At 38.7% G+C, this 62,583-nt stretch overlaps 1 protein-coding gene across 2 annotated transcripts; it reads left to right on the forward strand.

Moving 5' to 3' along the window:
- Positions 1 to 2,519: 2,519 nt before the first annotated feature.
- Positions 2,520 to 60,688, forward strand: LOC106876830 (multidrug resistance-associated protein 1-like). Of its 2 annotated transcripts, none has more exons than XM_089339653.1 (27): positions 2,520 to 3,066; positions 6,603 to 6,782; positions 12,209 to 12,337; positions 12,776 to 12,904; positions 16,176 to 16,325; positions 17,866 to 17,927; positions 25,515 to 25,646; positions 27,962 to 28,186; positions 31,023 to 31,200; positions 32,814 to 33,134; positions 34,909 to 35,046; positions 37,608 to 37,754; positions 38,187 to 38,271; positions 39,822 to 39,888; positions 41,170 to 41,296; positions 44,251 to 44,427; positions 45,338 to 45,505; positions 46,090 to 46,267; positions 48,146 to 48,272; positions 49,815 to 49,926; positions 51,831 to 52,062; positions 53,134 to 53,444; positions 54,895 to 55,094; positions 56,282 to 56,405; positions 58,435 to 58,536; positions 59,917 to 60,063; positions 60,433 to 60,688. In XM_089339653.1, exons 2-27 carry the CDS (start codon positions 6,672 to 6,674, stop codon positions 60,661 to 60,663), a joined length of 4,110 nt encoding a protein of 1,369 aa, XP_089195779.1. In that variant the 5' UTR covers positions 2,520 to 3,066; positions 6,603 to 6,671; the 3' UTR covers positions 60,664 to 60,688. The 2 variants fall into 2 exon arrangements, with proteins under 2 accessions (XP_089195779.1, XP_089195778.1); XM_089339652.1 differs by having other exon boundaries at positions 2,520 to 2,655; positions 60,433 to 60,687.
- The last annotated feature ends 1,895 nt before the right edge of the window (positions 60,689 to 62,583 follow it).

Below are 62,583 nucleotides of genomic sequence, written 5' to 3' on the forward strand. Positions count from 1 at the left end.
TGTTTTCGATTTTGGATTTGCATTTTAATGTGGTTTTTTATTACGCATTATATATGTAATTATTAAATTCAAAATCTTAACTTTCCTGAAATACACATAAATAATTTTTTGAATTAATCTTGGAATATATCTTAAAATTTATCTGGTTACCAAAACCTCTGTCATTGTTGGGATCCAGTGGGAACTCGACCCCTAACCCGGCAAGAAGCTAACATTCTTCGTTTTTTTAGAATAAAATATTTTAATTGAAGCTAAAATGACTTTACGAACGATATACATATTTAAAAAAATTTTCTTTTTACCCCGCAAGCATCTTCGGTTTTATGAACATGTTTTGATAGGAAGAAAAGAAACAAAAATCATTCGAAGTGAAAAAAAGATTAAATTATCGAGAGAAAAGAAAAATCTATCGTATGTAAACACTTGTGTTGATGCTATTTTCGAGAACATTCTCAGCACATTTACGTGTTATCTTGCTCACTTTAAAAACATGCCTGCATTGAGATTTATATCAATGTGTTGCAGGTAATGTAAGCGCGGGAACGAAATCTGCTTAGCAGGTGCAAACTCAGGTGCAAAATTTATCACAAACAAGGTCGATTTTTTTTTTCAATCTTGATATTAAAACATAAGTATAATGATAATTACTGGTTTCAAATTTTAGCACAAGGCCAGTAATGTCCGGTGAGGGAGTAAATCAATTACATCGACCCCCCCCCCCCCCGTGCTCAACCATTTCTTATTTTATCGATCCTGGAAGAACGAAAGGTAAAGTTGATCTCGGCTGAATTTAAACTCAGGACGTAAAGCCGGACGAAAAGCAGCTAAGCATTTTGTCCGGTGCAGTAACGATTCTGCCAGCTCGCTGTCTAAGGTATAATAATAATAATTATGATTATTATTATCATTATTTGTACATCAATCAAATCAAATAAATCCAATAATGGAAAAGTAATGCTTCATATCAGTCCAAAAACCTTTCTACACTCGTTCGTTTTGCAGGGGGATATTCAAAGCATTTTCATTGCAATCTTAGGGGATGCGCTTGCATCTCCTGTGCCCCCTCCATCTCCACTCTGATCCTGAGCCATTGTAATGCAATTCGTAATAACTGCTGTTCGCGTGTGCAGCGAAATTCGTGGAAATGTTATTATCGGTTCTGTTTTAAGCAGACCCACTATGCTGCAGCGATATAGCTGCGAGTCACAGTGTTTGGTTGCTGGGTGATGCCTTGTCCCAGTTCAGCCCTGATCGAGCAGAACTTAAGATCAAATTCGAAAAAAAATGAATAAATTAATAAAATGGTCGGCTGAGATTCGAGAAAATTTTGGCTGCTATTACTAGCAGCTTCGAACGATCAATAAAGCTGTGGTTCTCAACCTTTCTCTCTTTTATTTGTGAACCCTTTTGATTACTATTCTATACTTATGGACTCCCATAGTCATTCAATGTTTAAAACTATGTATACCTTTAAAGAACTTTTTTTCACGAACCCTTAAAATACTATTGCAGATCCCCAATTTACTATTTTGCTTGCGTGCACTCTCACGTGTCATACGGACCCCACCCCTCTTAAGAACAAGTGGCTTAAAGGCTACTTCGTCGGCTTTTTTTTTTTTTTTGTGCAGTTTGTATCTTGCTGCAGTGGACGGAGGTTAAGAATACGTACACCACTCGCTTTCGGGCGTAACAAAAACCCTAACCCTAAATACCGGGTGTATGTATTCTTTACTTTCGCCGTTGTGGTGTATGTAATTAAAGTGTTTTGTTTCTTCTCAAATCAGCTCCTTTCGGGCAAACCTGTGACCAAAGATATTCCAGTCGAGAATGTGTGTGTGTGGTTTACGTTATCCAATTCAAAAGTGTAATAAACTGGTTTAGAGATGGAGAGAAAAAAATCTAATGCTTCGGGCCATACCATTTGTACCTCTCCGACGAAGGATACTACTCGATCTGAACGCTTCATCCTCAAGAATTACTGACGCATGGACCACTGAGTTCTTCGGATCTAAGATTACTGTTTGCATTATCTAAAGCCTTCATCCCAACTTTTCCTTAAGACATCAAGGAAAGACTTTTAGGAAGAACCAATTGCTATTACTAGCAAATCGAACGACAACGTAAAAGCGCTCTCAATGTGCCGTACACGCTGATATTGTTTTGGTGTGTGAAGTCGAAGTCGTACTCTGGGTATGTTGCTGCAGCGTGGTGTATAATATCAACCAAGGTTAAGTTACAGACGTGACCATCACGTCTTATTTCAGTATGGCCGTCGTTTCATTTCTACCTGGTCGAACAACAAAACAACCTCGTTGAAACGATACCACTGCTGACTCGTGATGTGTTTACATTGTTGATTGTGACAATAGTATCTGAGGTTCTTTTGTGTTGCTTGTTAAGTAAAGCAGCGACGGTAAACATTTAACTCCTAATTGCGGTGGACACTATTTCTTTACTGTCAAGCGCGGCAGTGATTCGTTAATTTCGCGGAGTTTCCATCACGTGGCCAATGACATATCAAGTACATCTTTACTATGCGCAACAACAAACATATTAAGATCAGTGGTCCTCAGTGGAGGACAGTCTTGTCTTCGGCTTTATACGATGGCCACCTCAGAACCACTTGCGACAATTTGCAACGATACTGTCTTCTGGGTAAAGTACCCTAATTATTAATAATATTACTACTACTAACATGTTTAATTGCCATATTACTGCTCGCGCACACAGTTGTTATACGTCGTTATATGAAACGTCAGAACGTGTTAATATTGCCGATAGACTATTAATATTTATTTAAAGCAATTTCTTTTTATAAAACCAACTTAATAATATAATTGAGTGCGTAGAAAGTCTTTTTAAATATCTTTTCGTGTGTTTTTGTCGGTAAAATTTTATACTCTAGCGTTACGAGTTAATGTTATGTGATGTTTTTATATGTTGCACCACCTTACTGAATATTTTGACAATTAAGCATGTTACAAAATACTCTACGAGGAAGAAGTTAAAGGTGTTAATGCCGTTTCGGCTTTCTCGCCTTCGTGTGTCTAATAATACGCACCTCAGGTATGAAATAACAATCTTCGTCTTTTGGGAATACAAAAAGTAATTTGGACGAGCTAATTGAAAAAAAAAAAAAAGAGCGTTATCGAAATTAGTTTGGAGAGGATAAAATGTATCATTTATATTTCTTCGTTGTATCTAGAAGCTGGTTTTATTTTAACATGAGGTTAGTTTAATTTTAATTTTAAAAAGAAACTGATTCTGCATATTTATGGTACTTCTAATACGGCCTCTTCCATTTACGTGTCTAAATTCTTGTATCCGCCTGTCCATGCCTGCCAACTTTCTGTACTAACCTAAAGTTTTGAAGGTTTATGTGCTCTCCTGACTTGTTCTTAGATCCTGGTAAGCACTGATCTAAAAGACACGATTGAAAGTAATTTCGAACATGACCAACTTTTTGGATATCTATGGCTGCAGTGAAGTCTTTTGCAACTTTTTTTTTTTCAATGGAATATGATTTGAGGGAGATTTGACTGCTATTTCTTGTGGTTCGAGCTAACACTTAGAAGTTCCGTACTCGACGTGAATATTGTAAAGTGTGCGTGTGTATTTACACACGCGTAATTTTTTTTTCTTTTTTTTTTTCTTTTTTTTTTTTTGTAACCCTAAATGAAATTTGATCCTGTCTGATCAAATGCTTTCCAGCCATGACTACCATATCTTTCTCCATGGAATCAAGAATGACATTATTCACTGCGTTTTCAGAGCTATGAAGTTTGATTTTGAAAATATAGTTGCTATTTCTAGCATGTCTATGGACCGTGTGCAAAACCGCCTGCGGCTCTCGTATATATTTATATAATGAGCATATATCCTTTTTTGACGGGTCCACATTTTTGTCTGCTGGGTTTCCTAACACCTTCTCACTGCACTCCCTACCGTAGAGGGGGTGCCTGTTACAAGAGCGACCCCACCATGTAACTGGTTGCATTAGGTTACACAGTATTGGTTTCAAACTCTGGTACAAGGCCAGTAGTTACGGAGGAGGGACCAAGTCGATTAAATCGACTCAAATACTCAACTGGTACTTATTTTATCGACCCCCGAAAGGATGAAAGACAAAGTCAACTTCGGCAGAATTTGGGGTACGATATAACCAATGGTACTTTAGGAAGGACATTTACTAGAGAATTCTCAGTTCAAAAAACCTACCTGGATCAGGTCCGTTACCTATTTTGACGCCAGGGGACTGGCTGCTTACCCTAATTCGCAATAGTTCTAAAACTTTATTATAGTATCTTTCACTTGTTTCAGTCGTTAGACTGTGGCCATACTGGGGGACCGCCTAGAAGAATTTTGAGTCGAACGAATTGACCCCAGTAATTTTTTTCCCCCAGCCTGATATTTATTCTATCAGTTTTGTTTGCCGAACCGCTAAGTTACTGGGACGTAAACAAACCAATACCGGTTGTCAAGCGGTAATGTAGGACACACACACACACACACATACATACATTCATTCATACACATATATATATTTACATACACGGCAGGTTTCTTTCAATTTCCATCTACCATATCCACTCATAAGGCTTTGGTCGTCTCGAGGCCATAGTAGAAAACTCTTGCCCAAGGTGTCACGCAGTGGGACTGAATCTGGAACCATTTGGTTACAAAGCAAACGTCTTACTTCACAGCCACGCTTATATTAATTTTTTTTTTTTTTTTCAATTTATATTTAGGCGCATGCTTGGCTTTATAGGCGCAGACATGGCTGAATGCATTGGCAGACTGGGTCTAAAATATTGGTTGCCAGGAGACTAAGGGGCCCCACCCGCAACTACAATGCTATCATTTAATTTCTTTTCTTTTCTTTTTTTTTTTATATTAAAAGTATTCTTTTCAACTGTCTAAAAACACAGCCAGGCTGAAATAATAAATGCGAGAGGATGGACCCCTTAGATACTAACATGGGGCCCCATATATGGATTCTAACGGCGCAGAGGCCCACTTGCCATCGGGCAAGCTGGCAACGTGGCCAGTCTGCCGCTGGCTGTATGGTTAAGAGGCTCACATTGCAACCACTTGGTTTTGTGTTCAATCCTATTGCGCAGCACCTTCGACAAGTGTCATTTACTATAGCTCTCTCGTATCTCTCTCTCTCTACTCCCTCATCTCCTTCTCTCTCAACACTCTCTCTCTCTCTCTCTCTCAACACTCTCTCGTCTCTCTCCCTCTCTCTCTCTCTCCCTCTCTCCCTCCCTCTCTCGTCTCTCTCTCCCTCTCTCCCTCCCTCTCTCGTCTCTCTCTCTCCCTCCCTTGTCTCTCTCTCTCCCTCCCTTGTCTCTCTCTCTCCCTCCCTTGTCTCTCTCTCTCCCTCCCTTGTCTCTCTCTCTCCCTCCCTTGTCTCTCTCTCTCTCCCTCCCTTGTCTCTCTCTCTCTCCCTCCCTTGTCTCTCTCTCTCTCCCTCCCTTGTCTCTCTCTCTCTCCCTCCCTTGTCTCTCTCTCTCTCCCTCCTCGTCTCTCTCTCTCCCTCCCTCGTCTCTCTCTCTCTCCCTCCCTCGTCTCTCTCTCTCTCCCTCCCTCCCTCGTCTCTCTCTCTCCCTCCCTCGTCTCTCTCTCTCTCCCTCCCTCGTCTCTCTCTCTCTCCCTCCCTCGTCTCTCTCTCTCTCCCTCCCTCGTCTCTCTCTCTCTCTCCCTCCCTCGTCTCTCTCTCCCTCCCTCGTCTCTCTCTCTCTCCCTCCCTCGTCTCTCTCTCTCTCCCTCCCTCGTCTCTCTCTCTCTCCCTCCCTCCCTCGTCTCTCTCTCTCTCCCTCCCTCCCTCGTCTCTCTCTCTCTCCCTCCCTCCCTCGTCTCTCTCTCTCTCTCTCTCCCTCCCTCGTCTCTCTCTCTCTCTCCCTCCCTCGTCTCTCTCTCCCTCCCTCGTCTCTCTCTCCCTCCCTCGTCTCTCTCTCTCTCTCCCTCCCTCGTCTCTCTCTCTCTCTCTCTCTCCCTCCCTCGTCTCTCTCTCTCTCCCTCCCTCGTCTCTCTCTCTCTCTCTCCCTCCCTCGTCTCTCTCTCTCTCCCTCCCTCGTCTCTCTCTCTCTCCCTCCCTCGTCTCTCTCTCTCCCTCCCTCGTCTCTCTCTCTCTCTCCCTCCCTCGTCTCTCTCTCTCTCTCCCTCCCTCGTCTCTCTCTCTCTCCCTCCCTCGTCTCTCTCTCTCTCCCTCCCTCGTCTCTCTCTCTCTCCCTCCCTCGTCTCTCTCTCTCTCTCCCTCCCTCGTCTCTCTCTCTCTCTCCCTCCCTCGTCTCTCTCTCTCTCCCTCCCTCGTCTCTCTCTCTCCCTCCCTCGTCTCTCTCTCTCCCTCCCTCGTCTCTCTCTCTCTCTCTCCCTCCCTCGTCTCTCTCTCTCTCCCTCCCTCGTCTCTCTCTCTCTCTCTCCCTCCCTCGTCTCTCTCCCTCGTCTCTCTCTTATAATGAACTAAAATAAGTTTGCTCTTACTATTGAAGTCCTTAAATGTAAAATAAATATTTCTAATTCAATCATTCAATAATGTTGCTAAACCAACCAAACGACCTTATTTTGATTTTTTTTTTTGTTTTTTTTTTTTTTTGCAGAACACTTCTTTGACATGGGGAACTGCATCATGGCCACAGTTTACCCAGTGCTTCCAGAATACCATACTTATGTGGATACCATGCTTCTGGCTCTGGCTGTGCTTACCGTTATATCTGTTTTACATTTACAAATCCAGCAGCAGTTCAATTCCATATACATTCTTGAATATAGCCAAAATGGTAAGGAATTTCTTTTGTCACGAGAATGTTTCGTCACCAATGTCATGCTGGTTGCTTCTTGGTGTTGTATTGTTGAAGACACTCATTGTATGGTTTAAATGGCTCTGTGTCTAAGTGAAGCGACTCATAAACTTAACTTCTAACATATTTATTCAAGAGAAATTGTTTGTTTGCTGATGCAGAGGAGAGAGCCATGGTGTGTCTTGTTGAAGGCTAACTGTGGCACATGTGTGAATGTCCACAGTCATGTCTTGCCCACTGTCGATTTGACTGAGTGCCCATGGTCTGTCTGCCTTTGCAGTCTGCCTTCTGTGAGTGCCCTAATGAGTTAGGCTCCAAACTCTTTTTGTAACGCAAAATGGGGAGCTAATTTTAGATGATCTGAGAAACCATATCCTGCCACAGCTTTACACTAATTGGTTAATTTATAGGTCAATCATGTGAAACTGTGGTGCTCACTCCTCCCAAATTGAATATTTCTCAGTTGGCATTCGAATCCCTACACATTTTTGGTTATTTTTGTTTTATATATTTTTATATTTCCTTCTATTCAGAATTAAGTTGGTTCTAGTAAAGATATTTACGTATGTCTTCATTGGCATTCTCATTACCTGTTAACCTTTTGGTACCAACCCGCTTGAAACCAGCCTTGGGTCTTTGTTAAAAAAAGCTTCCTGTTTTAAGGTGACTGAAATTATAACCTTCCATCAAAATTCTATGTTAATGCATGTTCCAAACATCAACTTGATATTTTTATTTTCAAGCTTAACTGAAACAAAAGCAACATATTTCAGTAAAAATGTTAACAAGAGTTACACAGTACATGGAAGGGCCCCCCCCCCCCACCATTCAGTGTAAAGCTAGGATCAAGAAACATAATGTCTGCCAGATTTAATGGTTTTTACAATTAGCAATCCAAGATATTGCTGTTTTTCATTTCATTTTAATGTTAAAAACGTTTTTGGTAACAACTATTCTGTGACTGACCTTATGATAGAAACTTTGTTTTAACCCTTTAGTAGTCAGATTATTCTGTCAAATGTAGTACTTATTTATTCACATTGTTTTTAATTAATCATCTTACATCCTTGAAATCTCAATGATGTGATTGTATATTTTCAGAATGACATTGTAGGGTAGGTGTGAGAGGACAAAACTGACTTGTTCAGGCATAAAACAAATAGAATATTTGGGCCAGATATGGCCGGTTTAAATGCTAAAGGGTTAAAGTGATTAAATTAAAATCTCCCATCAAAATTGTATCTTGTGTTCCAACCATTTGTGTTCCAAACATTAGCTTAATAATAGCAAAGTTGTTTTACTAAATATTTTCTTATTTTCATAATTTAATCAAAGGCGGTATTTCAGTTGCAACATGATAACAGAAGGGTTAAATTAAGTTCCAATCACCAACTTGATGTGTGATTTACTAAATTATTATTTTTATAATTAATTAAAATAAAAGCAATGTATACCAACAGAAACATGGTATCAGAAAGGTTAATATCCAAATCAAATGACAGCGTTTGTGACTAAATTAGTTTTCATAAAACCCTAAGAAGAAAATTATAACCTACCCTTTCTTCCTCATGACCACCACCATATGAAATACTCAAAATGGGGCCTGGAAACAATTAATGCAGAAGGTGAAATGGCAAATAAACATGGGAGTCCTCTCATCAGCCATGAGGATCAGACTGCAGCACAGTTTTGGTGCATTTTAAGTCTGGAGACTTCAAATTTCATGGTAATGCTTGCCTGATTGCACTAGTGACATAGGGAATATCAGTGAGGTTGAGGGATGCACAAGGACTAAAAGTGGAGGGGATAAACGCGCACACTCACTCACACGCACACTCACTCACTCACTCACTCACTCACTCACTCACTCACTCACTCACTCACACATGATAGACCTCTTTCAGTTTCCATCTGCCAAACCTACTCACGAGAATTTGACCAGCCCAGGGCTGTAGTAGAGCCTTTTATCTACTGGTTTCAGTCATTGGACTGTGGCCATGCTGGGGCACCACCTTAAAGGGTTTGGTCAAACACACATACATATACTATGTGTATATATATATATATATATATATATATATATATATATACGTACATGTTGTTATTTGATGTTTAAGGTTAGTGGACAGTGGTGGAACATAAATGCGATATTTTACATATCCCCACAATAAAAAAAAATCACACAACAACGATCAGCTCGGTGGATCGTGATATGCGGATACGTGTCTGGGAGGAATTCTCTTGTCACATTGATGTTGCCCATGCTGCAGCTGGTAGCCATATTGAACACTTGTAAGACAGGAAATAAAAGAAGCTTGTGAGTAAATACTTGGGACTTAGCTGGAGTTTTCTATTGTTTTTCCTTATTAAAATATTGCGTAATGAAATCGGTTCATTCAGTTTGAATAACCCTGTATATATACACACACACACATACATACACATGCACACACTATGGGCTTCCATACAGTTTCCATCTACCAAATTTGCTCACAAAGCATTGGTCAGCCTGGAGGTGACAGTGGACATCATTTGTCCGAGGTGCTGTGAATTGGAATTGAAACCCAGAATTCAATGACTTTAAAGTGAGCTTCTCAACCATGTGGCCATGATTCCACTTATATAACATTACTGACGAGGATGCATGGAATAAAAACAAGACAAATAAACAATCACTTACTTGAATAAAGGCTAGTAACAGGAATGGCATCCGGCTGTAGAACAATGCTTCAAAAATATGTATTTGTTCGACTGATTCTGTTATGGATGAACAGACAGAACGCAAGCAAACTATTTCTAAAAATAGTTAAACAAATGAGCTACTTTTGTAGAAATGGTGGATAAAAAGTGACTTTGGTAATAACAATATAACTTTTTTAAAGTGTTATAATTGTCACATTACTGAAAACTGGGTCGTTGGAATTGCTTGTACCTCATATCTCGACATTTAGTGTGTTCATAATTTCCAATGCTTTGCGAGTGAATTTGGTAGATGGAAGCTGCAGAAGTTCATCATTTTACACACACACACACACAACCAGTGTTTGTTTATTTCCATGTAGCTTAGCAGTTCAGTAAAAGAGACTGACAGAATAAGGACCAGGCTTTAAAAATAACTACTAGGCTTGGCTGTGTGGTAAGGACCTTACTTCCCAAACACATGGTTCTGGGTTCAGTCTCACTGTTTGGCACCTTGTGCAAGTGTCTTCTACTACAACCCTGGGCCAACCAAAGCCTCATGAGTGGATTTGGTAGACAGAAACTGAAAGCCCATCATATATATATATATATATATATATATAGTGTGTGTGTGTGTGTGTCATTTAACGTCCATTGTCCATGCTGGTATGGGTTGGGACAGTTTGACCAGGGCTGGTAAGCTGGAAGGCTGCACCAGACTCCAGTCTGGTTTGGCGTGGTTTTCTATGGCTGGATGCCCTTCCTAATGCCAACCACTCCGAGAGTGTAACAGGTGCCTTTACATTCCACTGGCACAGGTGCCACTTGTGTGACACCAGTATCTGCTACGACTACAATTTCACTTAGTTTCATGGGTCTTCTACTCAAGCATGGCATATTGCCTAAGGACTCCATGAGGCCCAATGCTCGTGTGTGGTGGGTGGGGATCTTAGTGTCTGTGTTTCTCCCCACCACTGCTTGACAACCGGTGTTGGTGTGTTTACATATTCATAACTTAGCAGTTCAGTAAAGAGCCCTATAAAATTAGTAACAAGCTTAAAAAGAAAACAGTACTGGTCTAAAAAGTTCAACATAGTGCTCCAGCATGGCCGCAGTCCAATGACAGAAACAAAAGATAAATATCAGATTTTTTTTTTTTTTTTCAAAGTTCACTTCTCTACTGCATGGTTTTCAGTTCAGGCCCAGTGCATGACACCTTGGGCAAGCCATCTGGTTCGCCACTCCTCAGTTAAATCGTCCAACCCATGCAAGCATGGAAAGCGGATGTTAAACGATGATGATGATGATTATTATTATTATTATTATAGGTGCAGGCATGGCTTGTAGGTGTAGCTGTGTAGCATACTTCCCAACCATGTGGTCTTGAGTTCAGTCTCATCGCATGACACCTTGAGCAAGTGTCTTCTCCTATAGCTTTGAGCCAACCAAAGCTTTGTAAGTGGATCTGATAGACAGAAACTGAAAGCTGTATATTTGTGTGTACCCTTGTGTGTACACATGATTGTAAACGGGCATTGCTGTTATACAAGCATTTGGGGGTAGGGGTCAAGTTTTTATTTTTCCATTTCTAATCTGTGAAAAAATGTGTCTGGCCACAAGGAAATATTACCTTACTCAGAAACTGGCATGGAAAAATAGATGTTAAACTTTGATATATTAAATTTCCTCTAATGATGTGGAGAAATTTCAGTCTGATTAATGTATTATAAAAAATGTGATGAAAGTATTGTAGTGGTGATTCAAAACTGAACTGTTAGGTAACCGGTCGGACATCACTCCTAAACCACACTAGTTTCATGTGATTGGTCTATCAAGCAGCCAATTGGCATCAAACCATTGTGTGATTCAGTCTTTGAGAATCTTCTGCTTTTGGTGGTAATTAATTTCAGAATATTGAGGAAGCTGAGCAATGAGTGTCTCCATTCTTGCCACACCAGACGGTATGCATTTTTACCAACCAGACAACCCAGGAAGGCAGCTAAGACAGATGACAGGATCCTCTGTCACCACGAATGTAGCACAATTGTTTCCAGTCATATTCAGCATGCTAGTGGAGGCACAATGGCCCAGTGGTTAGGGTAGTGGACTCGCGGTCATAGGATCGCGGTTTCGATTCCCAGACCGGGCGTTGCGAGTGTTTATTGAGCGAAAACACCTAAAGCTCCACGATGCTCCGGCAGGAGATGGTGGCGAACCCTGCTGTACTCTTTCACCACAACTTTCTCTCACTCTTACTTCCTGTTTCTGTTGTGCCTGTAATTCAAAGGGTCAGCCTTGTCACACTGTGTCATGCTGAATATCCCCGAGAACTACGTTAAGGGTACACGTGTCTGTGGAGTGCTCAGCCACTTGCACGTTAATTTCACGAGCAGGCTGTTCCGTTGATCGGATCAACTGGAACCCTCGACGTTGTAAGCGACGGAGGGCCAACAACAACAATATTCAGCATGCTACATGTTGCCATATCAACAACTGACCATAAACTCCTATTATGTAATTATTGCCACTGCCATCTGTAAAAGACCAACACAGTTTGTCTTTGTGTGATTTGAAAATCTGTTAAATGTTTGAGTGTTGTTCAATTACTTCTTCATACATCCCAAGAAATATATTTTCATTCATCAACTGGTCATCACCACAGACCAGACCACATCAGCATAATTCATCTACCGTTTTTTTTTTTATGTTCTCCTTTTTATTTACAGACATTCCTAGTTTTTCTAATCACCTTCGATATAGTCAATATGAGTACTGTACTTGACAATGACCAAATGGAAACCCTCTTGGATATAAAAGCCTTACTGATCGGATATGGACTAAGAATAGCAACATTTGTAAGTATTGTGCATTTGTGCATTACAAACTTTTTCATTTTCATTCTTCACTGACCTTAAGGTCATCTTTTAATCTTTAGCACACTGTAGGTGCATCATGTCACCATATGAGTTTTCTCCCCTGTAGTAACAGGGTGGTAGCAGGGGAGACAATTCTAGAGAAAATGCAGTGTGCTTAAGGTTAAATTCAAGCACTTTAGCTTTGCATTATGAGTAATCTAATCCAGGCATATTCTGGTGAGGAAAATTCAGAAATATGAAATGGCTTCAAAGCCAAAAGTTCCAGAATGTTGCACCAGTATATTGTTAGCACCACCCTCAGATTTGCTAATAATGTAAATATTAGGGGTTCAGGCATATTGCAACTTTTACCTTCATTGAATTTCATGTGCTATTTATTTTGATTATAATTCGATAAAATTTATTCTTGTTTTATAGATTTTGTCACTGGTTCTGGTGTGGATAGAGAAGAAATCTGGTTTTTTAACATCTGGTGTACAATTCATCTTTTGGTTGTTGTCTCTCCTTTGTCAAATCATTCCATTTTATAGCCAAATTATTCTGAAGGTAAGTGAAATGTTTAGATTGATATATTTTTTACTGCTGGGTCTCATTGTACCATCTGTTGATGCATGTGCAGAAGTTTGTGTGTGTGTGTGTGTGTGTGTGTGTGTGTGCTTGTATATGCTAGATGATCTTTGGAGCAGCTTTTGTGCCACTTTGGAATTATCGGTATTGTATGAACTTGATGTTTGAAGATTCACCATAGGCATAGGAGTGGCTGTGTGATAAGTAGCTTGCTTACAAACCACATGGTTCCGGGTTCAGTCCCACTGCATGGCATCTTGGGCAAGTGTCTTCTACTATAGCCTCGGGCCAACCAAAGCCTTGTGAGTGGATTTGGTAGACAGAAACTGAAAGAAGCCCATCGTATATATGTATATATGTGTGTGTGTGTATATGTTTGTGTCTGTTTGTCCCCCCAACATTGCTTGACAACTGATGGTGTTGTGTTTACATCCCCGTAACTTAGCGGTTCGGTAAAAGAGACCGATAGAATAAGTACTAGGCTTCCATAGAATAAGTCCTGGGGTTGATTAGCTCGACTAAAGGTGGTGCTCCAGTATGACCACAGTCAAATGACTGAAACAAGTAAAAGAGTAAACATTTGGAAGCAAGGCTTAATGATGCTTAAACCTGGGTTGTTTTGAATATCTCGTGATAAAAGCATCAAACCAACCAAAGACTGTATACCAATAGTCCTCTTGAAATCACTGGTGTCATTAGACAGAAATTCAAGCAGTTTACAGGACATTGCTGTAGAGGTAGGCTAGAACTTGTTAGTAACATTGGTAACTGAAGAAATCCATCAAGGAAATGTGTAGGAGAGCTGAAGGTGGCTGTGGTTGATGAGACCACAAATGGAGCCCTTCTATAGGAGAAGAATAGCTTGATTCTTGCTGCCCCATTCAGGTGAAGAGTGCAGAACCAAGGTGCGAAACGTTTGTGACGCTGAGACACCTGTTGACGATATGGAAGGCTTCCCAGCATTACAATGGATTGAGATCTTGCAAAACTTCTGAGTAACTCCTGCAATTTCTGCGAGGAGCAAAGCATCTCTGATTATTCCACGTACGCACGCACGCACGCACACACACACACACACATACACATACACACACACACAGAAATAACTAAAGAAAAGCAGCTTGGAACTAGGCATGGCTGCTGAAATTAGCTCAAGATGGCTATGCTTGATAGGAGACAACAAGTGGAACCCTTTCATTGGTGTGAAAGGTAGCTCAGTCCTCACTACCCCACTTAGGTAAAGTATACATACCAAGGAGAAAAATGCTTTTGACCCTGAAATACCTGCTGACGATACGAGACATTTTGCAGCATTGCAATGGCTTCAGTAGAACTTGGAAAATCTCTGAAAAGCTCCTACGGTTTCTCTGTGGATCAAAACATCTCTGATGTTTATTTCACCTGCATCAGCTATTTGCAAAAACCTTCATCGATCAGCAGACATGAGATGTTACTCTGCTGACAATCCCCTCCCATCAACACTTTGTTGGACCATGATACCTGGTGTAATAGTTTGCCTGAGCATGCTCCGATTTACCTGATGGAACTTCAGTCTAATCTTCAATACTGCACAACTCAGATATTCTTGAGCACTGTTGAGATGAATAGTTTGGCTGTGCCCCAGCAAGGCTGCAGTCCAATGACTGAAACCTGCAAAAAGGTGTACGTTTTAAAGAAGCTATTCTTATTTGGCATTTAGAACCACAATCTCAGTACTTTTATTTGCTTTTCACAATTAACCTTTACTGTAGAATTCATCTCTGCTCATTTTGCAACAGTTTAGGTGTTCTAAAGCATTTACTGCTCATAGAATCTTTTTCATGAAGGTATGGCCATGTGGTAAGAAGTTTGCTTCCCAACCACATAGTTCTAGGTTCTGTGCCACTGTATGGCATCTTGGGCAAGTTTCTTCTAATAGCCTCAGGCCAACCAATTTATAGGAATGTAAATGCCAGTTGTCAAGAGGTGGCGAGTGACACACACACAAATGCGATGGGCTTCTTTCAGTTTCCATTTACCAGATTTACTCACCAGGCTTTGGATGGGACTGAACCTGGAATCATGTGGCTGGGAAGCAAACTTCTTATCACACACACACATACATACATATGCGACAAGCTTCTTTCAGTTTCCATCTATCAAATCCACTCACAATGCTGTGGTCAACCTGAGACTGTAGTAGATGACACTTGCCCAAGATACCATGTAGTGGGACTGAACTCAGAACCATATGGTTAAGCAATGTGCTTACCATACAGCCACGCCTGCAACATGTTTTTATAGAAGACTGAAACGGAATGAAACTGCTTCTCTGATGGTAACACTCACTTACAGACATCACATGTTATCAGGACAAAGACACACACACACACATAGCTCCACGTACCCTCGAAAAACAACTTATTAAAGACTATGTAAAGCCAAAAGAAATGCCCAGCGCAGTCTAATGAAGGCTAGTGGACCAAAACTTTGAAGTCACTTTCGTTCCTTTTCTTAAAGTTTAATAAACATTTTCTCTACAAAAAAATGTATTATTCTTAAGTTTGTTAAATTGGCCAAATGGTTAGGGTATTGCACCTGTGATTGGTAGATCATGGGTTCAATTCCCAGACTAGGTGATGCATTGTGTTCTTGAGCAAAAGACTGTATTTCACATTTCTCTAGTCTACTCAGCTGTGAATAAGTAACACTGTGACAAAATAGTCTTCCAATCAAGGGAAGTGTTGGCCGGCATGCCTAACCAGTATGGTGGCATCATTTGAAGGCTAAAACAATGCAAAGTGCATTGTGACTAGTGATGTACAACATCCAACTGTCTGGTCAATACCATGATACTGTGATTTTTAACTTAACATAAAAACAAACATTAAAATGCATGTGCACACACACACAATGAGCTTCTTTGAATTTCCGTCTACCATATCCACTCGTGAGGATTTGGTCAACCCTGGGCTATAAAAGTTTAGAAGACACTTGTCCAGAGTGCCACACAGTGAGACTGAACCTGTAAACATGTGGTTCAGCACTGAAGAAATATCTTGTTTCATATTTTTGAACCTTTCCCTTCTGTCCCAAAGTCCTGATTTTCATATCCTTCCTTCTATTTTAGAATTCTGTGTCTTTGATTTACTTACCTGTCTGTTCCAGTGCTATGGCTCATTCAGCCCTCAAGCTCTTTCTATAACTCCTCTCCTTTATTCCAGAATTATTGTAATCCATTATAATCCAGTTCCATTTTTATATATTTCAGGATTACAACACAAATTTATTTAGGTTTATCATGATGTGCCTCACTTTTGGACTGACAGCATTGGAATTGATTTTGTTTTGCTTTGCTGAAAAGTTTTCATACGATAGCCGAGGTTACTATGAATTACATTCCAATGAAGATCTTTCTGCTGTAAGTAAACTCCTCAAGTAATATTCTTTGATATTTTGCCACTGTTACCATTATTACTATTATTTCTAATTAAAAGGCAGCAAGCTGATAGAATCATTACCATACCAGGTGGAATGTTTAGTGGCATTTCATTCATCTTCATGTTCTCAGTTCAAATTCCACCAAGATCGACTTCGCCTTTCATCTTTTTGGGGGGTCAATGAATTAAGTACCAGTTGAACACCGGGGTCAGTGTAATCAACTAATCCCTTCCCCCTCAAAATTTCAGGCCTTGAGCCTTTAATAGAAAGGATTATTATTATTATTATTATTAAGGCGGTGAGCTGGCAGAATCGCTAGCACGCCAGGCGAAATGCTTAGCGGTATTTCGTCTGTTTTCACATTCTGAGTTGAAATTCCGTCAAGATTGACTTTGCCTTTCATCTTTTCAGAGTCAATAATTTAAGTACCAGTTGTATACTGGGGTCGATTTAATCAACTAGCCCCCTCCCTAAAAATTTCGGGCCTTGTGCCTAGAGCAGAAAAGATTATTATTATTATTATTATTATTATTATTAAGGCGGTGAGCTGGCAGAATCGTTAGCACGCCAGGCAAAATGCTTAGCGGCATTTCGTCTGTCTTTACATTCTGAGTTGAAGTTCTGCCGAAGTTGTCTTTGCTTTTAATTTTTTTAGGGGTCAATAAAGTAAGTACCAGTCAAACACTGAGGTCAATGTAATCATATTCCCATGCCTTGAAATTGCTGATTGTGCACTTGAAGCTCTAACCATTGAGCCATGCACCTTCACTGGTATCAAAAGTATAGACTAAATCTCTCCCTTCAAAATTGATGGCCTTATGACTAAAACAGAAATCATGAATTTTAAAAGGTGGTGAACAAGCAGAACCATCAACATGTCACTGTAACCTTTCCAAAACTCTCTTTGATTAAACTTACTTTCTTTATCAGTGACCCCTAATCACTTGTTTTCACAGCTTTCCTCATCTAATACCTGTTGGAGGCAGTGAGCTGGTAGAATCCTCAACATATTGGACGAAATGCTTAGTGGCATTTCTTCCATCCTTTTGGGCGTGTTAAACCAAAACATACTTGCCAAGTACTGGGGTCAAAGTAATTGGCTTTTATCCCTCTAAAAACTTGCTGGCCTTGTGCCAAAATTGAAATTATCCTTACCAAATGCGAGTGAGGTCAGTTCTACCTTTCATTCTTCCAGGGTTAAAATAAGTACCGGTTGAGCACCAATCCCTACAAAATTTCAGTCCTTATACCTATGCTAGAAAGAATTATTATTAAGGTGGGGAGCTGGCAGAATTGTGGGCATGTCGAACAAAATGGCGAGCAGCATTTCGTCCACATTTACATTCTGAGTTCAAATTCTCCTTAAATCAACTTTGCCTTTCATCTCTTTGATGGTTGATAAAATAAGCCCCAGTTTAACACTGGGATCTATGTAATCAACTTACCCCAACTCCTCCCAAATTGCTGTCCTTATGCCAAAATTATTATTATTCCTTTAATTTCTCTTTTTTTTCTTTTAGAACCCCTGTCCTGAAGATACAAGTTCCTTTATAAATAAGATGTCATTCCATTGGTTAACAAGGTATTTTCAAATTTTTTTTTTCCTTTTCTATGTTTTTTTATTATAATTTTGTTTGAGAATAATGAGCGCACACAGGGATGTGCAGGTGCATGCGCAAATGCGGAGATGCAAGCACAAGTTTAGGCACAAGCACAAAGATGCACACAGGCACACACAGATGCATGCATATGTGCATACATGCATGCACGCAAGTATACACACACACACACACGTGTATGCACACAGGCACACACAGATGCATGCATATGTGCATATACACACGCACTCAAGTATACACACACGTGTATGCATGCACATATATATGTTGGGCTTCCATACAGTTTCTGTCTACCAAAATCCTCTTAGAAAGAATTTCTTAGTCTATAACTATTTTAATAAACACTTGCCCAGTGTTCTGCAGGGAGACTAGAACCGGAAACAATATCATTACAAAACAAACTTCTAAACTACAGAGCCACGATTTTGCTTAGAACTTTGCATATAACTAAAGTATTATTTTAGGTCTCATTTTTAGTGTATATGTGTTATTTTTTTTATTTACTCTTATCCATTTTTATTATGTTGTAAAAATTTAAGAGCTTAACTCTTGTGCTATTGCTGGTGTTTCCCCCCCCCCCCCCACTTTTGTTTTCTTGTTGTAGAAGTGGGTGGATATTAATGGTTGAGTAAAGAATATTGAATGAGGGCGTGTTTTAGTTCAGTTCAGACGTACCAGTCGATATAGAATTTATGTCAATTATTTCACAACAAGGTTTGTGTTGTTGTTGTTGTTGTTGTTAGTTTTTACTTGCACAAAGAACAGTGACACACATAACAGCTGACTTGATTGTGTTCGTATATTCAGGTATCAAGGTTGCATATCTCATGGCTTCGTTCATTCACCTGGATATATAAGACGTGTGTACATACATACATAGACATTATGCATACTTACTCAGTGTCAGTCTGCCATACACACTATATATATATATATATATAACACAATCTCACTAACACAAATATACATGCACACACTCACTCACAAATATATATATACACACTCTCACTAACACAAATATACATACACACACTCATTCATAAAAATATATATATATACTCACTCACTCACTCACTCACTTACTCACTCACTCACAAATATATATATATAAACACTCACTCACTCACAAATATATATATATAAACACTCACTCACTCACAAATATATATATATAAACACTCACTCACTCACTCACAAATATATATATATATATATATAAACACTCACTCACTCACTCACAAATATATATATATAAACACACTCACTCACTCACAAATATATATATATAAACACTCACTCACTCACTCACAAATATATATATAAACACTCACTCACTCACTCACAAATATATATATATAAACACTCACTCACTCACTCACAAATATATATATATATAAACACTCACTCACTCACTCACAAATATATATATATATAAACACTCACTCACTCACTCACAAATATATATATATAAACACTCACTCACAAATATATATATATAAACACTCACTCACTCACTCACAAATATATATATATATATATATATATATATATACACACACACACATGCATAATATATATTTACATATATATATATATACGTATCACATGAATTATTTATATACACACTTGTCCGCACTCACAGACACTTGTACGCACACGCGGGCCCATGTGTGCACACACAGACCCTCATATGCACATACAAACATGCATCTAAATATAAAAATGTCATGACCCAAATGCATTCATATACAACAAGACGTATACAACACATGGTAGTATATTGATTTTCAATTGACAAAATCATTCAATCTTTTCTAGTTTTGTCCTGATTAAGCAGAAAAATTGATGTCATCTTGTCAACATTATATTAACCACAGATTCTCTTTGTCTGATAGGGTCCCCGCCTCCTGTCTAATGTTTATATTTTTTTCTTTTCTCTGATATGTGAAGGCATATCTCAGAGCTCTATCGATAGTAATGTCACTATAGAAATGAGGAAGAAATAGTTAAAACCTGTTAGCAAAACGTCAAGAAGTGTCAATAGACATTGCGAGACTGAACTGTTTTGTTTACTATGACTACCTCATGTGGTGGCTTCTTCGACCATTGTTGGTGTGTGTGTGTGCAATCGTAGCAGTTTTAAATTAGTCATATGTGTATCATACTAAATGTATATACACCTTTGACAAGCAAGAGACTGGTTTCTGTCAGATAAAATCACATTCCCGAAATGTGTCACATATGCCATTAAATATACACTATTTTTCACCTCTGCCAAACCCCAAATATCATCCAAACCCTTACCCCCAAAACTCCAATTAAAGAACTTCTTGTATTATTATGCTTTACAATATAGGTTCTTAAAGGGGGCACTACCCCACCCCCCCGCCGGTGGGCACTGGTGTCTAAGGGATTGGTGTGAGGTTGGGGGTAGAGAGAAAGGAGGCATTGGGAAGAAGGCAGTGGATTGGGGACGCTATGAATTTATATAGTATTGTATAAAAATTATATGTGGGAGGTGCGTGGCTTAGTGGTTAGGGTGTCAGCACCATGATCGTAAGATTGTGGTTTCGATTCCTGGACTGGACAACGTTTTGTGTTCTTGAGCAAAACACTTCATTTCACGTTGCTCCAGTCCACTCAGCTGGCAAAAATGAGTAATGCTCCGATGGACTGGGGTCCCGTCCAGGTGGGGAACGCATACGCCATTGAAACTGGAAAGCTGGGCCCATGGGCCTGGCTGGGCTTTAAAAAGGGGACATTTATTTATTTTTTTTATACAAATGCTTCATAATATATATAAATTAGTAAAATATAAAATATTTATTTATACATAAAAATAGGGGTGGGGATTCTGAGGGTATAATGTGGCTATGAGGTGGAGCAGTGATCCAAAAAGTTTAAGAACCTCTGCTTTACACTCTGGTTCTTCATATCATCATCATCCAGTGTTTTAAATATGGGGTTCGTCCCCCTTAATGGGGGTGGCCGTATCTACCTCAATGCCACCCCAACCTTTGGGCTGGGTGGTACCCATCCTCCTTTGTTATCATGAGGCGTTTTTGGAGCTGGATTTTCTACAGGGAGCATGCCCTTGCTTACCCCCCAACCTCAGTTCCTAGACAGGAGTGGTCCTGAGACCGAGGCCTCTCCCACGATTTTTAAGAAATGTGGTGAAAAACTAGCTCAAGAAGGCAGAGATGCTACTCCTTGAGACCCCTTTCACCAGGAATACAAAAACAATCTTCGGGGGTTGAACTCACAGGGCCCTGGGAGGACAGACTTGATATTTGCCACCATGTGAAGAAAACAAAATATCAGGACTTAGTTGGTGAGAACCTTGTCAAGGGAGGCACACAGCCCCGTTCCCCATTGAAGTCAGCTTCCACAGCTTTCCGTCTTGGTCAATACACTATTTCTTGCAGAAGCAAAGAAAGCCATTGAGAAAATTATAGGCAGGGCAGCTGAAGGTGGCTGTGGTTAATAAACCACAAGTAGAACCCTTCCATAGGTGAAGACTAGGGATCTTTCTGATTTGGCGGGCGCCACTTGTTTTTTTTAACGAAACACTTTCAAACTTGGGACACTAGTAGAATGTGTCATATAAAACATCTTTTACTCTTAGTGTTGTTGAGAAAAGTTTATATTTTTAAAGTTATTTCGTGTTAAAATTGTCGTATTTCGATAATTTCAACCAATCACTGACGTCTATTGAGGTGAAAACAATTGCTGCTGTGGATTGTCAACAACATGTTGTGGCGGTGTAATGAGATCTTTTCCCTTGAATAAAATTAGTGCCGTTGTTTGTCAACAACATCTATCGGCGGTACTGTTATGACATCATTCATGTGTTTGTACTGGTTTTAGCTTTGGGGTTTTAGGGTTATGAGTACTTTTGCCAAATTTGGTGAAAATCTGTTCAATACACTGCCACAAATTTTTCACCTGATTTGGCAAAAGTACTCATAACCCTAAAACCCTAAAGCTAAAACCAGTAGAAATGCATGAACGATGTCATAAATAACAGGACTGCCGATAGTTGTTATTGACAAACAACGGCCCTAGTTTTATTCAAGGGAAAAGATCCCATTACACCGCCACAACGTGTTGTTGACAATCCACAGCAGTAATTGTTTTCACCTCAATAGACGTCAGTGATTGGTTGAAATTACTGAAAAACGACCACTTTTAACGTGAAATAACTTCGAATATATACATTTTTCTCTGTTCTATTAAACAAAATATACAAGTATATGAAGTTTTAAAATGTTTCGATAGAAAACGCACTAAATAAAAAATGGTGTCCGCCAAATCAGAAAGATCCAAGACTAGTTCAGTCCTTACTATTCCACTCAGGCGAAGAGTACGAAGCTGAGGGGAGCAGAACACTTGTGACCCTGAGATATCTGCTAGTGATAAAGAAGGGTTTACAATACTGCAATGGATTCAGAAGGGCCTGCAAAACTTCTGAGTAGCTTCTGTAGTTTCTACATGAAGCAGAGCATCTCTGATGTTTATTTCACCTAATCCAGACTTTTAGCCCAGTGCTGCCACTCTGCCCATATTGTTTCTGTTGGCATTAAAAACTGCAAGTTCAATCTCCACGTGGCTACAACCTTAGGAATTTGGAAGGCCTGCGTAGACTCTTATCATTGCTTTGCTTCCTCCTTTGACTACAAAACAAACTAGAAAAGCATTCGGAGAGCGCAGATCTCTGCCAAGCAGCTCATTTTAAGATAGATACGCGAGTAAAATTACTAATAGAGAAACGAAAATAAACTTTGAAAACAGCAACGCCACCATAGGTTAGGTGGAAATGATGAACGTGTTTTCAAGGGAGATAATCAAAGAACTTAACATTGTAATACTTCATGTAAAGTAAATATAACAAAAGAAAAATCCTTCAAGAATCCATAAAAATTCCCGGATCACTACCAAAATTTCATCGTCAGTTCCTTGTGTCATTACCAACTTTTCCTGCAAATTTCATCAAATACTGTTCACAACTTTTTGAGTTATTTTGCACACAGACGGACAAACCAACACCGATGAAAACATAACCTTCTTCCTTGGCGGAGATAATAAAATCAAGTAAAAAGGTTATGGACCAAAATAAAACAAGTTTTAAGTGACAGCATGTTGTTAATTGAGTACAAATATTTATTTTATTGATAACATGATGATAAAAGGCTGAAATAAAGCTTGAGCTAATGTAAGAGAATTAAAAACAAGAAAATCAGGAATGTTAATCATTGTGACGAAGTAAACACGTTTAAGTAAATATATTTCAACATGTGGCTGTGTGGTAAAACGTTTGCTTCCAAACCACATAGTTACAGATTCAGCTCCACCGCGTGGCACCTTGGGCAAGTATTTTCTATTCTAGCCTTGGGCTGACCAAATCCTTGTGAGTGGATTTGGTAGATGGAAACTGAAAGAAGCCCGTCGTGTATATGTATATATATGTATGTGTGTGTATATGTTTGTGTCTGTGTTTGTCCCCCCAAATTCGCTTGACAACCGATGCTGGTGTATTTACATCCCTGTAACTTAGCGGTTTGGCAATAGAGACCGATAGAATAAGTACTAGGCTTCCAAAGAATAAGTCCTGGGTTTGATTTGCTCGACTAAAGGCTGTGCTCCAGTTTGGCCGCAGTCAAATGACTGAAACAAGTAAAAGAGTAAAAAGAGAGTATGTGGCTGTGTGGTAAAACGTTTGCTACCCAACCACATAGTTACAGGTTCAGCTCCACTGTGTGGCACCTTGGGCAAGTGTTTTCTATTATAGCCGTGAGCTGACCAAATTCTTGTGAGTGGATTTGGTAGATGGAAACTGAAAGAAGCCCATTGTGCATGTGTTTTTGTATGAGTATTTGTCCTCCCGCACCACCTGACAGCTGGAGTTGCTGTGTTTACTCCCCATGAGCCAAACATTTTAACTTCTTTACCTCACAGCCGTATCTAGTTAAGAGAAAATAGATCAAAGCCAGCAATTCTTTGAAGTTTGTCAAAAACAATAACTCGAAAAGCACATTTCAGAACAATTCTTTTGTAAAAGAAATGGAACGAATGATAGCAAAGGAATTTTTCTCTTGATTTTCACTTTGAGCCCTATATCAAATGTAATGCTTATTTAATCATACTGTCTTTAATTAATCATGCATTATAATGATGTGTTTGGTTTTAAAATGACATTGTAGGATAGGTGTGAGAGGCTGGATCTGGCTAGTTTGAACATAAAACAGGTAGAATAGTTGGAGCAGATTTGGCTGGTTTAAATGCTAAAGAATGACACTTTTAGCATTCGGATTACTATATAAAATGTAATGCTTATTTAATCATGTTTTTTTAATTAATCATGCATTATCTCATTGATTTGAGATTTTGATGTTTGCTTACTTTTAGAATGGTGGATACGCAATGGCCCAGTGGTTAAGGTAGCGGAGTCGCGGTCATAGGATCGCGGTTTGTGTTTATTATGCTGGTGTGTTTATGTCCCCGTCACTTAGCGGTTCGGCAAAAGAGCCTGATTGAATAAGTACTAGGCTTACAAAGAATAAGTCCCGGGGTCGATTTGCTCGATTAAAGGCGGTGCTCCAGCATGGCCACACTCAAATGACTGACACAAATAAAAGAGTAAAAGAGATACAGTTACAACTGTGATCACACATTTGATGGAAATAAATAGATGTGATTCAAGAGGAAACAGCTGGGATTTACCCTAACTACCTACATATGTATATATTGTATTTCTTTTAAGATTGTTTGTGTTGACCCTTGGCAGATTGCCGTTATAGCTCGGGGTGGGGAAACTTTTTAGTACCGCGGGCAAAAATTTCCAAGAAAAAAGGGTCTGCAGCAGGATCACAAGTTCTAACTCTTATATTTGTGTAGAACTTGTATATCATCATCTTCGTCATTGTTTAACGTCCGCTTTCCATGCTAGCATGGGCTGGACGATTTGACCGAGGACCGGTAAACCAGATGGCTACACCAGGCTCCAATCTGAATTGGCAGAGTTTCTACAGCTGGATGCCCTTTCTAACATATATCTATGTATAATTCGATATACATTAATAAAGATAAATTTAACATATTAACACGTAACATCTTCATTAATGCCACCACCGAATTTAGGACATTTATATTACATATGAGGTATTCTATAGTTTACAGATAGTGTAGTTGGGTCTCAAGGGGGTGGTACAAACCTAGCAATATGTGTTTTATAATGAAAACAAAATTTCCATTCAAATAGCAATTGCCAGATGAGTTTCTGTTCAAGTCTAAATGTTTTAAGTCGTAGTGGAAAGATGACCTAGTGTCGCAAAGAGGTTTACGAGTATTGTATAAATTTTATAATTGAAAAGTTGACTATATTTTGTACATACGAGTATTCCAGCCTGCAGGGGGTTTCCCCACCCTTGTTACAGTTTGTCAAGCCCTACACTGTTACTGCAGCCTGAACCATTCGAGTGGTTTGAGCAAGCTGAAATGTAAATATTTGAGTGCTTTTATTTGATTTTATTTTTCTCTCTTTCTCTTTCCAGATTGATCATAGATGGTTACAAAAAGAGTCTTGAAGAATCCGATTTGTGGGATCTACCTAAACATTTACAATATAGTCGAAGTGTTCCGGAATTCAAACGTTATTGGGCCAAAGAATTATCAAAGCAAAAAATGTAAATCCTCTTTTGTTTGTTCTTTTTCTGAAATATGTTAACCACTTTGATTTTAAATCCATTTTATATTTTCCAATATTAAATATATTAGTAAGACAACAGGGCAATGCTGTTAGTAGGAAAGGTTAGAAAGACCGCGAGCTGGCAGAAACGTTAGCACACCGGGCGAAATGCTGAGCAGTATTTCGCCTGTTACGTTGTGAGTTCAAATTCCACCAAGGTCGACTTTGCCTTTCATCCTTTCGGGGTCGATAAATTAAGTACCAGTTATGCACTGGGGTCAATGTAATCGACTTAATCACTTTGTCTGTCTTTGTTTGTCCCCTCTGTGGGCAATAAAGAAATAAGGAAAGGTTAGAAAAGTAAAGGAAGAGGATGAAATACTGTAACTGAATACATTAAAAGAGGTTAAGAGAAGTGAAAAGCAGTTAACAAGAAAAAAGAGCTTCCCTTAATTTATTCAGTTAGAACATTCCACCCTCCTCCTTCACCTTCCCAACCTCTTTTACTAATGGTGTTATTCTGTTGTCTTACTATACTATACTATACTATACCATGTTGCCTGACATACACCAGCACATTATATTATGACTATATAGGGCTCACCAAACTACAGCCCGTAGGCTGGATCAGGCCTGCGGGGTCGGTTCATCCGGCCCGCCATCGCATTGTACCTTTTGTGTAAGTACCTGCAATGAGAGTTCATTTGCCGCTGGTGCGACATCAGTGTTTGGAACAATTTATGTCTTTGAGCAAACATTTTCAAAAATGATGTATGTGAAGTCAGCACATCGAACACGGTTGACTGAACATTTGAAAGCAATTCTCTTGGTTGGATGCAGTAATTCCAAAGCAAATATTATCTTAAAAGCTAAACACCAGTTTCACAAATCTGATCAACCTTTTTTGCTGCTTAGTTTGTGAGGTTCGGATATGTGCGCACTGGGTGTGATGTAACTATCTTTTTCAACGTAACATGGCAGTCCTGGTTTAGGACTGTAGTAACGCCGTGCGCATGCGTAGTCTCACGCATGCGTGGAATTAAACAAGCAAGCTTTCCCGCTTAATTCTATCTCTTTCTTGCTGGCCAGCAATAGAGCATGGACGTGTCAAACAGTGTCTCCAACATTCCAACCTGGAGACAGTCTCTTTACGTGTATAGCTGTCACTCTCCATCTTTAGGACTTACACTCGACAGCTCGCTCACATCTACATAACAACGTCCCAACAACTATGCTCACGCACACAGGAGCTGTAACAACAAGTGCTAAAGATGTATATATTTACCACCTAAATAAAGTGTTGTTTAAGTTGATAGTCTGGAGTTCAGCGTTCCGTTATATTCCATTAATTTTATATAGGAAAGTCAGGTATACATCTAATGATGTATAACCAACTTTCCTATAGGACTAATGTTGCTGTAATTTAGCCCCAGGAGATCATCTCCAGCTGGCTATATGACACGATCTGTCCCCCTATATTTTCGAACAAGGGAATCTAGCACCCCTCTCAGCTCAAAACAATATCTGTGTATCGCGATTTCCAGGTTATTTCCCTTTATTATGAAGTAATAGGTGCAGGCATGGCTCTGTGGTTAAGAAGCTTGCTTCCTAACCATGTGGTCTTGGGTTCAGTCCCACTGTGCAGCACCTCCGCCTCTGCCTCTCTCCGCATATGCCTCTCTTCTTCTCCGCTTCTCTTCCTCTCTGCCTCTCTCCCTCTCCGCATATGCCTCTCTTCTTCTCCGCTTCTCTCCCTCTCTGCCTCTCTCCCTCTCCGCATATGCCTCTCTTCTTCTCCGCTTCTCTCCCTCTCTGCCTCTCTCCCTCTCCACCTCTGCCTCTCTCCCTCTCCGCCTCTGCCTCTCTCCACCTCCGCCTCTCTCTCCATATTTGTTATTCAAATAAAAGTATTGTTTTTTTTTTTGTCACCATTTCATTTCTGTTAAGACTTGATACAAGGCACAACTAAAGAGTTAAACTTAGTATTAAAGAAATGTAACAGATGCATTTCTGTAGAAGTATAACTCGTATACCTGCTTCAGATATGTTTTGGTTCCATGTGCCGATATGTGCAGCATCAAGGAATTTCTGAGAGTTACTTTAGGCTAAAATAATCTCTAGTTCCAACTACTCTCAGACAAATGGTTGGATGTGCAGGTGTGTGTGATGTAGAGGAATTAAGAAATCGCTTACCATAGGCTGGATTACTTAATGCTAAAATAATCTTCAGCGCCAATTACTCTCACACAAATTCCTTCTGTCTTTATTTTCACATTTAATTCAATATTTTATTTTGTATTTTTATGCATTTAGAGAATCTTGCCGTGTTGAGCCTGTATCGGAGCCTGATTCGGAGACCACTCCACTTCTTCGCAACACAGAAGATACAACATTCACAGATCCTCAACCAAAGAAAGGCTCGACCAAACCTTCTTTGTTGCGGACATTATTTGCTGTGAACTGGTTCTATTTTGTCATTTCTCAGCTAGTCAAACTCTTGTATGATTTACTACAGTTCGTCAGTCCACAAATTCTCAGGTTCGTTTTTATTAAATTACTGTGATTTCTTATAAATTATTGAATTGCCGCATAAAAAGCACCCAGTACATTCCGTTGAGTTGTTTGCATTAGGAAGGGCACTAAGCTGTAGAAACCATGTCAAAGAAGACATTGGAATCGGCAGTCCTCTGGCTCATCTGTTCTTGTCAAACTGTCCAACCCATGCCAGCTCGGGAAAGGGGACGTTAAGTGATGTTGTTGATGATGTTTAGTTTTTGTTTCTGTCATCAGACTGTGGCCATGCTGAAGCACTGCCTGAAGAGATCAAACAAATTGACCCAAGTACTAATTTTTTTAAAACCTGGTGCTTGTTCTGTCAGTCTCTTTTGCCAAACTGTTAAGTTACACAGATGTAAGCAAACTATGATTGTCAAGCAATGGTGGCACACACATACATATGCATTCATGTAGACTTCTTTATGCAACTGTCCCTGTTCATCCCTATCCCATAAGCATACCAGCACAGTCTCCTACATGCAGTGTGCAAGAGACGAGACTGGTCTCCTACATGCAGTGTGCAAGAGACTGGTTTGATCATGTGATGAGGATGGTTGCATAAAGAAGTGCTGATCACTTAAAGTGGAAGGAAGTTGTGGAAGAGGAAAACATGGGACAAAGTTTTGAAGGCTAATCTCAAGACGCTGAACCTAATGAAGGTGATGACAGATGACTAAAATATGTGGCACATTGTTGTAATCAAGAAGACCTGCCTACCCCAACAAAATTGCAATCCTAAAACCAAGGTGCCACGTAAAGTGTTGGTATGGGTGTTGGTTCCATGTAAAAACCACCCAGTTCATGCTGTGAAGTGGTTGACATTAGGAAGGGCATCCAGCCATAGGAATCTAACAAAAACAGACTATGGAATCTGGTATGGCCCCTAGCCTTACCAGTTCGCATCAAACTGTCCAACCCATGCTAGCATGGAAGATGGACATTAAATTATGATGATATAAACAGACATATGTGACAGGCATCTTTCAGTTTCTGTCTACCAAATCCACTCACAAGGTTTTGGGGCCATAGTTGAAGGCACTTGCTCAAAGTGCCACACAATGGGATTGAACTCGAGAGCACGCGATTATAAAAGCCAGCTTCTACTCCACACAGCCATGCCTGTTGTTGTTTTTAAGAATTTATATTGTGAAATTTGATTTCTGTCAAACCATCCAAACCATCCCAGCAACTGAAAGGGGCTATGAAAAGATGATGAGAGGTTGAAAGTGGTGCCAAGTGATTGAGAATTTGGTGAGGGTCTTGTAGGAATGTTTCACATTGCCCTCCTCTGATCCACGAGAAGACTGCTTACAACTGTGATCTGTACATCTCCTCATGATGCTAATTCATAGATTAATAGACATGGCATTAACTGATGTGTGATCATCAAATCCAGATGCTGACTGTCAATCATTTGTCCAATTAATCAAGCTCGCTGTGACTCTAAATTTTAGAATTATTTCTGATGTCTTTGTTTTATATATTGATTATAGGTGTAGATAAGGCCTTAACTGGTTAAGAACTTCATTTTGCAACCATGTAGTTTTGGGTTCAGTCCCATTGCATGGCACCATAGATTAACTTTGTCTAACTATAATCCCACACTGACCATCTAAAGGAATTTGCTAGACAGAATGAAGCCCAGTATACATGTGTGTGTGTGCGTGTGTGTTTATGAAGCATTATTAATACAAAAGGGTAATCATTATATCCAACTTAACATGGATGCCTTGTTAGAACACCAAATCCTGCATTATTAGCCTTGAGGTATCCTCTCATATAGGCGCTTGGTGCATAAAAGCACACACATAGATGGTAGCAGATGAAATTCATCTGTCACAGGCACCAGAATTCTCATATTATGTGATTTCGGTCTATTGGACCTCTTCAATGAGAAGTCACCAGTTACCTCATGCCGTCTGTATCTTTACGGATTTTATACAGAAAACAAACTGCTAACACAAATTTAGTCTAGTTTGGCCATCTTCCTGGATGTTTCAATGATTTCACATAAGCACACCATTCATCATAGTCTTCAATGCATGTTCTTAATGCATCACCATTTGCCATTCCACTGTCCTGAAGCTAATTGTCCACATAGGTTAGATGTGTTTCTTCTGTTGATTCTTCCTTCAACTGACAGCCATAAAACCAGTTGACACCAAAGTCCTTCTGGGTGCCTGATGTAGTGACCAGCAATTCTCGTTCTTCCCTGCTGGATCTTCTCCATCACTTTGGGTAGATCTTGATAAAGCTTCTCATTGGTTAAATCAGATTTCCATGTGACGTTCAGAGTCATTCTTAATATTCTTGTGTAGCAGCCATCCATCTGTTTTTCAAGCTTTTTCATGAGAGTCCAAGTTTCAGGACCATTTAACAAAACTCACCCTAAAGTCACAGTGCTAACACAAAAAAGGTAGGACACAATATCAACTTATAAACCTTTAATATCCCTTTAGCAGATTATTCTATCAAATATAATGCATATTTATTCACATCATTTTAAATTCTATATTATGCTGTGGTTTCAAGGTTTCAGTGAGGTTATTGTTTACTTTTAGAATGACATGGTGGAGTAGGTGCAAGAGGTTAGATCTGGCCACTCAGAACATAAAAAAGGTAGAATATTTTGGCCAGATATGCCCAGTTTGAATGCTAAAGGGATATACTTTATAGTATATTACAGTTTCCAAATGAAATATGGTGTCCCTTCATGTGGTTATTAAAGATTATAATCTTGTCTAAATATTTTTTGAAGATATTATTTCTCGTTTTGGTGACAAATAAATGAAATCCTTATTTTCCTTTTTCTTTTCAGTGCATTGATTGCTCACACTGAAACCCCTAATGAACCAGAATGGAAAGGCTATGTTCTTGTTCTTGTACTGTTTGCCTCAAATTTACTGCAGTCTTTCTTCTATCACCAACATTTCCAAATGACTCTTTATTTAGGAGTAAAGATCAAATCCTCGCTGATCGATTGTGTGTATCGAAAGGTAAAATATTTTGCTTTCCGAGAGAAAGTAACTGTATTAATGATGTACTTCAGGACAGTTAATTAACAGAATTGATTAGTCAGTAAAACTACAGGTGTAATCCATCTTTACGTTCTGAGTTCATCTTTGTCCATCTTTATGTTGAGTTCAAATTCTGCCAAGGTCAACTTTACCTTTTGTCCTTTCAGAGTTGATTAATTAAGTACCAGTGAAACACTGGGGTCAATGTAATTGACTAGTTCTCTCCACCACAACTTCTGGCCTTCAGTAGAAAGGATTATTATTAAGGCAGTGAGCTGCCTCAAGATTTCACCAGTGGGACTGAACCTAGATACATGTGGTTGGGAAGCAAACTTCTTACCACCCAGCCAAGCCCATTTGAGGGGAGGGGGGCATGAGTAGTTTTACTGACTAATCAATTCTGTTATTTAACTCAAACTTACTGACCTTGTGCCAAAATTTGAAATCAAGGCAGTAAGCTGGCAGAATCTTTATCTTGGTGGGTGAAATGTTTAGCAGCATTTTGTCTGTTGCTCTGAGTTCAAACTCCACCAAGGTTGGCTTTGCCTTTCATCCTTCCAGGGTCGATGTAATTGACTATCTCTCTCCTCCAATTTCAGGCCTTGTGCCTATAGTAGAAAGGATTATTATTATTATTATGATGCTGAAAGGCTCCAGATACATAAAATCATTAGTGAGTCGAACAAAATGCCTTGTGGTATTTATTTTGACTTTTTATGTTCCAAGTCCATATATCCCCACCATGGTCATCATCTCCTTTAAAGTCATGAAAGCACCAGTCTACAACTGGTATTGATGAGATCCACTAAACTCCTCCCCTCACAACTGTTAGCCTCATGCCTCTTGTTACCTGCCACAGGTAACACTTGATTGTTCTTTGGCACCCATTTACAATGATACAGAATACAATAGCCACAGTTGTCTGAAATCTAAACAATTCTTCATTTTGTCTGTACATTCCTATCCCAGTTCCTTGTTCAGCTGTGGATTTTATTTTCCATTGTTCTTTTTACCATTTAACCCTTTTGTTACCGTATTTATTCTGAGATGCTCTGTGTTTCTTTCAGTTACTTTAAATATAACAAAGAATTTCGTAAAATAACTTAGTCATTATTAAGCTAGTGTTAGGAACATAAATTGTTACTAAGGTTTGGTGGAAGATTTTAATTCGAAACTTATGAAAACAAGATATTTGTACTACAGAGCCAGAGGTGGTTTCAGCCGGGTTGGTATTGAAAGGGTTAAAAAGAAAAAAAATCAGTTATTGTTTTCATCTATACCTGAGTTTCTCCACCATGTTTTCCCTATGGCCCCATTTGCTTCTTATTTTACTCAGGTGGATCCTCAGAACCATTCAATGTTTTAAGACCATATTGTATTTTTATAATTAAAAATTATTAGGAATTGTATAAAAAAAAAAGTGTTAAAACATTTTGTGTTGTAGAAATATAAGCGGTCTATTGCTCATAAATTTCAATAACAAAATCTTACGTGGACCCCTAAGGGTCAAATGGAGCCCCTTGTTTTGAACCACTGATCTATTCCATCTTTCAAATATGTGAATCTGTATTTTTTTTTTAATATTTTCCCAGGCTTTGATGATTAATGCAGAAGCTCGTTCCCGATCTACTGTTGGTGAGATTGTCAACCTGATGGCCATTGACTGCGAACGTATTGATAACTGCATCTCCTATTTGTACTTGGTATGGTCAGGTCCGTTGCAAATAATTCTTTGTACTTATTTGTTGTGGCAGCAAGTTGGCATTGCCACGTTGGCAGGACTTGCAGTGATGTTACTTCTCATACCCATCAATGTGTTCACAACATCGAAGTCTCGTAAATACCAGATCAGACAGATGCTGCTCAAAGACTCTAGGCTGCGCCTCATGAATGAAGTTCTCTCTGGAATAAAAGTAAATATGTACTTCCTTTTTAATATTCGTCATCATCTGTCCATTTTTTCCATCCTGGGTTGGGCAGTTTGACAGGAGCTGGACAGCTGGAGAGCTGTACCAGGCTCCAGTTCTCTGTTTTGGCTTAGTTTCTATGACTGGATGCCCTTCCTAATGCCAAACACTTTACAGAATGTAGTGGGTGCTTTTTATGTGGCACCAGCACCCACAAGCCTGCAAGATTAGGATCTCTCAGCTGGAGAGGAATTCAGGGGACAAGCCTGTATGCAAGGACAACCAATGCTTTTACTTAGCTTGGCATGTCTCTTCAAATGCAGCAAACCACCAGGAGTCTCGGTTCCCTGCCATCCCCTCTATGAGTCCCAACATCTGTAGATCCTTTCTCACCATTTCGTCCCATGTCTTGCTGGGTCTACTCTTTCCACATGCTCCCTCTACAATTAGAGATCAGCACCTCCTGATGCAACTGTCTTCATTTATATGCATTACATGGCCATACCAGTGCAGTCTTCTCTCTCACATACTGCATCAGATGCTATGTATACCCAGTTTTTCTCTCAAATCACTTACACTCTGTCATATAAGCATACTGACATTACTCATCCAGCAGAGCATACTGGATTCATTTCTTTCAAGTCTTCACATATCCTTTTTCAATAAGTCAGCACTTGTTGTGACTTATGGAATCAAATATGACATTAGGTTGCTTATTGCTTAATGATATTTTTCCCCATTACACCTCAATTTCTAAACTGCCCTGGTTCTCCATGTTATTTGCTACTCAACATCATCCTCATCATCGTTTAACGTCCGCTTTCCATGCTAGCATGGGTTGGACGATTTGACTGAGGACTGGTGAAAACCAGATGGCTACACCAGGCTCCAATCTGATTTGGTAGTTTCTACAGCTGGATGCCCTTCCTAATGCCAACCACTCGGAGAATGTAGTGGGTGCTTTTACATGCCACCGGCACGAAGGCCAGTCAGGGGGTACTAGCATGAGACAGAATTAGAAATTAGGATTTGAAATTAACCCTTTAGCATTTAAACTGGCCCCCAAATATTCTATTTGCTTTATGTTCAAACCAGCCATGGCTGCATGTTTTTGGCAAGGTATGTCACTGACCAAGGGAAACGTTTAACCTGCTTGAAGATAAACATTGTTTTACTCCACAACAAACTTAGTGTTTAAACTCATAAATATTTTCACCTGTAAATATATACTCATATTCTAAGCTAATTAATTAGTTTTCTGTTTTAATTTTCTTTGTAGCAGGGTATTTTAGTATTTAACAATAAAACGGAGGAAATGTTGGATGACTGAGAAGAGTATCAAGAAAAATGTACTCCGTCCAATTAGAAATAAGTATCATTAATATATACAAAACTTAGAAAAGGGCTACTTAGTTTCATGCTGTAGAGATACCATAAATTGGCAGATTTATATACATAGCATGAGTCTTCAAGCAATCTTTCAGGTTTAGTGCATACCACTGGACCTATTTGAAAACCACGATGCTGGTCTATGAGAAAAACAAGAAAAATGTGAAGAAGGTTAATGCAAGAAGTGGAGCCAGAAGAAAAAGAAATCCAATACCTTCATCCTCTATCTTATTGAAACAAGTAAAAGGATAAAATCAAAAGAAAAAATAGAAGGCAAAGAAAAGCATTTGATCAAAATGATTAAAGCCAGATCAATCATTCATAGTAAGACAATGAATGATTAAAGATTGAGTGATTTGATTTTCTTTTTTATTTTTTTTACTTTATTCAGATTCTTAAACTCTATGCCTGGGAAGGATCTCTCGAGAAAAAAATTCTTAAGATCAGGCATCAAGAACTGGCAGTCCTTCGAAAAGCTGCATACCTTAATGCCTTTTCTACTTTCTGCTGGCTTTGTGCTCCATTTCTCGTAAGTACTCACAAATTCTTGGTTAACATTTATTGTTCTGTCTTTTACATGACAAATAAAATATCTTGGACATTATTTTTTCCCTTTAATAAATGACTTTATACAATTAAACAAAACATTTGAATGCTTTCATCTTTTATTATGATTACTGTTAAACAATTAAAATTCTTAATTATATCAATATAATCCATTATATATGGATGGGGGTGGGCTGAAAAGTTCAAAGGCTATTCATGAAGGAGTGATGCTAGAGCTGTGAAATTTTGCATGCTTTAATTTCAACCCTTATTATTAATAACTGTATTGTTTCTTTCCAATTAAATTAATATCTGACTGTTCAGACTTCAAAAGTAACTGGTGGTGACTGCTCTTGACAATGGACAAAATTTGGCATTGTGGTATTAAATACCTGCAGAAAAATGGGTTTAGCCCCCAAGGACATTCATGCTGACATGGTTGCTACATTAGGGAGCGATGCTCCATCTTTATCAACAGTGCAAAAGTGGGCAGCTGAGCTAAGGAGGGAAAGGGAGAGTTTTGAAGATGGCTCAAGATCTGGACATCCTGCAACTGCCACCACCAAGAAAAACATTGCTCGTGTTCTCCACATAGTGATGGATGACAAGCGATTGACTATAAGTCAAATAGCCAATGCTATTAGCATATCCCATGAGAGTTAAGAATGCTCTGCACAATGAACTTAGCACGGCAAAAGTTTCTGCTTGGTGACTGCCACATTTTTTTGACACCTGATCAAAAGCACACCAGGTTAATCACATCACATCACAAGGAAATCTGATATTGTTTGAGGCAAATCCACCTTGTTTCCCCTGAGTGTTTCCCAATCCAGGATGAGTGCTGGCTTCATCCCTTTGAGCCAGAGACAATCCATACAGTGAAAACACCTCGCTTCACATGCTCCAAAGAGGGCCAAGGTTGTTTCATCTGTAGGGAAGGTGATGGCCTCAGTTTTTGGGGGATCCAAAAGGCATTGTGCTTATTGACTACCATGTAATTTATGCATTTTTTCACAAAAATAAAAACTTGAGGGGTGCGTAAATTACATGAGTAGATCATTTCCAGAATTTTTTTTAGAATTTTTTTTTTTTTAAATACTCTTTTACTTGTTTCAGTCATTTGAATGTACAAGGCATAAACCGCCTTTGAATGTACAAGGCATAAACATTCATACCAGAGGTTGACTCATTTAATATCAGAATAGGTTGTTTTTACAGAAAAAATAAGGGCTTAAATATAATGAAGTTGACTTTTTTTATGCTGGACAGTGTAATGCTTAATTTTTCTGTATAAATTTACTAAAACCATTAATGTTTATTGGTAATTAAGCTTAATTTGCAATACCCATCAGCTTTGTTTTGTTGATAATTCTTAACATTTCTTGTGATCATGATTTGAGAAAACATATAGCAGTGTGCTAAAGATCAGACATAATCTCTTGTGGGCAAGAAATGTAAAATAAAGTTCATTATAAACAACACAAACACTTTGTAATTTAATAGCTTTCAATGTGATACTTGTTAAACAGAAATTATTTTTATTTAATGAAAATTTAATATAATCTAATCAGAAGTAAAATTATGCTAAATACAACTAAATTGAAAACCTTTTCCCCCCTGGCCATAACGGCAATTCTGAAAACTTCTGGGTGCAAATTTTATATGAGTAGAAGCTTTTTTAACAAATTTTATCCTGGAAATCACCTGTGTAAATTACATAGGTTTTTATGGACTCTTCAAAAGGACCACACCATCGATGGAGAGTACTATGCCAACTTGTTGATACATTTACAAAAGACAGTGCCCCAGCATGGCCACAGTCTGGCTGAAACAAAAGATAACGTACCATATTCTTCCCTCTGTGTAAATTTATGCGCCACCTGCTGACAGTTTAGTTGACCTGAAGTTCATAAGAATTTCCTTCTAAAACTACTTTAAGCTTACAGTTGTCATGCATGCTTAACTGGTGAATAAGTTGACAGGCAACATGGAATATAATCATTTTTATTAACGTTTTATAGACTTTCCGCCACATGTTAAACTAATGGCAGTTTTGTTAATTCAGTGAAGTTCATTATATAGTTGCAAGCATGGCTGTGTGGTAATAATTTTGCCTTCCGAACACATGGTTCCAGGTTCAGTCCTACTGAGTGTTACCTTGAGCAATTGTCTTCTACTATAGCCTTGGGCTGACCAAAGCCTTGTGAGTGAAACTGGTAGACAGAAACTGAAAGAAGCCCATTGCGTCTGTGTTTGTCCCTCACCACGAGTTTGACAACTGCTGTTGGTGTGTTTGCATCCCCATAACGTAGCGCTTCAGCAAAAGAGACTGATTGAATAAGAAATAAGCATTTGGGTCTTATGCTGGAACAAGTAAAAGAATATCTTTTACCGTGTTTCAGTCATTAGAATGTGGCCATGCTGGGGCACCACCTTGAGGGGGATTTTTTTTTTTTTTAATAATACATCAAACTTACAGCTGATATAGATTGCCATTGATTAATTTTGCAATTTTACTTTGGAATTTTCTCTTTTATTTCAAAGGTAACGGTTGCCACCTTTGCTACTTACGTCCTTCATAAAGACGATCATTACATCGATGCACAGACTGCCTTTGTGTCTCTCTCACTTTTCAACATCCTGCGGCTGCCAATTAATCTGCTTCCAATGGCAATTCCTTTTCTTGTCCAGGTAAGACACTTTCCTGAAATTCTTGTGTGTCTTTTTTACATTTCGCTGTTTTATTGGTTACAAGATGATGGTGCCAGGTAAAACAAAGTGCTGGTGCCATATAAAAAAAGTGCTGGTGCCATGTAACAAAAACGCACTGGTGCCATGTAAAAAGAAGTGCTGGTGCCATATAAAAAATGCACTGGTGCCATATAAAAAAGTGCTGGTGCCATATAAAAACGCACTGGTGCCATATAAAAAAACGCTCGTACCATGTAAAAAAAAAAGGTACTGGTGCTATATAAAAAAGTGCTGTAATCGACTTACCCCCTCCCCCAAAATTGCTGGCCTTGTACCAAAATCTGAAACTCTTATTTGTAGTTCCATGTGTGTTCTTTGAGATATTCCAAAATGGAATTAGTTTAAAATTATTTTTGACCAAATCTTTTCCAGGCTCATGTTGCAGTGACACGTTTATCAAAATTCCTTACTTCTGATGAAATAAACTCTGACAACGTGAATAAATTTCACTCTGATGGTAAGTAAATAATATTTTGGATAAACACATTTATTTGCTAATAATCCAACATGGGATGGAAACTGAAAAATTTGTTATACTGAGGGTGCATGCAAGGTTGTGTGGCTTCAGGTTAAGTTCCTCTGTTACCTTAGGTCAGGGGTTCTCTCCTGGGGTCCGTATAAGATTTAGTTTTTAAGTTATGTGCCATAAATCAATTATACGTCTACAGTATTCTTTTATTCTTGCTTCACTCATTTGACTGTGGCCATGCTGGAGCACTGCCTTTAGTCGAGCAAATCAACCCCAGGACTTATTCTTTGTAAGCCTAATACTTATTCTATTGGTCTCTTTTGCCAAACTGCTAAGGTACGGGAACATAAACGCACCAGCATTGATTGTCAAGTGATGGGGTGGGGGAACAAGCACGTGCACACACACATATATTTATATATATATATATATATATATATATATACAACGGGCTTCTTTCAGTTTCCGTCTACCAAATCCACTCACAAGGCTTTGGTTGGTACGAGGCTATAGTAGAAGACACTTGCCCAAGGTGCCACACAGTGGGACTGAACCCAAAACCATGTGGTTGGGAAGCAAGCTACTAACTACACAACCATGCCTACACCTATATATATACTTTGACAATATAAAAGATATTTTAACAATTTTTAAAGATTCCTAATAATATATAATTATAAAAAAATATAATTCATTTTTAAACTTCAAATGGCTATGGGGGGTCCAGCAGAGTAGAATAGGAACCAAAGGCATTCTTTGAGAACCACTGCCTGAGATAAATGTCCTCTAATATAGCCCTGAGCTTACCAAAGCCTTGTGAGTAGATTTAGTAGATGGAAACTGAAAGAAACCTGTTGTATATGTGTCTATTCCTCCCTTCCTTCCTTCCTCCTCCCGTTTTGACATTGTGTAATAGTTGCAATTGTGTGCCACTGTAAAAGAAGCAGCATCCTTTGTTTCCAATCTTCTGTGAAAGCATCCAGCTATTAGGAGGTATCGCCTTACTTCAGGGTCGGCAATAGGAAGAGCATCCAGCCATAGAAAATTTGTTTCAGTGAATTCTGTTTAACCCATGCAAGCATAGAAATGCAGCCTTGGATTTATGTTAACCTGCATGAGGCAGAGCTGAAGGGAATGGAGTAAAGATTTGGTATGGGATTAACTTAAGTGTTAAAAAAAAACCCCATTTTTCTAGTATGGATGAGATGAGACTGGACCAAAAGCATTGAGCTAAAACATTTCCTGAGAAAAGATGTCAAAAGTGAGATCAGATCAGATCAGATTTTGGAACGCTGGGCCTGATATAACAAATGACTGAAATATTTTGTGATATTCTCTCTCAGTGGAGAAATATGGATGTTAAATTGGTGTAGAATTCTGACGAATGTTGCTGTTATTTGAAGATTAGATGTTTGCTTTCATTAATTTCGATGTCCTGAGAAATAGTTTTAATTAAGCTTTTTGAAAATGATGGCATTAAACAAGATATTTTACTTGCATCAGATTCTTTGTTCATTTAAATCATTTTTGTCCCCCAGAAAATGCTGTGAGAATTACCATGGCAGACTTTTCCTGGTCAAAATCATCTGGACCTCTTTTGAAGAAGTAAGTTCCTCTTTTTATTTATCTACATTGTTTCTTTTTGTTTTTTGTTTGTTTGTTTTTTTTCTCTCTTAATTACAGTTGTTCCTCAGTTTATGCAGTATTTGGTTTGTGCTGTTCTATTTAACTCATTACCTACCAGTGATCTCGTATGAGATCACTTAAAAATTACAAATTTCGTAATTATCTGTCAATATTTACACATATCTAACTTTTTGCTATATCTACTAGGTATATTTCTCTGATATTCAAATGAGGTTTGCTAATTTTTCACCCAATATCTCACTTATTTCTATCTAAAATATTATTTTGAAATGTTATTTTGATCATTCCAGCATGTTTCTAAGGCTGTTTTATGCTAGAAACCAGTTTCATAAAAAAATTCCAGTTAATAGAATTATGGGAAGTAATGGATTAAGTGGATTTTCACCTTTTTGTTTTTCCACTTTCAGAAACTCCTCTTTGTTGTTTCCATTTCATTTTATCTTCTGTACATCTTTACATTTTTACATCATCTTTTTATGTGTTCAATTATTTCATTTGTTAGTTTTTATCTTTGTGGGCCTGAGTTGTCTTAAAACTGCTGGCAATGAAGCTCTCTCAGCATCCAATGTAGAGTGAACAGCAAAAAGGAAAAATGAAAAAATTCTGTTTTAAATGAGGATCAAATATTAAAACCTGTCTCTTAGTCCCTAAATCTTAGGGTCAACACAATTGCTAGAAATGTTGAGCAACTGATTCCTTCTGTGGGTTTACCTATAGGTCATGGTTTTATGAGTGGAGGTGCAATGGCCCAGTGGTTAGGGCAGCGGACTCGTGATTTCAATTCCCAGACCGGGCGTTGTGAGTGTTTACTGAGCGAAAACACCTAAAGCTCCACGAGGCTCCGGCAGGGGATGGTGGTGAACCCTGCTGTACTCTTTCACCACAACTTTCTCTCACTCTTACTTCCTGTTTCTGTTGTACCTGTATTTCAAAGGGTCAGCCTTGTCGCACTGTATGTCACGCTGAGTATCCCCGAGAACTACTTTGAGGGTACACGTGTCTGTGGAGTGCTCAGCCACTTGCACGTTAATTTCACGAGCAGGCTGTTCCGTTGATCGGATCAACTGGAACACTCGACGTCATAAGCCATGGAGTGCCAACAACATGGTTTTATGTGAGCAAAATTGACCAATCAAGATGTATAACATAATTTCATTTTTTTGTTTTTTGTTGTTTTTATTTCATTTCTGGTTTTGTTTTATCATTTCTGATTTTTTTTTTTGCTCCTGCTTTTTTCAGTATTAACTTACAGTTTCCACTGAACAAACTAATTGCTGTTGTTGGTCAAGTTGGTGCTGGAAAATCTTCTCTGGTTTCTGCCATTTTGGGAGAAATGGAAAAACTCCAAGGAGAAGTTGAAGTACAGGTAAAAGAAAGAGTATATATCTATATGGAAATATCTGGAACTGGTTTTTGTTAATTTGGAATAAGGCTATATTTTCTTATCTAACTGAATTTTTTCCCAGCTGCCTTTTCTCATTTTATTTTTTCTTTCCTTCAGATGAAGGACTAGTGTCCAAAACATCAAGACATCTTTCCTTCTTTTTAAGTGTTAAACTAATACATTTAAGACTTATCCATCCTGTATTGTTTTCTTTTTGTGCTTGTATATTCACAAGCAGAAAGCATAATTAATATTATAATTAATATTAAGCTTTATACAATATATGCATGTTACCACGTGCTAATTGGCTTGCTGCACAATTCAAGTACACTTTTAAATGATACATTTTTATTTTTGCTTGGTCAGTCTCTTGCTACTCTCGAGTTTTGCCAATGCATTCACAAGATCATCAGGCAGGTCTGGAGAAACAGACTTGACCAAAATAAAAATATTACTAGTCTATGGAATTAAGTGTTCTTCTTCTGACAATTAACTCTAAACTCTTATAGAAACCATACCAAAGTAGACACATAAGCATGATGCTGTCCTTTGGACACATCAGATGCTGTCAATTTGTTACAGAATGTGACATGGACGTTAAATGATATAGATGCAGGCATGGCTGTGTGGTAAGAAGTTTGCCTCTCAACCACATGGCTCCAGGTTCAGTCCCACTGCATGGTACCTTGGGCAAGTATTTTCTGCTATAGCCCCAAACTGATCAAAGCCTTCTGAATGGATTTGGTGAACAGAAACTGAAAGAATTGTTTTATATATATATATATATATATATATATATATATATGACCTGGTCTATGCTGGTGCCACATAAAAAGCACCCAATAAACTCTGAAGTGGTTGGCATTAGGAAGGGCATCCAACCGTAGAAACCATGTCAAAACAGGCAGTGGAAACTGATGTGGCTCCTGTCAAAACTTCCAACTTATACCAACATGGAAACGGATGTTAAATGATGATTGTGTGTGTATTTGCCCCTCCCCCACCTCCTTCCACTGCTTGACAACTGGTATTGGTTTGTTTACGTCCCTGTAACTTTAAGTGTTTCCGCAAGAGACCAATAAAGTACCCAGCTTAAAAAAAGACTGGAGTTGATTTGACTAAAGCCTTCAAAGTAGTGCCCTAGCATGGTCGCAGTCTGACTGAAACCTGTAAAAGATTAAAAGAATAAACAGTGTGGCTGAATGGTTAAGAAGTTCACTTTGCAACCATGGGGTCTCAGTTTCAATTCCAATAGCACATATACTATATATTTATCTTCTATATCTCCTTACTAATACACTATCCAACAGCCATTGTGTCCATGTCCCATCCTATCATGTTTTTGCTGGCGCCAGTCACTGGTTACCAATGTGACATCACTTAGAGTTCAGCTTGATAGTCTTTTCCTTTTGGCTCAGCATTTTTTCTTTTTACATAGGCACAGGCATGGCTGTGTGGTAAGAAGCTTGCTTCCCAAATACATGGTTCCAGGTTCAGTCCCACTGCATGGCACCTTGAGCAAGTGTCTTCTACTATAGTCACAGGCCAATAAAAGCCTTGAGTGGATTTGGTTGATGGAAATTAAAAGAAGCTTGTTGTGTGTGTGTTTGTGGCTGTTCCTGCTTGACAAACCAGTGTTGGTGCACTTGCATCCCCATAACTTAGCAGTTCAACAAAACAAATCAGAATAAGTACAAGGCTTGATAAACAATTCCTGGGGTCGATTTGTTCAACTAAAACCCTTCGAGGTGGTGCTCCAGCGTGGCCACAGTCAAATAAAAGAAACACATAAATGGATAAAAAGTTTTTAGAGTGGTTATTCTTCCCCCCATCCCCTCTGAAACAAATTCCAAAACCTTACAGAGAATGCCTTTCACATTCTTGTGGACAGGAATGTGTTGAAAATGTATCTTTTAATTATTCTGCTTTGTTGTGCATAGACTAAGTCAAAGATATAAATATTTTTGTTTATATTTATTATCTATTGTTTCCTTTTTATCCTGGTAACCTCCAGATAAATGTTTTGGCAAATTTTATGCATTGTCATGGATTTGATTTTGCATTAAATTGTCCTTTACCAACTGCATGTTTTGGCAGCAAGTTTTATTTACCTTTCTCAGGAATACAGCCTTGTGTGGTGGTGGTGGTGGTGGTGTATTGCTGATTGTAGTGATAGCAGTGATAGTAGAGCTGATGGTGGTAATAATGATGTTCGTAGTGGTGGTAGTAACAATGTGGTGGTAATAACCGTATGGTGTTGGCATTGGTGGTGTTAGTGGTAATAGCATGGTGGTGGTGTTAGTGGTAATAGCATGGTGGTGATGTTAGTGGTAATAGCATGGTGGTGGTGTTGGTGGTAATAGCATTACGGTGGTGGCGTTGGTGGCAATAGCAGTACGGTGGTGGCGTTGATGGTAATAGCAGTACGGTGGTAATAGCAGCATGGTGGTGGTGGCGTTGGTGGTAATAGCATTACGGTGGTGGCGTTGGTGGTAATAGCAGTATGGTGGTTGCATTGGTCGTAATAGCAGCATGGTGGTGGTGCTGGCATTTGTGGTAATAGTTGTATGGTGGTGATGGCGGTGGTAATAGCAGCATGGTGGTGGTGTTGGCATTGGTTGTAATAGCAGCATGGTGGTGGTGGCGTTGGTGGTAATAGCAGCATGGTGGTGGCGTTGGTGGTAATAGCAGCATGGTGGTGGCGTTGGTGGTAATAGCATTACGGTGGTGGCGTTGGTGGCAATAGCAGTACGGTGGTGTCGTTGGTGGTAATAGCAGCATGGTGGTGGCATTGGTGGTAATAGCAGTACGGTGGTGGCGTTGGTGGTGATAGCAGTACGGTGGTGGCGTTGGTGGTAATAGCAGTACGGTGGTGGCGTTGGTGGTAAGTCATTTCTTGTGTTTGTTCTGAAATATTTTCCTTCTGTTTTTGGCAGGGTTCCGTGGCTTATGTCCCCCAGGAGGCATGGATTCAGAACAAAACTGTCAGAGATAATATTCTGTTCGGAAAATCATATGACAGGAAATGGTATGAGCAAGTGATTGAAGCTTGTGCATTGAAATTGGATTTTGCAACATTAATTGATGGAGACAGAACAGAAATTGGAGAAAAAGTAAGTGGAATATCCATTTCCTTTGAGATGCTGCACCTGTATATACCAAATCTACATTCTTCCCTGAATGCCTTTTCAGAAATTTAATCCTTTAGCATTTAAACAGGCCATATCTGGCCCAAATATTCTACCTGTTTTATGTTCAAACCAGGGCTGTGGAATTGGAAATAATTAAGGGGTAGCTGGAGTCGGAGTCAGAAAAACTATACTGACTCTGATTCCGACTCATAATGTCTTTCTTTAATATAAACCAGTTCTAACCTATAGGCCGACTCAAAGTACAAGCATATGCTTTATGAGATATCTAGACCACAATCACTTAACTACATAAAGAGGAGTCGGAGGTACCAATAGTGTCGGAGTCAGAGATTTTTGTTTTGTCTCCACAGCCCTGGTTCAAACCAGCCAGATTCAGTGATGTCCTTCATTTGTCCCAGCCACTTGCAAGTGATGTCCTTCATTTCCAATTCTTCATGAAAACCTGTCCAGCTGTAGGGAAATATTACCTTGCTTCAAACCAAACAAGGGTTAGCAACAGGAAGCGCATCCAACCACAGAAAATCTGCCAAAACAAATTCCGTCTGACTTATGGAAACATGAGGAAAATGGACATTAATGCAATGGTATAAATATTTAAACCGGCGATATCCGACCAAAAGTATTCTGCCTGTTTTATGTTCAAACTGGCCAGATTTGGTCTCACACACCAACCCTACAATATTGTTTTAAAAATTAACAGCTACCTCATCAAAATCTCATAGCTACAAGATAATGTATGATTAGTTCAAAACAATGTAGATGAAAAAACATTAATTTTGGCAGGATAATGCAAACACTAAAGGGTTAAACAGTGAAATTGAAATGACTCCTACAATTCTTCTGTTTTAATATTTCTTTTCTTAATCCCCAGGGTATCAATCTAAGTGGTGGACAGAAGCAGCGGATCAGCCTTGCTCGGGCTGTGTACGCTAACAAAGACCTTTACATCTTAGATGATCCTCTCAGCGCAGTCGATGCCCATGTTGGCAAACACATATTTAACATGGTTTTAAGTGAGACCGGATTATTAAAAAACAAGGTATTTAATGCTTTCTATTTGTATCTTTTCTTAATTTTTATTTCTGCATATGAGATGTTGTTATTAGAATCATTAACATGTCAGGCAAAATGCATGGCAGGATTTTGTCCAGCTTCACGTCCTGAGTTCTAATTCCACCGAGGTCAACTTTGCCTTTCACCCTCTCGGGGACGATAAAATATGTACCAGTTGAGCACTGGGGTCAATATAATTGACTTACCCCTTCCTCCAGAATTGCTGGCCTTGTGCTAAAATTATAGACAATTATTCTTGTTTTGCTATAACTACAGGGTGTCCACAAAGTCTGGGTACATGGGGATTAACACATACTTTAAGAAATTATTATTTCTTATATTTAATTGTTTGTTATGATTTTATTTACTCCATGTACCCAGACTTTGTGGACACCCTATAGATTCTCATACTGTTAACAATTCTTTGATGATGATGATGCCATCCTACCTGTATTTTATACGAATTTATGTTGTTGTTTTTGTGTGTAGTTTTCCACATTTAGATATTTGAAAATCCCATCGTTATATTTACTCTTTTTTTTGTTGCTTTTATTTTTCTTTTATCACCAGACCCGTATATTTGTGACACACGGTATCCATTGGTTACCAAAAGTCGACAAAGTGATTGTGATGTCTGACGGAAGTGTATCTGAAGAGGGCAGCTACGATGAGTTAATTAGTCACAATGGTGCATTTGCTCAATTTTTGTTGACCTATCTAAACGAGGCTGAAGATTCAGATCCTGAGAGTAAGTTGTCTTCTATTCACACACACACACACATCAAATTATGAAATTAAATATATGACAAAGGTTGTTGTTGGCACTCCGTCGCTTACGACGTCGAGGGTTCCAGTTGATCCGATCAATGGAACAGCCTGCTCGTGAAATTAACGTGCAAGTGGCTGAACACTCCACAGGCACATGTACTCTTAACGTAGTTCTCGGGGATATTCAGTGTGACAAGGCTGGCCCTTTGAATTACAGGCACAACAGAAACAGGAAGTAAGAGTGAGAGAAAGTTGTGGTGAAAGAGTACAGCAGGGTTCGCCACCATCTCCTGCCAGAGCCCCGTCGAGCTTTAGGTGTTTTTGCTCAATAAACACTCACAACGCCCGGTCTGGGAATCGAAACCGCAATCCTATGACCGCGAGTCCGCTGCCCTAACCACTGGGCCATTGCGCCTCCACATGACAAAGGAACAGGAGATTATACAATGAACTTCATTTTGAAACTCTGAGGAAGCTATAAGATGATACACATGCACTCGGCTCTGAAGGCGCTGCATCTTATAGCAGGAACAGCTGTAAGCCAATGAAGTTGATTACCTAATCTCCTGTTCCTTTGTCATTTAATTTCTGATTACGATCTGTACTTGACTGGTGCTTTATCCTGAAGCATTATGTATATTGAGTTTTAACACCAAGTTATTAGTATTGCTATGCCTCATCATCATCATCATCCACTGTTTTAAATCTGGGTTTTGTACTCATTAATAGGGGTGGTTGGATCTACCTCAATGCCTAGCAACCGAGGTAGGCAGGTAGAGCCCACCCCAACCTTTGGGCTGGCTGGTGCCCATTCTCCTTTGCTATCATGAGGCTTTTTTTGGAGCTGGATTTTCTATGGGGAGCATGCCCTTGCTTACCCCCAATCTCACTTTCTAGACATGGGTGGTCCCGAGACCAAGGCCTCTACCACGATTTTTAAGAAATGTGGTGGAAAACTAGCTCAGGAAGGCAGGGACGCTACTCCCTGAGACCCTTTTCAAAGCCCCCCTACATATGTGAAATCTTAAATGTGTGGTTTAGGAGCTTGCTTTGCAACCATGTGGTCTCAGATTCAGTCCCAAAGCAGAAGTATTTTGTAGTATAACCCTGAGCCAACTAAAACCTTGAGTGGATTTGGTAGATGGAATTGAAAGAAGCCCATTGGATGTGTGTGCACCTTTGTCTATAAATCACATGATGATTGTAAATGAGCACCATTGCCATTCAGGTAATGATTGTTTCCACTCTTCTATGTCTAGCCATGGGGAAATATTACCTTGCTTGGCTACAGGTGAGGGTTGGTGACAGGAAGGGTATCTTGTTGAAGAATATCTTGCCATAACAAATTTGGTCTGACCCCTGCAAGCATGGAAAAGTAGACATTAAACAATGATGGTTATGTGTGTATGTATGTTTATTCTTGTTTGGTCTGGATGAAGGGATTCTGTCTCTGTTCTTTGCAGACTCTCCAAGACTGGTCTGATTGATGTTGTTACTGTTTCACTTAAACTGTTACAAGTCAATGACTGTGCAAAAAAAGAAAACCTACACACAAACATAACAGGATTCTTTCAGTTTCTGTCTACCAAAACCTTGTTAGTAGAAGACATTTACCCAAGGTGTCAAGCAGTGGGACTGAACCCAGAACCATGTGATTAGGAAAAAAGCCTCTTAACCATACAGCCACAACTTTAAAAGTACATTATTCAAAAAATTAAACAGTTTTCCACACTTTCAACTATAATCAAAAGATTAAAGTTTTCCACACCTTCAACTATATTCAAGAGATTAAACAGTTTTCCACATCTTCAACTATATTCAACTAAATTTGTTTCCTTTGTTTTGTTTTCTCTTGCAGTAAATGAAGTAAAATCGAAAATATTGCAACGAGCTGCTTCATTTGTCTCAAGCTGCTCAGATGGTGAAGTCAATGAAAATATTAAAAGCATTTCAAAGAGAAAGGACAGTAAGGTATCAACTACCAGGTATTTAAGATTTGTTCAATGTTTTTTGGGGTTTTTTGTGAAGTGGGGAACTCACAACTCCTCCATTACTCTCTAGCACATAGTATGATTGTTTTGGTGGGGTTGTTCTTGATCCCTAGTAATTATAAGGCCAATTACCAAGTTTCCATTCCCTTCTCAGTTGAAGGGTCTTGTTTTGCCAGTTGCTTGGTGATCACACTGGTGCTGGTGCCACATAAAAAAGCACCCAGTACCTTCTGTAAAATGATTGGCATTAGGAAGGGCATCCTGCTGTAGAAGCCTTGTTGAAGCAGGGAATTGAGCTTAGCCTGGTCCTTTGGCTCATAAGCTCCTGTCAAATCATTCAACCCATGCCAGCAGGGAAGGAAGGTATTAACTGGTAAGTGGCCAAGATTACAACACCCAACCCTGAATGGGGTGCCAGTTTGCTGCAGGGTTCAATGCCACCCATTTTGAGGGGAGGGGCATGTCAACTGTATCAACCCCAGTGCTTGACTGGTACTTTATCAACCCCAAAGGGATGAAAGGTAAAGTCTGACCTCAGCAGGGTTAGTATGTACTTGATACACTTCCAATTCACACATAAAGCATGATGGGCCACAATCATGACCCAGTTTGATGCATTTAATTTATGGGCATTTGTTGAGGTCTAATGTCACTCAAATGCTCCAATATCCCCCAGAATGCAAGAGAACTAAAAGTTCAACTAATGACTTTTCAGATGATGTAAAACTTTCCACCATTATATACTAAGAAGCTATTTTAACTATTTTTTGCTTTTTATGAGTTCGTGGTTGTCTCGTTTTCATAAAATGTGCTCAGCAGTCCATGCTATGTAAGTGCAAATCCCAGCACTTTATGGGTTAAACAGAAATTATATAACTCTCTTATTGTCAGATTTTCTTGGCATCAGTTCTATTCTAATCACCATAGTCCATTCATAGTTGTCTTTGATTCCTTATCTGAATACATACAATCATGTTAAGGCAACATCTGGTTACAAGATGTTCATAGGAGCAACAAACTAGAAGTCAAAGATAAACCGATTTCTAAAGACATTTAAGTATTAACGATCAATGAATTTAATATTGATATGATTTATAGATTTAACCTTATTGATACCAACCTGCCTGAAACTGCTTCTGATTCATCAATACAAAACTTTCTGTTTTAAAATGGTTTAAATTAAAACTGTCCATGAAAATTTCATATTAATTTATGTTCCAAACATCAGCTTAATAATAATAATAATGAGTCATTTTACTAAATTCTTTATTTTCAAAATAGGGTATCAAAATGGTTCAATGTTGATGCACGTGTGCATGTTGCTTGACACGCACACGTTGCTTGATGAGTGCAACAAAATAAAAAAATAGCATTTCCAGTTGACAGAGATCAACAGTTTCAATCTTCTGTGGTCCCTATTTTACTTCATTTAATGTATGTCACTAGTTTCCATTGAATTAGCCATGAATATTACACTTGTTATTTTCCCCTATAAAACTGAGGTTTGTTGTCTTTGTATGTGATTGCTGCTGACAGGAGAAGAGCTAGTTCAGTCTCGAAACGATCTCAGAGTATTTCTTATGATGGACACGATCAAGATGTGGCTGTTACTAAGTTGATTCAAGAAGAGAAAATGGAAAAAGGCACTGTAAGTATTTCTATTTTATATACCTATTTATTTATGTATTCTGTTTGTTTAATAGGCACAGGAGTGGCTGTGTAATAAGTAGCTTGCTTCCAACCACATTGTCCCGGGTTCAGTCCCACTGCTTGGCACTTTGGGCAAGTGTCTTCTACTATAGCCTCGGACTGACCAAAGCCTTGTGAGTGGATTTGGCAGACGGAAACTGGAAGAAGCCCGTCGTGTGTATATATATATATATGTGTTTGTGTGTCTGTTTGTCCCCCCCCCCCCCAGCATCGCTTGACAACCGATGCTGGTGTGTTTGCATCCCTGTAACTTAGCGGTTTTGCAAAAGAGACCGATAGAATAAGTACTGGGTTTACAAAGAATAAGCTCTGGGGTTGATTTGCTCAACTGTAAAGGCGGTGCTCCAGCATGGCCGCAGTCAAATGACTGAAACGAGTAAAAGAGTAATATTGTTTCTAATATAAGACCTGGAATATAGAGGGAGGAGTACGTCAATTAAATCGACCCCAGTACTTGACTGACCACAGAGCAACCTAACAGAAGCTTTTAAGAATTCTGCCAGTTGGAAGAATGAAGTCACATAGCTTAGTGGTTTGGGTGTTGCACTCATGATTGCAATATCATGGTTTCAGTTCCCATACTAGGCACTGCATAAAATGTCCGTTAGCGTTTCAGAGTATATATTTCTCACTATGGCGTTTATGTAGCTGGAGTCGGGATTTATGTATAATGATAACACTTATAAGTAAGTTATAAATGACATGTTTATCAAAATATATTCCTACTTCAAAAGTAAAATATATTTATTATCTATTTCCAAATATAAAACTAGTGTTACACAAACAGTCACCAAACCGGCTATAATCCTCCAAGAATGTTCTAACTAGGTCAAGGTTCTCTTCACACCATTCATATTCTTATCAGGACTTTGGTGTGGTTTATTCATTCTAGAGTCGGTGTTTTCCATTTGAAATACCCATTTACAAGCTTTTGATTTCATACCTCTCTTCAAGTTCATTCTGAAGTTAATGTTTTATATTTTCATGCTTGCTGCAGACTCAAAGCAAGTCAGTTTCTGAGCTTTTTTCCTTTAATGGAGATGTTGATTTAATGCTACAAAACAGGTTTTATATGAAGTTAAAACAGATTCAAGGCCAAAACAGAAGAACTCTATTCAAAGTCTTTACAATCTTCTTTCAATCAAGATAGAAAGAGAAACATTTTAAGTGTAATAAAGTTAATGTTTATCTTGAATTTTTAGCATCAGTAGAAGTGGGGGGGGGGACTTATAGAGAAGGTTAAGTAGGATTTCTGAGAAAGGGATTAGGAAAAGTATTTAGTGCAGTAACTGGGGTTAAGTGAGATTTTTGTTGTTGGCACTTTGTCGCTTACGACGTCGAGGGTTCCAGTTGATCCGATCAACGGAACAGCCTGCTCATGAAATTAACTTGCAAGCGGCTGAGCACTCCACAGACACGTGTACCCTAAACATAGTTCTCTGGGATATTCAGCGTGACACAGTGTGACAAGGCTGACCCTTTGAATTACAGGCACAACAGAAACAGGAAGTAAGAGTGAGAGAAAGTTGTGTTGGAAGAGTACAGCCGGGTTCGCCACCATCCCCTGCCGGAGCCTCGTGGAGCTTGAGGTGTTTTCGCTCAATAAACACTCACAATGCCCAGTCTGGGAATCGAAACCGCGATCCTATGACCGTGAGTCTGCTGCCCTAACCACTGGGCCATTGCACCTCCACTAAGTGAGATTTAAATAAGCAAGAAGTAAGGCAGGTGAGATAGAGAGATTTAGGTGAATGGAATGGAAATGTATCAATTCCATTGGCTAAGGAATTTCCGACTTCCATTTGTGCTGCATTAACTGATGTCTTCTATATTCTGCTTCAGGTTAAAATAGCTGTGTTCCTCAAGTATGCCAGAGCCCTTGGTCTTTGTCTTTTCACCTGGGTTTTTATACTGATGATCTTGAATCAAGGGTCGCTTATGTTTGCCAATATTTGGTTGAGCCAATGGACAGATGACCCCTACCTCAAAAACCTCAACAACACAAGAAACCCAGAATACAATACAAAGAACTACATATATTTATCAGTATATGGTGCAGTGGGCATTATACAAGGTAAGTTCTAATTTCCTCCCTTGATGATGATGAGGAGGAGGGAGAGGATGATGTTGGAGGAGCATCTTTGCACATTAATTATTTTAATTTTTTTCTGTATCAGTCTGGTTTTAGTATACCTGACTCCAAGAAATTGTAGAACACCAGACTAAATGCCTCAAATTACTTTGAGTTCCAAACTCAAATGTTGATAAACATAAGTCTTTGACTTTACTGTCCATTCTTGATTTGTAAAAATATAAGACACCATCTCGAGTGTGGCCGTTTTCGTGCGGGTGACACGTAAAAGCATCCACTACACTCTGAGTGGTTGGCGTTAGGAAGGGCATCCAGCTGTAAAAACTCTGCCAAATTAGATTGGAGCCTGGTGTTGCCATCCTGTTTCACCAGTCCTCAGTCATATCGTCCAACCCATGCTAGCATGGAAAGCGGACGTTAAACGATGATGATGATGATGATGATGAAGTACCAGTAATTACTCACTTTGACTAAATCTCTCCTCTTTGAATTTGTGCTTTTTGTGCCAGTCAAATTTATTATTATTGATTAATGTAATTAAATAAGTATTAAATTTGACAGAGTAATCTGAATGTTAAAGGGTTAACAAAGCTTTCGACTGTGTCTGTGAATCTCCGATCGAAACTGCTTGCTTATGGGTTCCACCTGTCTCTCTTTACTTACATTGGTAACTTCCTGTCAAACTGCACTAATGCTACAAGTCCAGGCAGAGCTATCTAGATTCACCTTATTTAATTTCCAGTCTCACTAAACATACCTCTTACGTTAGTTTCAAATTTTGTTGCAAGGCCAGCAATTTCAGGGAAGTGTGTAAGCTGATTACATTGACCCCTATGCTCACCTGGTACTTATTTTATTGACCCCAAAATATGAAAGGCAAAGTCTACCTCGGCAGAATTTGAACTCAGAATGTAAAGACGGAGAAAATGCCACTAAGCATTTTGCCTGGCACGCTAATGATTTGGCCAGCTCATTAACTTTCATGCCTCATATATTTCTAATGATTCATTAATAATTATGCAAATTTATTCATTTTTGTTTCTTTAAATCTAGGTATAAATGTTTTGGTCTATGCTCTAATGTATGCAATGGGCACCATCAAAGCGGCAGCATCTATGCATTTTAGACTTCTGGACAACATCATCCATTGCCCAATGTCATTCTTTGACACAACACCAATTGGTCGCATAATAAATCGCTTTTCCCGAGACATAGATGTTGTCGACAATACACTTGCTTTCATCATTCGAAGATGGCTCCAGATAGTGCTGCAAAGTATCGGCACCATCATCATTATTGGTTACAGTACTCCGGATTTTTTGGTCGTTGTTCTTCCTATAATGCTTGTCTATTACATCATACAGGTAAGTACAAAACGGTTCTGGTGTTGAAGCTTGCTTCCCAACCACATGGTTCCAGGTTCAGTCCCACATCCTATGTTAACAATTTTTAATATTTGCATAGCAGCGCCAGGAATGCGTTTAATATGTACATTGGTATATCCAATAACTTTACACCACTGTATGCAGTGGCTATATAAGCAATGTGTTCGGAAGCAGGAGTGAATTAGATGAGTGCTGATGAAGGGGTAAAAAACCCCGAAATATGGCATATACAACAATTACCCATTTTTGTTTTCTATCTCATTTTTGTTTACATCTGATGTCTCGATACAAAACATCATCATCGTTGTTTAATGTCTGCTTTCCATGCTGACAAGAGTTGGACGGTTTGACTGAGGACTGGTGAACCAGATGGCTGCACCAGGCTCCAATCTGATCTGACAGAGTTTCTATAGCTGGATGCCCTTCCTAATGCCAACCACTCCGAGAGTATAGTGGGTGCTTTTACATGCCACTGGCATGAGGGCCAGTCAGGCGGTACTGGCAACAGCCATGCTCAAATGGTGTTTTTTTTACATGACACCTGCACAGGAGCCAGTCCAGCGGCACAAGCAACAACCTCGTTTGAATGTTGTTTTTCATGTGCCACTGGCCCAAGTGCCAGTAAGGCGACACTGGTAACAATCACGCTCAAATAGTGCTTTTTACGTGCCACTGGCACGGGAGCCAGTCAGCAGCCCTGGCAATGATCATGCTCGGATGGTGCTCTTAGCGCTCCATTGGCACGGATGCCAGTCATGCAGTGCTGTCATTGAATTTGATTTCAATTCCACTTGCCTCAACAGGTCTTCGCAACATTGTTGCAAAAAATCAATGATGGCTAAAATTTCTGTAGAAATAACCTTAACAAAATTATACAGCAGAAAACACTTACCCAAGTTGTCATGTGGTGGAATTGAACCCAAAATCATGTGGTTGAGAAATAAATCTATAACAGTAAAAAACAAGTCCATCTAATTTTGAAATTGTCATCTTGAAAGGTTCTGTGACTCTCTTTACTCTTTTATTTGTTTCAGTCATTTGACTGCGGCCATGCTGGAGCACCACCTTTAGTCAAGCAAATCGACCCCAGAGCTTATTCTTTGTAAGCTTAGTACTTGTTCTATCGGTTTCTTTTGCCGAACCACTAAGTTATGGGGACGTAAACACACCAGCATCGGTTGCCAAGCAATGTTGGAGGCACGCACGCACGCACGCACGCGCGACGGGCTTCTTTCAGTTTCCGTCTACCAAATCCACTCGCAAGGCTTTGGTCAGCCCGAGGCTATAGTAGAAGACACTTGCCCAAAGTGCTACGCAGTGGGACTGAACCTGGAACCATGTGGTTGGTAAGCAATCTACTTACCACACAGCCACTCCTACGCCTATAAACTACCACTAATTTTTTTTTTTTTCCTTTTTTTTGTTACAGACAGTTTATATCCCTTCATCTCGGCAGCTGAAGAGACTAGAATCGACAACAAAGTCCCCGATTTATACTCACTTCAGCGAATCCATTTCTGGTTCCAGTATGATCCGAGCCTTTAACATCGAGCAAGATTTTATAGAAGAGTCTCGCACTTTAGTCGACAAAAACCTTGTATTCGTTTATGTCAACAAAAGTTCAAACAGGTATGGTACCGAACCAACTTTTTCCCTTCTTTTATTGTATTTAAGTGTAATTAATATAAAATTAATATTAAATTCAAATAATTTATCTTGATACAATTGATTTAAACTAGAAATGATGTCGCTAAAACAAATACTTTTAAGGATTTGCATCTTAAGATGAGAAATATTTATGCTTTATTTGTCCATTCATTCATTTTACATCTATTTTCCTATGACAGCACAAGTTAGATGAGTACATATCATTCAGAAAGTATTCTTAAAACCAGATGCCCTTCCTGTTTCATAATCCTTGCTTGATTTTCAAGTAATCAAGTAGTCTTCATTCCATTTGTCTTCTAAAGCACAGAGCTACCAAAAAATTTGTTGACAAGGTTATTTTGACGAAAATCAAGATCCACAGCTCATTGTGCACCATTTCTCTTTCAGTTTTTGCTAAGTTTACTTTAAAACCTTGATTCTAGTCCTGGAATTTTTTTCTCTGAATTTTCTGCAGAATCAGCTATAATAACTAAGTCATCTGTAGGTTGAATTCCCATGGACAACTCAGTTCTTTAAATGGGAAGGAGCTGAGGACTGACCCCTGGTGGACCCCTATATGCATGCTAAATTTGTCACTGAACTCCTTAATAACTGTGCCTCTATACATGGCTTGAGTGACCCTCACATGCCATTCACCTAATCCTTGTTTCCATAGCAACCACAAGATTACAGAGTATGAAACTTGGTCAGAGATGTTCTCAGGCCAACAAGTGCTAGGCCAACTCCTAGTTAGTCCTTCTCCGGCAGTTGTTTCACAAGATGGACATCACCAGTGATACCTCTTTCTGGTTCAAAGCCAGACTGCATGTGCTTTCCTAATCAATTCAATCACTAATCTTTCCATAATTTCTATAATCTGACCAACAGTTTGGTGCCTCTTTGACCCTCGCCTCTTTTCCTCCCTAAACCCTTGTAGCAGTTGTCAATGATGCTATTATACCAGTCATTAGGTAGGACACATTCTTGTGCCACCAGGCTGGGTATATGGGTAACCAGCCTATGTCCTACCCCACCAAGTATTTTAAACCATTTACTGTGCAACTCAGAAATCCACTCAAAATTTCACGACCCTTAAATGCATTCTGTTTATCTTCAAATACTTTGAATTTTGACAAATTCTTAATATATTTCTTGTTCCTCTTTATTAGATGGTTAGGAATTCGGCTTGAATTGGTTGGAAATCTGATAATTATAGCAGCTTCGTTATTTTCCATTCTCGGATCAGATATAACTGGGGGCCTTGTTGGTCTTTCCATTTCTTATGCACTCCAGGTAAGCAAAACGTTTCTTTATATAGTTAGCCGGTGGGGAGTGTAGCTATGGTTTATCCAAAAAAAATACTTTCAAACTCTCAGAAACAGAATTATAGTAGGGTGTATTTAATTTGTGTTGCACTCACAATCACTAGGTGTCACAGACAGGGACTGGACATAAAACCATGTGGTTGAGGTGCAAACTTCTTGACCACCAAGCCACCCCTGTATTGTTGCATTGAAATCTATCTTCATTGATGAGACTAGAGAAGGTTGAAATCACGTGGTCTGGTGGTCTCAGTACTGGAGGTGGCAGGGATTTATCTCTCCCTGCTAGTAATATAAACAAGAGTGCATTTTGCACCAAAAGCCAATATGAGAGGTTCTCTCTTAGTATCTACTGCAGTATAGTTTGTTCTAACAGAACATCTATTTTTAAGTGGGGATAAAGATTACTTCTCGGTGTTAAGACTACCTCTGTTGCTAATATATCATTGCTATTATGTTAAACTGTTGTATGTCCAAATTTGGCCAAATGCGTCTTTTCAATATTTATTTCTGCAGCTTGCAATAGCCAGTTCTTTTGGTCACACTACAGGGTGTCCACAAAGTCTGGGTACATGGGGATTAACACATACTTTAAGAAATTATTATTTCTTATATTTAATTGTTTATGTCATGATTTTATTTATTCCATGTACCCAGACTTTGTGGACACCCTGTATTATATCTCCAGCTGCTTCAGATGCCAAGATATGAAAAATTGTCAAAGTGTAGTACAAGGGTGAATGGTGAAACTATTTTTTCATTTTCTGAAAAAGCATTGTTTTGGACCTACGACACTTTTGCATAATAGCAATGATTTATACTTTCTATCCTCAAACATTTCTCAATTCCTTTTTTTCTTTTTTATTTAACGTGTGACAAATTATGCTTTATTTCTTCCATTCAGATTTCCAATGACATCAAAATAAAAAAAAAAATTTAAGAATGACACAGTTGGGTGGGGTATAACTTAGGGACACCATCTGCATGAAAAGCTAATGTTTAAGTTGATGCTAATATAATGAAGTAAACCCCCCCCCCCAAAAAAAAAACTTTTCTGAATTTAAATTCTCTTCTTTCCCTTCATTACAAATTTAATTTTAATGATTAAAAACTTCTTGCTTCACTCATCATCAAACGTCCATTTTCTATGTTGACATGGGTTGGACAGTTTGACAGGAGCTGAAGAGCTGCCCAGGCTCCATGTCTGTTTTGGTATGGTATCTATGTGGCACTGGTACAGGTGCTTTTTACATGGCACCAGCACTGACAAGTCCACCAGGTTAGGAATGCTCAGCTGGAGAGGGGTGCAAGGAGAACCCCGCTTTTACTTAGCTTGTACTAAATATATTAGTACCTACTTAACTATATAAAAACAATGGATTTATTTCCCTTCCAATATTAGTACCTAAAACTGCCTCTGGCTCTGAGTACAAATGTCTTGTTTTCATAAGTTTTGAATTAAAATTTTCCACCAAACCTTAGTCACAATTTATGTTCCTAACACTAGCTGAATGATAACTAATTTATTTTACTAAATTTCTTTATTATATTTAGAATTAATTGAAAGAAACACAGAGCATCTCAGAATAAATACGGTAACGAAAGGGTTAAAATATATAATAGAGAAACAATTCCTAACCCTTTTGATACCAACCCGGCTGAAACCACCTCTGGCTCTGTAGTACAAATGTCTTGTTTTCATAAGTTTTGAATTAAAATCTTCCACCAAACCTTAATCACAGTTTATGTTCCTAACACTAGCTTAATGAAAACTAAGTTATTTTACTAAATTCTTTGTTATATTTAAAATTAATTGAAAGAAACACACAGCATCTCAACAGAAATATGGTAACGAAAGGGTCAAGTCAGAGGTCATCTAAAAAAGATGGAGATAGTTCTTTTTTAATCTTTAATTCTGGTTTTCAGATAGCCAATGCCTTTCAAGGATGCTAAAAAAGGATGGAGGTATTTCTTTCTAAATCTTTATTTTTGGTTTCCAGGTAACCGGTGCTTTAAATATGTTGGTACGGATGACTTGTGATTTGGAAACGAATGTTGTGTCTGTAGAAAGGTTGATGGAATATACACAGATTCCTGGAGAGGTAAATTTTGGTATACTTTTAACTTTTTTTTTAATTTTTATAGTATTCTTTTATTCATTTGTTTATTTCAGTGATTGAACTGTGACCATGCTGGAGCACTGCTCTGAAGAATTTAGTCTAGCAAATCGGCTCCTGTACTTATTTAAGTCTGACACTTATTCAATTAGTCTCTTTTGCCAGACTGCTAAGTTATGGAGATGTAAACAAAACAAACTCGAGCAATATAGTGATAAACACGCATGCACTCGTATATATAAACACACTGTATATATGCATATATATATATATATATATATATATATATTTTCCCTTATGAGGTTTTTTCACGCTAGCTACTTGATAAATTCTTATGAAAGAATTCATCCTATTTTGAATTAATATATATATATATATATATATATATATATATATATATATATATATATATATATATATATATTTCAAAAGTTAAACAGAGAAGGGAAAATAGATGAAAACTGAGCAAAAACAAGAGACACAAAAACGCAATACCAGGAACATTTGCAGCTGATTTTCTCATCAGTTGGTATCCAAGACATCATAGCAGCTTCGTGGTATTAAATATGTGTGTGTATATTTTATTAAAACTGCAAAATCTCATTGTTCCTCAAGGGTTTCGCATGCCCATTCATCAGACAGTTATGATTATACAGGCTGATACTCTGAGTAACAGTTTTTGAAGTTTTTTGTAAGGGGTCAATGAAATAGTATTTACTCTACTTTTGGTTTCAAGTACTTAACCTAATTTTGCACATGTTCTTTCTTTGTGTGTGTGTCGTTAGTCCCCATAACTCTGTAAGGAGCATAGGGCCATGATCTTTTCATGCCAGTGGATACGATCTTGGTCTGCCCTCCTTGGTTTCATACCAAGGGAGGCTGATTGCTTTCGCTTCATCCTCCATGCATCCTTTTCAGGTCATCCAACTTTCCTTCAGATTGTGTGTATGGGTGTGGTCTCTCTTTTATGTTATTAGTTTCAACCAGAGGTTGGGGTCATGCTGGAGTACCACCTTTGCTGGAATAGATACACACACACACACACACACACACATATATAAAAAGTAGACAGACATCCCTCGGTATACTGGTATATCTGTGTGTCCACTACTCATTAGTACAATGCCCAATCTAGTTAAATTATTAAAAACTGCACAAGGTAGTAGGTTTATTAAATACTTGATTAAGCATTTAAATGCATCAAATGACATTTGTTTCTAGATAAAAATCTTTCAAAAATGGAGTCTATTTACATTTGTATATATTCCTAGTTTTAACTCTTTTTTTTTTTTCTTCAAAAACTGAAGAAATCTTTCTTCTTCTTCCTTGAAACTTACTTATTTTCTTTAATCTGTTTCTCTTCAGGCTGAATGGCATATTCCAGAGAAAAAGCCATCAGATAGCTGGCCCGATAAAGGACAGCTTGAATTCATTGACTACAGGACTCGTTACAGAAGTGGTTTGGATCTTGTCTTAAAGGGAATAAGCTGTACCATAAAACCAAAGGAAAAGGTTAGATTTCTGATTTATTCAAAACTTTTATTATTCAAATAACAAATAACAAATCAAATAAACCTGACCAAACTCTTCTTCTGTTACTATGATGTTTCATATTTTACAGAAATAGGTTGCCATCGTTTTTATACTCATCTGTTCTCTTGAATGTTCCATACACATTGAGAGATTTAAACATGGCATTACCAATCAATTTTTTTTTTTGGTTTTGTTTTTTGTTCGTGCTGAAATACCAAAACTACTAAAAGTTGTTGGTATGAAGGATAAGTGAAATACCTCGGCCAGGTATTGAACCAACCTTGTCACCGACTTAATGCCATCTTCAGTGCAATGTCAATTTCTTGATATTAATTTCTTTTGTTGTAGATGGGCATTGTTGGACGTACTGGAGCTGGCAAGTCATCGTTAACACTGTCATTGTTTCGTATTATTGAAGCTGATAAAGGCTGCATTGTAATTGATGGCCACAACATAGCTAATATGGGTCTCCATGATCTTCGAACCAAGCTCACAATTCTTCCACAGGTAAAAATATTTTGTTCGTCGTTAAACACCAGCTATTTGCAACATCTTCCTCTTAAACATTTTACTCCATAAAGGTATTTTGACTACTCTTGACTTACCTGAGGCCCTTGACCCCTGATGGAGTTCTCTGGATGCTGTCAGAACATAAAATATTTCTAGGGTATTTTTTTGTTTTTTTAAACCTGGAAGAGCTCCTCCATCTCCAAGTCTGACCACAAATTATTTCTTCTTCCAGAAGAGAGAAAGATGCACAGACAGAAAGAAATAATTTGAGAGAGAGAAAGAGAAAACTTTACCCAAGTATATGACTGGTATTTTAGTGATCTTGAAATGGTGAAAGGCAAAGTTGATCTTGGAGACTCAGAAATGGGTCCTGGGAACTACTTTACTCACCTGACTAAAATATATAAAATGAGAGAGTGCAAACAGCCCCAAAATTACTGGACAACCAACTGAGAGAGGTCAAGGTTTTTGTGTTCCAGTATGACCTTGGATGTATCCATGACCATGACACTTCACTCTTAAATATCTCGTTTCACTTAATTCATCATCATCGTTTACATCCCTTTTCTTTTTCTTTTTCCACATGGGTCAGATAAAATTAGAGGCAGATTTTGTTCCTCTGGATGTTCTTTTTGTCACCAACCTAATCATTACCTGTTTTCATACAAGGTAATATATACCCCTTGCTTGATCCCTTCAACACAAACAGCTCAATGGATGGGCATGTTTTCATGGAAGATTGCAAGCAATAGGTCCAGGCGTGGCTGTGTGGTAAGAAGCTTGCTTCCCAACCACATGGTTCCAGGTTCATTCCCTCTACATGACATCTCTGCATGATATCTTCTACACTCAGTTACTCACGCAAACACACTCACTCACTCACGCAAGCACTCTCACTCAAGCACTCTCACTCATGCAAACATATGCACACACACACACACACGTGTGTTATTGTTTAGCATCCATTTTTCATGCTGGCATGGGTTGGCCAGCGCTCATGGTCAAGAGTTCATGTTTGTTTTGGCATGGTTTCTACAGCTGGATGTCCTTCCTAATATCAACCACTTTACAGAGTGTGCTGGATTATATTTTCTCACAAAACTGGAAAAGATCAACGGTGGGGAAAAAAATGGGATGGGGGGGATACTTGAGAGTGAGCAGTGGCTTACTCCTAATATCACAATGCATGTATATAGGTTGACCAAAGCCTTGTGAGTGGATTTGGTAGATGGAAACTGAAAGAAGCCCATCATATATACATTTTGTCTTCGTTTAATGTCCAGCATGGGAAACTTTTATCTGGATGTTCTTTGTCACCAACCCAACCATTATTTCCGTTCAAAGTAATATTTTCCCCTTGATCCTTTCAACACAAACAGCACAATGGAGGAAGGTTACAAACAATAGTTCCAGAAGTGGTTGTGTGGTTAAGAAGTTTGCTTCACAACCATGTAGTTCCAGGTTCAGTCTTACTGCGTGGCATCTTGGGCAAGTGGTCTCCTACAAGCCCCAGGCTAACCAAAGCCTTGTGAATAGATTTGGTAGATGGAAGCAGAAAGAGGCTCATCACATACACATATATATCTTCTTTTTTTTTTTTATCATCATTTAACATCCGTTTTCCATGCTTAACCTGATACTGAACCCGAAACTCCATGGTTACAAAGTGAGCTCCTTAACCAGGCAGCCATATCTGCTTAACTGTAAATGGATATTGCAGGAGAGGAATAAGCAGTAGCTCAGCTACAAAACCTGTCTTGCCATGGGGAAATATTCATTTACTTAAAAATAGGCAAGGGTTGGTGACAGGAAGAGCATCCAACTGCCTCAATTCAAGAGAAAGAAAGTAGTTTCTTCCAGGTGGTCTTAACCGAGAAATAAATGAAATATTCAATAGTAACCCTCATGAATTACTGGTACCATTGAATAAATATGGACATGGCGATGCATTTCATCACGAGGTCTTTTGTCTTTTATAATATTGTTTTT

This window comes from Octopus bimaculoides, chromosome 22 (assembly GCF_046866305.1).
Source record: "Octopus bimaculoides isolate indiv1 chromosome 22, ASM4686630v1, whole genome shotgun sequence".
Lineage (NCBI taxonomy): Eukaryota > Metazoa > Mollusca > Cephalopoda > Octopoda > Octopodidae > Octopus > Octopus bimaculoides.

What these genes read in the sequence shown, in the direction of transcription:
- LOC106876830 (XM_089339652.1), top strand. Translation starts at nt 2,605, where the DNA reads ATGGCCACCTCAGAACCACTTGCGACAATTTGCAACGATACTGTCTTC. An exon ending in TCGATTGTGTGTATCGAAAG is followed by an intron (nt 31,201 to 32,813) that starts GTAAAATATTTT and finishes ATATTTTCCCAG; the next exon opens with GCTTTGATGATTAATGCAGA. An exon ending in CCGGATTATTAAAAAACAAG is followed by an intron (nt 45,506 to 46,089) that starts GTATTTAATGCT and finishes TTTTATCACCAG; the next exon opens with ACCCGTATATTTGTGACACA.